Consider the following 72,089-nt stretch of genomic DNA (forward strand, 5'->3'; position numbering starts at 1 on the left):
TTTAAACAAATTTAATAGTTTATTTTGGAAGTATATTCCATACAGAAAATAAACAACCCATTTTTAAAAGAGAAATTACGAGTTTTTTAATATTGTATTCGCAGTTAGGGGTGTCACAAATTCTCCCCAAATTCTGATAAACCTAAAGAACTGCCATCTGTTAGCATAGCTAAAAAGCAAGTGTTCGTTTTGGAAATTAGAAGAGCATCGTCAACCTCCCCCCCCCCAGGCAGCTATACTCTCGTAAGTTGGCCCATTATATCCTACATTTTTTTTTTAAATTTAATTTTTTAAGTTGGAACCAATTTTTGCGATGCGTTAGTTTATTAACGATGAAGATACAGAACAGTAAAGAATGGATTTCTACATAACACCGTTGTTCCAGCGCGGTTCGTGTTCTGCATAAGTGCCGAAGCGTGTTAAGGTCCTTTCCTGATCCTGGTGAACTTGAAGAAAGAATCTGATCGACTTTAATCATTAGGGTCTGCCAAACGATTGTGAAAAATTGACCGCGTGTTTCCGTGACGTCTAATTTGTGTTAACTATACGAACTATGGAAAAGTAGAAGCGACTTAATGATTTTTTTCAAAACCTTTGTTTATCTTCTTCAAACTGCAATTAATAATTAATCTTTATAATTTTGTTAGGTTTTAAGATTTACACAGTTTTACGATTAATAATATTATAAACATTTGTATATAAAATATGAAATGCGGTTTTATTAAAGTGTACATTTGGTTACCTACGGGGTTCCATATTTTGTCCGGTAAAAAGAGACATACAAAATATGAGGGGGAGGGGCTACAAAATGCTGGATATGTGTGTAGGGGACTAGGATATATAAATACCCCAATCCCGTTACAAGAGAATAATGAAACGAATGAGGAATTGAAGGAAACAAAGGCTCAGTTAATGGATAAGATAAACGCTGTTTATTTGCTATTGAAAGAAATGAATGTTTTAGTTATGATGTGTCCGAGCGTATGTAACCAATGCTCGTTGCAGGACTGGTGTTGTAGCAAAAAGGAGGAGGTGTGTTTTACCCTCAAGTTCGGGTTACTATTGCTTGTTCCCGCGAGGGAAAAGAAACAAATGTTGTAGGAAAATTGAGAATGGTAGTTCAGCTTGTGTATGCATTGATCAGGAGTGACTTTTGTAGGGTATTATAATTAAACAAAGCGTACTTATCTTTTCAGACGACGGGGAGGGGGGTGGTAAGTGGCGGCCAGTTGTGGTACTTCGGTGATATGTATCAGGCTTTTAACTGGAGAGCGACGACTACATTTATCACCCTAGCGGCGCGGCGTTTTTGCCTCCTGTGTTTTTCTTCTTTTTTTTCTTTGGTTTGTGTAAGATAGGCATTGTTAGAATTGAAGGCGTCTCGGCTCATAACGTGAGAGCGGAGTTGGCTTCAGTTCACTGGTGCCTTATTTCTTCTTCTTCTTCATCTCTTTAGGTCGGGTGGAAGAATGTCTGTGCGTTCACTGACGCAGCTGGGCGAATCTCCTTTTCTTTTCTTTTTCTTCTTCATTTCTTTAGGTCGGGTGGAAGACTGTCCGTGCGTTCACTGACGCAGCTAGGCGAATCTCTCCTCTCTTTCTTTCTGGTCCCCTCCTTTTATAGTCGTAAACCGGCTTCCAGCGGCCGTGATAATTTAGGCCTTTATTTTCGGCGGGGAGCTCTGCCATTGGTTCATAATTCTTTTTATGGTTTCTTATTTTTCTTTTTCCAAACGGAAGCGATGCGTGGAGCCATGTGCAAACGACGATTTTTTATTTTGTCTCTTATACTGGAGACGTTAGCATCCGGTTGGCATGTTCCCACACACATCGCCACCCGAAATAGCGGAGCTATTCCGAGAGTACCCGTGAGGATTTTGGTGGATTGGTTGGTTGGTTAGTTTGTTGGTTCGTTGGTTGGTTGGGTTGGTTTGTTGGTTGGTTGGTTGGTTCGTTGGTTTGTTCGTTGGTTGGTTCGTTGGTTGGTTGGGTTGGTTTGTTCGTTGGTTGGTGGGTTGGTTGGTTGGTTGGTTTGTTCGTTGGTTGGTGGGTTGGTTGGTTGGTTGGTTTGTTCGTTGGTTCGTTGGTTGGTTGGATTGGTTCGTTGGTTTTTTCGTTGGTTGGTGGGTTGGTTCGTTGGTTTTTTCGTTGGTTGGTGGGTTGGTTCGTTGGTTGGTTGGGTTGGTTGGTTGACAAAAATGTTTAATATCTTAGCAGATTTCCGTTCGTCCTGTTGATATAGTTAAACTTTTTTTTTTTTTTTTTTTTTTTTTTAAAGGTTGGGAACCCGGAGGTTTATTTGGTTAATGACGGTCTTAATTAGAGCTGGTAGGATGTTTGTAGGTGTGTGTGCATGCTTCGTTCAACCTCATCCATTTCATTTAAATAAAGGGGCGGGGTCACCATATTTGTAGGGGACTAGGATATATAAATACCCCAATCCCGTTACAAGAGAATAATGAAACGAATGAGGAATTGAAGGAAACAAAGGCTCAGTTAATGGATAAGATAAACGCTGTTTATTTGCTATTGAAAGAAATGAATGTTTTAGTTATGATGTGTCCGAGCGTATGTAACCAATGCTCGTTGCAGGACTGGTGTTGTAGCAAAAAGGAGGAGGTGTGTTTTACCCTCAAGTTCGGGTTACTATTGCTTGTTCCCGCGAGGGAAAAGAAACAAATGTTGTAGGAAAATTGAGAATGGTAGTTCAGCTTGTGTATGCATTGATCAGGAGTGACTTTTGTAGGGTATTATAATTAAACAAAGCGTACTTATCTTTTCAGACGACGGGGGGGGGGGGTAAGTGGCGGCCAGTTGTGGTACTTCGGTGATATGTATCAGGCTTTTAACTGGAGAGCGACGACTACATTTATCACCCTAGCGGCGCGGCGTTTTTGCCTCCTGTGTTTTTCTTCTTTTTTTTCTTTGGTTTGTGTAAGATAGGCATTGTTAGAATTGAAGGCGTCTCGGCTCATAACGTGAGAGCGGAGTTGGCTTCAGTTCACTGGTGCCTTATTTCTTCTTCTTCTTCATCTCTTTAGGTCGGGTGGAAGAATGTCTGTGCGTTCACTGACGCAGCTGGGCGAATCTCCTTTTCTTTTCTTTTTCTTCTTCATTTCTTTAGGTCGGGTGGAAGACTGTCCGTGCGTTCACTGACGCAGCTAGGCGAATCTCTCCTCTCTTTCTTTCTGGTCCCCTCCTTTTATAGTCGTAAACCGGCTTCCAGCGGCCGTGATAATTTAGGCCTTTATTTTCGGCGGGGAGCTCTGCCATTGGTTCATAATTCTTTTTATGGTTTCTTATTTTTCTTTTTCCAAACGGAAGCGATGCGTGGAGCCATGTGCAAACGACGATTTTTTATTTTGTCTCTTATACTGGAGACGTTAGCATCCGGTTGGCATGTTCCCACACACATCGCCACCCGAAATAGCGGAGCTATTCCGAGAGTACCCGTGAGGATTTTGGTGGATTGGTTGGTTGGTTAGTTTGTTGGTTCGTTGGTTGGTTGGGTTGGTTTGTTGGTTGGTTGGTTGGTTCGTTGGTTTGTTCGTTGGTTGGTTCGTTGGTTGGTTGGGTTGGTTTGTTCGTTGGTTGGTGGGTTGGTTGGTTGGTTGGTTTGTTCGTTGGTTGGTGGGTTGGTTGGTTGGTTGGTTTGTTCGTTGGTTCGTTGGTTGGTTGGATTGGTTCGTTGGTTTTTTCGTTGGTTGGTGGGTTGGTTCGTTGGTTTTTTCGTTGGTTGGTGGGTTGGTTCGTTGGTTGGTTGGGTTGGTTGGTTGACAAAAATGTTTAATATCTTAGCAGATTTCCGTTCGTCCTGTTGATATAGTTAAACTTTTTTTTTTTTTTTTTTTTTTTTTTTAAAGGTTGGGAACCCGGAGGTTTATTTGGTTAATGACGGTCTTAATTAGAGCTGGTAGGATGTTTGTAGGTGTGTGTGCATGCTTCGTTCAACCTCATCCATTTCATTTAAATAAAGGGGCGGGGTCACCATATTTGTAGGGGACTAGGATATATAAATACCCCAATCCCGTTACAAGAGAATAATGAAACGAATGAGGAATTGAAGGAAACAAAGGCTCAGTTAATGGATAAGATAAACGCTGTTTATTTGCTATTGAAAGAAATGAATGTTTTAGTTATGATGTGTCCGAGCGTATGTAACCAATGCTCGTTGCAGGACTGGTGTTGTAGCAAAAAGGAGGAGGTGTGTTTTACCCTCAAGTTCGGGTTACTATTGCTTGTTCCCGCGAGGGAAAAGAAACAAATGTTGTAGGAAAATTGAGAATGGTAGTTCAGCTTGTGTATGCATTGATCAGGAGTGACTTTTGTAGGGTATTATAATTAAACAAAGCGTACTTATCTTTTCAGACGACGGGGGGGGGGGGTGGTAAGTGGCGGCCAGTTGTGGTACTTCGGTGATATGTATCAGGCTTTTAACTGGAGAGCGACGACTACATTTATCACCCTAGCGGCGCGGCGTTTTTGCCTCCTGTGTTTTTCTTCTTTTTTTTCTTTGGTTTGTGTAAGATAGGCATTGTTAGAATTGAAGGCGTCTCGGCTCATAACGTGAGAGCGGAGTTGGCTTCAGTTCACTGGTGCCTTATTTCTTCTTCTTCTTCATCTCTTTAGGTCGGGTGGAAGAATGTCTGTGCGTTCACTGACGCAGCTGGGCGAATCTCCTTTTCTTTTCTTTTTCTTCTTCATTTCTTTAGGTCGGGTGGAAGACTGTCCGTGCGTTCACTGACGCAGCTAGGCGAATCTCTCCTCTCTTTCTTTCTGGTCCCCTCCTTTTATAGTCGTAAACCGGCTTCCAGCGGCCGTGATAATTTAGGCCTTTATTTTCGGCGGGGAGCTCTGCCATTGGTTCATAATTCTTTTTATGGTTTCTTATTTTTCTTTTTCCAAACGGAAGCGATGCGTGGAGCCATGTGCAAACGACGATTTTTTATTTTGTCTCTTATACTGGAGACGTTAGCATCCGGTTGGCATGTTCCCACACACATCGCCACCCGAAATAGCGGAGCTATTCCGAGAGTACCCGTGAGGATTTTGGTGGATTGGTTGGTTGGTTAGTTTGTTGGTTCGTTGGTTGGTTGGGTTGGTTTGTTGGTTGGTTGGTTGGTTCGTTGGTTTGTTCGTTGGTTGGTTCGTTGGTTGGTTGGGTTGGTTTGTTCGTTGGTTGGTGGGTTGGTTGGTTGGTTGGTTTGTTCGTTGGTTGGTGGGTTGGTTGGTTGGTTGGTTTGTTCGTTGGTTCGTTGGTTGGTTGGATTGGTTCGTTGGTTTTTTCGTTGGTTGGTGGGTTGGTTCGTTGGTTTTTTCGTTGGTTGGTGGGTTGGTTCGTTGGTTGGTTGGGTTGGTTGGTTGACAAAAATGTTTAATATCTTAGCAGATTTCCGTTCGTCCTGTTGATATAGTTAAACTTTTTTTTTTTTTTTTTTTTTTTTTTAAAGGTTGGGAACCCGGAGGTTTATTTGGTTAATGACGGTCTTAATTAGAGCTGGTAGGATGTTTGTAGGTGTGTGTGCATGCTTCGTTCAACCTCATCCATTTCATTTAAATAAAGGGGCGGGGTCACCATATTTGTAGGGGACTAGGATATATAAATACCCCAATCCCGTTACAAGAGAATAATGAAACGAATGAGGAATTGAAGGAAACAAAGGCTCAGTTAATGGATAAGATAAACGCTGTTTATTTGCTATTGAAAGAAATGAATGTTTTAGTTATGATGTGTCCGAGCGTATGTAACCAATGCTCGTTGCAGGACTGGTGTTGTAGCAAAAAGGAGGAGGTGTGTTTTACCCTCAAGTTCGGGTTACTATTGCTTGTTCCCGCGAGGGAAAAGAAACAAATGTTGTAGGAAAATTGAGAATGGTAGTTCAGCTTGTGTATGCATTGATCAGGAGTGACTTTTGTAGGGTATTATAATTAAACAAAGCGTACTTATCTTTTCAGACGACGGGGGGGGGTGGTAAGTGGCGGCCAGTTGTGGTACTTCGGTGATATGTATCAGGCTTTTAACTGGAGAGCGACGACTACATTTATCACCCTAGCGGCGCGGCGTTTTTGCCTCCTGTGTTTTTCTTCTTTTTTTTCTTTGGTTTGTGTAAGATAGGCATTGTTAGAATTGAAGGCGTCTCGGCTCATAACGTGAGAGCGGAGTTGGCTTCAGTTCACTGGTGCCTTATTTCTTCTTCTTCTTCATCTCTTTAGGTCGGGTGGAAGAATGTCTGTGCGTTCACTGACGCAGCTGGGCGAATCTCCTTTTCTTTTCTTTTTCTTCTTCATTTCTTTAGGTCGGGTGGAAGACTGTCCGTGCGTTCACTGACGCAGCTAGGCGAATCTCTCCTCTCTTTCTTTCTGGTCCCCTCCTTTTATAGTCGTAAACCGGCTTCCAGCGGCCGTGATAATTTAGGCCTTTATTTTCGGCGGGGAGCTCTGCCATTGGTTCATAATTCTTTTTATGGTTTCTTATTTTTCTTTTTCCAAACGGAAGCGATGCGTGGAGCCATGTGCAAACGACGATTTTTTATTTTGTCTCTTATACTGGAGACGTTAGCATCCGGTTGGCATGTTCCCACATGTGTACAATAATATTTTCAAATTGGTTTTAATCTGGCGATAAAATAGCTGACAAGGGTCATGTTTATATTAAAACTTAATCGTTAATAAAAAATTATATACAATAAATGTTGTAACGGAACAATCGGAACATTGTGAAATAATGGAATTTTAATCGTTTTAATCTTTTAAAAATTAATTAATTTTTAGGAGGTTTCTTTTTCTTGGCAAATCAACTGTATATTATATATTATATATTAATTTAAAAAAAAAAACGGTATTTAAAAAAAAAACAACAACATAATAATATTAAATTTATATCATTATTTTAATTGCAGCTCCAAGGTAATTTTTTGTTCAATATGTGTATTTAATTTTTGTTGTATGTGTGTGTCTACAATATATATATATATATATATATATATATATATATATATATATATATATATATATGTGTGTGTGTGTGTGTGTGTGTGTGTGTGTGTGTCTACAATATATATATATATATATATATATATATATATATATATATATATATATATATATATATATGATGAAAATAATGGAAATAGTATTCCGACAAAATAGAGAAAATAAAAAGGAACAAACCGTATTATGTGTTCATCAACGTTTCGTCTTTATTTCATCCAGAGGAAGTCTCGAAATAAAGACGAACCGTTGATGAACACATAATACGGTTTGTTCCTTTTTACTTTCTCTCTCTCTCTCTCTTTCTCTCTCTCTCTCTCTCTCTCTCTCTCTCTATATATATATATATATATATATATATATATATATATATATATATATATATATATATATATATACTAGCGAGACCTGTGAGAATTCCACTAGGGGCCCATTCATATGTAATATATTGATGTTGGCATTCTGTAGATGTGAATGGAGACACTCTGATATTATTGTAGCTCTTTTGTTAAAACTGCAAAAGTATTTATCTAAGCTAGCAGGGACGATATCAATATAGTTTACTTATTTGAACTTTTATGTTTCATAATAAATAGAAATGTCGATAAATGTAAATATATTTTGTTCAAATTTTGAAAAAATAAATATTGGGCGTGGGGCAGTGGGGCACGCACTAAAAAAAAAATATTTCCCCTTGTATATTTTATGGAAACTGCATTTTATATGTAATTTTATTCTAAAATGGATAAATATCGAAAATTTCACGAAAATCTGACCATTAGTTGATTTTTGCTAGATTTATTAAACACGGGTGAAATGCATACAACATGGGAACGTTATTTTAAAGCGCCAATTATGTAAACATGATTTTCGTCTCGCAATTTCATTATTTTCGTACGATGAATTTTTTTTTTTTTTAATTATTACTAGTTTATTTTGCCCTTCTTTTAAATAGTACAAAAGTTATATTGATAATATTAATTTATAATAAAGTTAGATCGTTTTACATAGGGGGGTAATTCTGGGTGACTTTTGGAGAGTACCTGAACAGATAAAAACCAAGTGTATTAAGTTTTGTAGGCCTATCTAATATCTTGAAAGTATTCAAAAAACCTACAATAGAACGTTTTTGTTTTACTAGCAAACTTTTATTTCTTTAATTCATATAACTTTTACTTTTAACATTACGTGTTGACATATGTAATTTAAACTTGATAGGAAAACAAATCCGCACACTTAACGGACATTTTTACACAAGGAACAAAATAATGATGACACCGTGTTATGAGGACCTTAACTTCTTTGTTCTCTAGCAGTTAGTTCTCTCTTTGAATAATTTCACGTTTAAATCGTGTTTTTTATCTTTTAATTTTAATTCTTTTATATTTTCATATATTTTATTTATAATTGAACACACAAAACAAAAGTTGTATCAATTTACTAAAGAAATCAAAACAAACAAAACAAATTTTCTGTTTTGAACACAAAAGAGAAAGAAATCGTCCTGGATTTTGGCTTATTTTTCATATTGAATTTTCTGGAATGAAAGGTAAGATTTTGCAATACTAAAAAAAATCATTCAATCACTTTTTCAATAATCTTAAACAATTAAATGGGATTTAATTATGATATCGCTGCTGTAAACAGTTCAAACTAAAATCCGACTAAAACAGTAGGCGATTATTAATATTTAATTTTAAGATTATGACATGATGAAATTTTTTAAGTAAAAATCATTTACTATTGCGTCCAACATATTTTAACACATATTTTCCTCTTGAACGATAAAAACGATAATCAAGTGTTTCATAACAATAGCTAGCCGTGTCAGAAACGTCAGTAAAAATTCGCGGTAAACACTGGCATATTTAGACTTACTGTCTTTCGAAGCTTATAACTTCTTCAAATGTTTTTTATATTTTATTCGCAGTTTTGAGCGAGGGGGTGTCAAAAATTCCAACAAAATTCTGATACACCTAATCAGTAGCTGCTTTCTGTCCATGTATGGCCCTATTTTGTAACAGCAGGTGTATCAGAATTTTTGGGGAATTTTTGACACCCCTAACACGAAACTGCGAATAAAATGTTAAAAAAAAACTCGTAATTTCTCTTTTAAAAGCGTGTTGTTTATTTTCTTTAGGTAATATACTTCCAAAATAAAATATTAAAGTTGTTTCAAAAATAATAGAAATATTATTTTTTATTAAAAAAAAAACAGTGTTTACAAAGTGCCTGCGCGCCTTCATGCAGCCATTTTTTTTTACGTAATGAAATCAATTGAATTTTACGAGTTAATGTTTTTTCAATTTTTAAACTTTAAAAATCTATCAAAATGTTTCTATTGGTTAAATTTTTACGATATTTTCAGGGTCAATGTAAGCATAAAATATTATGCTCTTTCCAATAAACCGAATATAATATTTTAAACAAACGTTTTTTTTTTAAATTCACTCCCCCCATTTTGTGTCTATTAAAATTTTAATGATCAATTTATGTACCCAAGTTTTATGTATCACAAATTGAAGATAAAAGATCAATAAATAATATATTGTAAATTAAAACAAAAAAGGAAGTGTTTCTTTTTTTTTGGGGGGGGGGGGAATTTACCTGTAAAGTCCAAAGTGTAAAACCTTACTTTTTTAAATACCATGTTGATTTTTTTCTTTATTGGAAGCCTATGTTCTGCTTATATTGTCCAGTTATTAATGGACGATGACGACAATTTTTTTCTATTTCATTCAATATTTTTTTAGATATTTAAAAAAAAAAATTCACTCGACAGAAAAGAATGAAAATATAATAAATCCAAAATTTATGTATTTCTTTGAGAAAAGAAACAAAAATTCCTTGGGTGTCTTTTTTTAAGGTAAAATCTTATAAGTAAAATTTGACTATTTTTAAACTATGAGAACACATATTTCTTCACGGACAAGGCTAGATGACTAATGCGAATGTGTGGTTTTTACTTCCTTCTGTCCATCCGTAGGTGAAAGCAATAAAAAGCTACTTCCGGTTTTCGATAAAAACGTAAAATTCTTGCATCATGGCACCTTTTCCAAATAGGCGTTTAAAAAAATTATTTTATTTAAAAAGTAAATGGACTTTAAAATATAAATATGGATAAATTCTTAACAATGAAGAATGGAACTACACATTGATTAGCAATTTTTATAGATAAGTGATTTTTTGGAATTTATATCGATTTTTTATAATCGACGTAAGTTGAATTTCGTTTGTTTTCTTCAATTTTATTTTTTAAAGAAAACCGATTTAAAAAACAAATATTGCATAATTTGCTATTAACCCTGTTATATTTTTAATTTGTACTTTGCTCCTTTAATTGAAAAAATAGGGTTTTAATTACATTTTTCAAGTAGTTATAAGCTTGGAAAGATAGGAGATCGAATTATTCAATATTTTTTTCACTTATTCGTAAGGTCGGTTGCTGACACACCTACAGCATCGATTATTCTGACATATTTACACATTTAAAACCTGCTTTTCTTAAGATTTGATGCGTAATACTTAATAGATTTTAACTTTAAATGGGTCATCGTGAAATAATAATAAAAACAAATATTTATATTGCTGTTACATGATAAGGGCTGTCTCCTTTTCATGTAAGTATAAAAATAGAGAAATTTAGTTAAAATGAAAGTGAAATAGAATATACGAAATTTGAACCTCGTAATTTAGGTTTAGAAATAGATTACGAGAGAGAATTAGCAAATGGAATGTAAAAAACAAACCATTGTTTAGCTTAGAGATAAAATAGTTTTAAGAAAAGAATGTGCATTGTCAATTCTGTTATGAAAATTCAATTGAAGAATGCAACTATAAGATAATTTAATAAACATGTTTTAACATATTGGAAATATAGGTTACTGGGAATATAGGTTAAAATTCCTTTTGTAAACAAAGGAAAAGGTTTTGGACACGCATTTCCAGAACACGTGAAAGAAGACACATGTTTTAACATGTGTATGACGTCATGGAAAATGGGAAGTTCTCGATATAGTTAGAAACTTTAAAGTAAAGCAGGGAGAAACTGAGGAGGGAGTCTGAGAGAGAGTCCGAGGATGAGAGACGACAGTCTGGGGTCCAGACGTGGGAGTCGAACATCTGGAAGTGAGACGGTCACCTTTGAAACATAGTATGTAAAACTTTGAATTCTTGACTAAGAAAACCACGGCCGGTCGGAAAAGAAATAAACCTATCATGATTTTTTATAAACGTCGTCTTTGTGTTGTAATTCTACCAAAAGGTAAAGTGATTATATGTCTTATATATCTGTGTTATAAAATGTCTTTATATGAATCTCTTCATAACACGAACACAGAACACATCATCCCTCTTAATAAGGCTCTCTCTTAATAAGACTTAACAACGAACAATAACAAACGACAACAACAAGAATAAGAGCAAGAATAATAATAACTAAATATAACATTGCTAATACACATTTTTTTTGTATTCTGTTTACAGCGACGATTTCATCATTTACTAAAATAAGATTTTTTTTATAAATAATTTAATCCTGTTAGCTTATATAAGAGAGCTGATTAAAAGTGTATAAATCTTCGATCAACAAAATCTTAAAAAATAAATTATATAAAATATGTTATATAATCCGACATTTAAATTTAAGTAAGAAAAATGGGTTCATTTTAGTATAATTTTTTTGATTTTCTGAGCAAACAATTATGTTTAAAGATATAATTTCATTTTAAGGTTTTCTAATGTAGAAACAAAGTGTTTTTTGTTGTTTATATTTGAAATTTGGTATTTTTGTTTTAGAAGTATGTTTTTTGCCGACCGATTGTTATCTTTATTTTGGCTAGATTTTTATAACGGTGTCGATTCTTATAAAGGGGAGTGTTATACACCAATTTTATATTTAATTTCTAAAGTTCCAAGATGTGTTATTGTTTTTCTTATATATATTTTAATTCTCATAAAAACTGAACAAAAATTAGTAAAAAACAAATAAAAATTGAAAAGATTTGTTTACTATCCTCATCCCAAAAATCTTTACCCCCCCCCCCCAAAAAAAACCTCTAGGTTTCATTCTCATAAATTGATTAGTACATAACAATATTAAAACTAATGTTATTTCAATTTTTTTGACAAGAGTCACGACTTATCAAGGCCTGAATTCCACTGGAGGATAAGTGTTAATAAATGCAATGTAGTAATAGTTAATGGTGTAGATTGGGAAGAATTTGGATTATTTAAAGAGATGGCTCAACAAGAACTTGTTTAGCTTAGACTTGAGGACTATAATATTGTAATTGGTTGGGAAGCAGGCCATGGGAACAGTGTTTCACATGCAGGCAGTTCTAGGAAATAAGCTTTGATTGTGGAATCTGCGTTCAGATTTAAGCACAGAATAAGAGTAGGGGAAATTGTTGATAGTGGTTGTAATTAGTCGAGTATTTTTGTGAACGTTTGGCAAGGGAGAATTTTAGATTGGAACTAAGACGAGCACTTGCCATGGACATAATAATAGATCTGAGAGAGGTTGGCAATGTCTCTTGTGGGAAAGAGGTTTCAGAGAAGAGAAGAAGACATCACCTACTTGGTTTCAAAGATAATGTGCTCCAAGCAACTCCTGCCAAGATGTGGCAATATTACTTAGCCTTTATACAGATAGATAATTGCTTTGGCAGTGAACTACCTATTTGAGCTGTAGGATGATCCATTTTTTCAGCGATGTTGGCAACAGAGTCGATGTATGTGTTCCATTTTAAATCAAGAGTGAAGGTCAGTTCAAGAAGCGTATCAAGACATGGAGCTTCCCCAAGAGGAGAGCCTTTCATTTCAATTAGGGCCAGACAGAGATCAGATCGATTATTATGAAAAGAGAGAAGCTTGCTTTTAGATACTTTAAAATTGACAAGTCACCATTTCCCCATTGCACTGTGTGATCAAAATGCCTAAAAATAGACAATAAACTAAACTTACATTGCAAATTCGGTCAAGTATGACGTTTGTTTTATGAACCCCAAGTCCCTTTCCTAAAGCATGTCCAAATTTAACTGATATGCAAAAAATTCAATCACTGAAATTACGAATAGATGAAGACGTGACACAAGATTACTTCTTTTATTATCAGGCTATTGGTGAATGCAGTCTCTTAGCATTTCACGGGGCATTTCAGATCACAGGCCTAACCAGAGATCCCTCCTCCGTTAGTGATGTACTCCAACCCACATATCCAAAGCTACATCAAGCAAAGCGACTCCCTCGTCAAAGCAAGCCAATCAATATAATCAGGACGACAGAAGAGTATCAGAAAGGCTTTCTTTTAATCTAAACAGGGTTTTCAATGTGTGATGACATTCCCAATAGAAGCGTGTATCTTCCACGTTTCATCTCAATCTGTAAGGCACCATTTTTCAGATTTTGTGTATGGAAGTAAAGCCCAAGTGTGTTGATAAATCTGAACAATTGTTATATTATATTTTATATTATAATTTTTTATCTATTAATTTGTGTGTGTATATTATTTGATGATGTAAAGGATGGTCGAAGTGTAATATATGTGCTTGTTATGCATGTATTTACGTGGCACAGAGGTTCTCCCAATGTGTATGGTATCAGGATAATTACTTGTGTAGAATAGTCGTATTCCAACCACTCAATAGTTACAGCGTCGATAAATTTAATTTTTTAAATTTATATTTTGTGTTTCTATGTTAAATATATAATTATATTTTTATGTAACCGATTTATATGTGTGTGTGTGTGTGTTCAGGGGTTCCAAATTGAAAAATAAAACTGTATGGGCGGAAAACTCTAGGTCTTTTTCAACCATCATCTTATCATGATAAATTGATAGTATAATGAAACATTTCGAAAAAAAAAGATTTGGGGAATTTGAAGTGCCAGGGCAAATGAAACTAAATAGCTGGGACAAGTATTGTGCTAACTTTGTTTTATTTCTGCTTCTTATGTATGTATATTATTGGCATAGATGCCTTCACCCCAATGTATATGATCTTGGGATTATTCCATGTTTAGAATAGACATATTTCAGCACAGAGTAGCTACGACCTTCTCAAATGTTTTAATATTTATGTTTTTTTTTGTTTGAAAATATTGGTTCTATGTTAAAGGTATCAACATTCATCTTCTTATGATAAATTTATAGTATAATTTAAAATGATGAAAATAAAAAACAATTCATTTTCTTATGATAAATTTAAAGTACAATACTTAAAATGATGAACATAAAAACATTTCATCTTATGATAAATTTATAGTATAATTTTAAATGACGAAAATAAAAACATTTCATCTCATGATAAATTTATAGTATTATCTAAAATTATGAAAATAAAAAACATTTCATCTTATGATAAATTTATAGTATAATTAAAAATGATGAATATAAAAAACATTTCATCTTCTTATGATAAATTTATAGTATAATTATAAATGATGAAAATAAAAACATTTCATCTTATGATAAATTTATAGTATAACTTAAAATGAAAAAAATAAAAAAACGTTTCATCTTCTGACGATAAATTTATTGTATAATTTAAAATAATGGAAATACGGAAACATTTCATATTATGATAAATTTATAATATAATTTAAAATGATGAAAATAAAAACATTTCATCCCATGATAAATTTATAATATAATTTAAAATGATGAAAATTAAAAAAAATTCATCTTATGATTAATTTATATTATAATAAAAAAAAATAGTGAAAAGAAAAAAACATTTCATCCTATGAAAAATTTATAGTATAATTTAAAAAAAACGAAAATTAAAAAATTATTTCATCTACTTATGATAAATTTATAGTTTAACTTAAAATGATGAAAATAAAAAAAAACATTTCATCTCATGATAAATTCATAATATAATTAAAAATGCCGACAATAAAATACATTTCATCTTATGATAAATTTATAATATAATTTAAAATGATGAAAATTAAAAAACATTTCATCTAATAAATTTATCGCATAATTTAAAATGATGAAAATAAAAATATTTCATCTTATAATTTAAAATGGTGAAAATGAAATATTTTATCTCATAATAAATTTATAGTATGATTTAAAATGATGAAAATAAAAACATTTCATCTCATGATAAATTTATAATATAATTTAAAATGACGAAAATAAAAACATTTCATCTTCCCATGATAAATGTATAGTATAACTAAAAATGATGAAAATAAAAAGAAATTTCATCTTCTTATGATAAATTAAAAATATAATTTAAACTGATGAAAATAAAAACATTTCATCTTATGATAAATGTATAGCATAATTTAAATTGATGAAAATAAAAAAACATTTCATCTTATGATAAATTTATCGTATAATTAAAAATGATGAAAATAAAAAAAACGTTTAATCTTATTATAAATTTATAATATAATTCTAAATGATGAAAATTAACAAAAAACATTTCATCTCATTATTAATTTATATTATAATTAAAAATGATGAAAATAAAAAACATTTCGTCTTCTTAGGATAAATTTAGAGTATAATTTAAAATTAATGAAATAAAAACATTTCATCTTATGATAAATTTATATTATAATGTAAAATTGTGAAAATAAAACATTTCATCTTAAGATAAATTTATAGCATAATTTAAAATGACTAAAATAAAAACATTTCATCTCATGATAAATTTATAATAATATAATTTTAAATGATGAAAATAAAAATACTTTCATCTTCTTATGACAAATTTATAATATAATTTTAAATGATGAAAATAAAAATCATTTCATCTTCTTATGATAAATTTAGAGTATAATTTAAAATGATGAAAATAAAAACATTTCATCTCATTATAAATTTATAATATAATTTTAAGTGATGAAAATAAAAATTATTTCATCTTCTTATGATAAATTTATAATATAATTTTAAATGATGAAAATAAAAATACTTTCATCTTCTTATGATAAATTTAGAGTATAATTTAAAATGATGAAAATAAAAACATTTCATCTCATTATAAATTTATAATATAATTTTAAATGATGAAAATAAAAATCATTTCATCTTCTTATGATAAATTTATAATATAATTTTAAATGATGAAAATAAAAACATTTCATCTCATTATAAATTTATAATATAATTTTAAATGATGAAAATAAAAATACTTTAATCTTCTCATGATAAATTTATAATATAATTTAAAATGATGAAAATAAAAATCATTTCATCTTCTGATAAATTTATAGTATAATTTTAAAATGATGAAAATAAAGAAATCTTTCATCTTCTGATAATTTTATAGTATAATTTTAAATGATGAAAATAAAAACATTTTATCTTTTGATCAATCTAAAGTGTCATTTAAAATGACGGAAATAAAAAAAATGTATTTTGGGAATTTAAAAATTAAAAACTTATGATAAATAATTAAAAATTCGTAGATTTTGTTGCATGTGAAAAGAAAAAAGTCAAAACTCCCAAAGCAATTTAACACAATTATGCACTGCTTCCGCATATCATATTGCAATAGAAGTAGATTTAAATTAAAAAAAAATGTTTTTGTGTAATATGCTGTCTGTTTACTGGCACAGCATCGATTTTCTTACCAAAATACTGACCAATAGCAATGCCGGAAGTTGGAGAAGAAGAGAGATTCTTGGGTCTTGAACCTTCCTTGTTTAATGCTTAATGGAATGGACTGTCTTACACGCGTTTGCAAATGCAAGGAAGTACACCCCCACATAACCAACAACAGTACTTGAGTGGAACACTATCTTTGCAAAAAAAAAAAACAACGGCAGTTCATATATTATATACTAAATACAAGCAAATAGAGTAGAAGCAATTAATACTATTTCTAACAATCTGCTTATTCACTTTTAAACTATAGTCGCTTATCCAAGATAATTTTAAATAAACTGTACATTTTAAAGACTCAAAATATTTAAGATGATCGGAAATCTGCAACCTTTTTGTTAATACAGTTATTAATAAGTTCTTCCAAATAATCATGATTAATGAATAATTCCCTGATCCTCTCTAGTACGGAGTCCAGTCTTCAAAGTGAATAAATTATGAGGATTCTTTTGTATACATGTATAAATCAGGCTGGTTTTTTTTTAATTTTTATACAAACGAAGACCAATTCACAAACAGGGCAGTAAAAGTTGGCTTCCTGTATATGGTAGTGAGACAGCAATCTCTTGAACGTCTAACAAGGACAAGGAAAGAAGTTGTCCTTCTTACTTTCCATCGTGAACTATAGAGCTCTATGAAGAGATTGGAAGTAAAGAATGTTGACGCTTCACAATGCGATACAAACATAGCAAAAGTGTAATATATAGTAGTGCTTGTAATTTCAGAACCAAACAATTGATTTTTAATAAGTGATGAAAAAATCAGCTAATGTTTGGGGCCAATTAACTCCCTATTTCGACCTTATTGACCTGATAAACTCGCCCGTTTTAGAGCACAAACATATACGTTCTATAAATATTTCATTAGAAAGATAAGAAGGGGTTATGCGACCACCATAAAGTGCGTAGGTACATATACGTATTGTATATTTCTAGAGTGGAGACAAAAAAGTTTTTTAATAAAAGTTTCTGTATTTAGATAACATCTTATGAACCGAATCGAATCAATCATAAATAGACATAATCGTGCAGATTTGTTTACAAATATAAATATAAGAATTTGACTTTAACGACCTTAAAATGCGTTTTATTCCAAACAAAGGTGCTGTGCTCAATTGAAGCATAACTATATCTGTGTTCTAAGTCAAATCGGAGGCCTGCAATATAAATGCTGGAGTCCCCCAGGGGTCAATCCTGGGCCCAACTCTCTTCCTGATCTACATCAATGACCTCCCTAAACACATACTTAAATCATTTGTTGACATCTATGCTGATGACACAACCATCTACAGCAACACATCAAAGGCTGTAAATGACAAAGTTCTCTCTGATTCTCTCTCCTCTGATCTCGAGCGCGTGGTTCAGTGGGGGAAGATGTGGCTGGTTACTTATAATGCATCCAAAACCAAACTCCTATCCTTACATCATCAACGCTCTGATCCCCAGCTGGCATCAATTGTGATGGATGGCTCTCGTCTGGGTGAGGCTCCGTGTTTTGACAAGCTTCTGGGTTTGACCTTTACTCCTGATCTGAAATGGAACATGTACATCCAGTCTGTTGCCAAGGTCGCTGGAAAGATGGTGGGATCCTTCTACCGCTCCAGAAGATATCTCACTACTGATGCAATTCTCTATCTATATAAAAGCCAAGTACGGATGGAATACTGTTGCCATATCTGGGCAGGAGCTGCTAAAAACAGCCTATCCTGCCTTGACAGAGTACAAAATAGACTTTGTGGCTTAGTGGGGGATGCCCTTTTCTCTACCCTGCACAGAAGAGACGTTGCGAGCATGTCTTTGTTTTATCGTTATTTCCATGGCAGATGCTCGTATGAACTCCAATCTCTGGTCCCCCCTCGCCAATCTTTCACGAAAAACACCCGTCTAGCTGAATCCACTGTTAAAAATTTCCCCCACTCTATATCTGTGCCTAAATCAAAACACGGATTCCATGAACAAAGCTTCTTTCTTAGAACTGCACGCCTGTGGAACTCTGTTCCGTCTGCCTGCTTCCCTCCGGACTACAACTTGGATGTCTTCAAGTCCAATGTTAACAAATTCCTAATGAACCGCCCCCTTAAGTAAACACTTCAGCAAATCTCCTCACTAACTTAATGTACTTGCAATAACCCTTATCCCTGAGTGGCTTCCGGGCCTTGATAAGTGGTGACCACTGTGTAAAAAAACAAAAAAAACTTACCTACATTTGTTTCTAGAAATATTATGAGTTAAAATATTGAAATAATTAATTATTTGAGAAAACAAAACCTTAATAGAAGTGAGGGTTTCGTCTTTAGTTATATTAGTAAGGTAAATACAGAAATATAGGCCCTTGGATAAAACTCGAATTTGCTCATTAATGTCTATAATTAGGATTGTCTATAATTTTACCGTAAATATTTTTTCTTATTTTCTACAATTTGTAAGAATGCCTTTGCTGAGTTCATTAATCTAGTGTTAACAATATTTTTATTGTAAATATTTAAATGCTTTTCATTAATCTAGTGTTGACAATATTTTTATTGTAAATATTTAAATGTTTTTCATTAATCTAGTGTTGACAATATTTTTACTGTAAATATTTAAATGTTTTTCATTAATCTAGTGTTGACAATATTTTTACTGTTAATATTTAAATGTTTTTCATTAATCTAGTGGTGACAATATTTTTACTGTAAATATTTAAATGTTTTTAATTAATCTAATGTTGACAATATTTTTACTGTTAATATTTAAATGTTTTTCATTAATCAAATGTTGACAATATTCTTACTATAAATATTTAAATGTTTTTCATTAATCTAGTTTGATAATATTCTTACTGTAAATATTTAAATGTTTTTCATTAATCTAGTGATGACTATATCTTTACTGTAAATATTTTACTTTGTTTCTACAATTTGTTAGAAAGCATTTGCTGAATTTATTAATCTACTGTTGACAAACCTTTTACTGTAAATATTTAAATGTTTTGGGGTAAAACATTTAGAAATATATTAAAACATAATGGACACTAAATTCTCTGTAGCTCTCATCATATCTTTAGAAAACTGAATATGAATGGGAATACTAAAAATTGAGTTTCATTTATTTGCAGATGTTCCTGCTTGAACGACTTTGTTGAATTTGAATTGACCATTACTTTCTGTAAGATTTACTGGTGAAAACATGTATTCCTGTAATGTATGTGAATATTCTTGTTCTGCTAAATCAACGTTAGTGCGACATATTAGAAGTCACACTGGAAAAAAGACATATTCTTGTAAAGTATGTGATTATTCTTGTACTGCAAAATGTGAATTATTTACACATATAAGAACTCACACTGGTACAAAGCCATATTCCTGTAATATATGTGAATATTCTAGTTTTTTTAAAGCAAGCTTAGTGAAACATATAAGAACTCACATTAGCGAAAAGCCATATTCTTGTGAGGTGTGTGAGTATTCTTGTTCTTGTAAAGCAAGTTTAGTCATGCATATGAGAACTCACACTGGTGAAAAACCATATTCTTGTGAATTCTGTGACTATTCTTGTGCTGTTAAATCAAATCTAGTTGCACATATAAGAAGTCACACTGGCGAAAAACCATATTCTTGTAATATCTGTGAATATTCCTGTACTGGAAAATATCAATTGTCTAAACATATTAGAACACACACTGGGGAAAAGCCATATTCTTGTGATATATGTGAATATCATTGTTCTGTTCAATCAAGTTTAATTGTGCATATGAGAACTCACACGGAGGAAAAGCCATATTCTTGTGAGATATGTGAGCATTCCTTTTCTGTTCAATCAAGTTTGGTGACACATATGAGAACTCACACTGGTGAAAAACCATATTCTTGTCAAATGTGTGAATATTCCTGTTCTCAGAAACAAGCTTTACTGAAACATATGACAACTCACACTGGGGAAAAGCCATATTCTTGCAAAATATGTGACTATTCTTGTTCTGTTAAATCAAGTTTAGTGACACATATGAGAACTCATACTGGGTCTAAACCATTTTCCTGTGAAAAATGTGCTCATTCTTGTTCTACTAAATCAAATTTAGTTATACATATGAGAACTCACACTGGGGAAAAGCCATATTCATGCGAAATATGTGACTATTCTTGTTCTGTTAGATCAAGTTTAGTGACACATATGAGAACTCATACTGGCTCTAAACCATATTCCTGTGAAAAATGTGCTCATTCTTTTTCTACTAAATCAAAGTTAATTATGCATATGAGAACTCACAGTGGTGAAAAGCCATATTCATGTCCAAAATGTGATTATTGTTGTTCTGTTAAAGCAAATTTACTGAAACATCTGAGGACTAAAAAATGCAGTAGAGGTCGAAAACATGATAATCCAAAAAAGGTTAATATTTTGTAAAGCAAACAACAGAAATACAATGAATTTCTTTATTACATTTTTCAGCACATAATAACCTCCTAATGGTTTATATGCCATAAATTAAAAACAAAACCAAACAATAATTTTTTAAATGTAAACATCGGAAATAATTCTTGTAATGAATAAACAACTTGTTCCATGAAAACCTTTTCACACTTCACAGTAAATATAATACAAAAAGTGTTAACATAAAACGATCAAGTAAACGTCTTTAGTGACATATTTTTAAGATATAAAATTATTTAAAAATTGTTGATAGAAAAAAACAAGAAAAACAAATTTGAAATTAAAAATCTGTTGAAGGTAAACTGCATTAAAAATAATACATAACATTCAGGAACATGCAGAATATAAAATGCGTAAAAAATGCATTAAAATTTTCAAAAATGACTGGATTCAACATATGACTGAAAAATTGTTGATTGAATAAAACAATAAAACCAAAAATTCAAAACATACAGAAGATAATCTGCAGGAAATAATACAATTTTATTTTCAAGATTACTGGATTTCAATACATGAGTGAAAAATTGTTGATTGAACAAAACAAGCAAATATACTTAAAACTCAAAACAGGAAATAATGCATGAGAAATTCGATTCGATATATCGAACAAAACTTGAAATTCAAGAACCAACCAAGGAAATAAAGCATACTTTTTTTTCAAAATTACTGGATTCAACATATGACTGAAACATTGATTGAACAAAACAAGTAAACTAAACATTAAATTAAAAAAACCTGCATAAAATAATGCATTTTTTTTTCAAAATGACTGAATTAAATAAGGTAAGCTGCATGAAATAATGTATATTTTTTTTTCAAAATTACTGGATTCAACATATGACTGAATAAGTTTTAATTGAAGAAAACAATCAAACCAAACTTAAAATTAAAGAACATAAAGAAGATGAGCTGCATGAAATATTGCATAAACATTTTTTTCAAGATTATTGAATTCAATACATGACTGAAATATTGTTGATTGCATAAAACAAGCAAATATACTTAACATTCAAAACATGCAGAAGATAAGCTGCAGGAAATAATGCATGAGAAATTCGATTCGATATATCAGACAAAACTTGAAATTCAAGAACCAACCAAGGATAAACTGCATGAAAATACATAACATTCAAGACCATGCAGAATATAAACTGCGTAAAAATACATTAAAAATTTTCAAAAATGAATTGAACAAAGCAATCAAACCAAATTCAAAATTCTAGAACATAAAGAAGATAAGCTGTATGAACTATGCCACATTTTTTTACAAAATTACTGGATTCAGCATATGACTTAAAATTATTGATCGAACAAAACATGCAAACCAAACTCTTGTAATATTTATGGATCTTTATTTAGAAAAAAAAAACATTAGTTCAACACATTATTAAACTTAGTTTCTTTCTTTTGTCAGGCTTATATCTTTATTAATTATATCTTGTTTTCACTTTTTCCTTTTTTATTTTGGTGTTTTGTATCTGGTGTTTTCTACAATATGTCAGGGAAAGTTGATTACTTGGCCTTTTGGTCAAGATCAAAGTGTAGTATCTGTTCTTCAGATGCTGCACTTCCATTTCTTGTTCTCTTTCGGTGGAGGATCAGTCCTTCACGACTGAGACATTTTTTTACTTTTGTTCCTTTTCTCCACATTAAAAAACGACCCTGGTGTCTAACTCTGTCCCGTGGGGAGGCATTGTAAATAGGTACAATATGTCTTTGTTGTCCTGAGAAAGTATGGCAGTCTCATACAGGGAATTCTGTCTTGCTATCTTTCTATGGGGTTTTTGAGATTCGTCAGTGGTGCATCTTTGGCAGAGCTGTTCTGTTTACATCCATCGAATTCACTGACCACCTACATCAGTGAAAAATAAATTTGCTATTTACACTGGGGTTTACTTGGGAGAGTTGTATGAAATAATGCATAAAAACTTATCAAAATTACTGGATTTAACATGTGATTGAAAATTTGTTGATCAAACAAAATAAACAAAACTTAAAATTCAAGAACATGCAAAAAATAATCTGCATGAAGTAATGCATAAAATTTTATTTTCCAAATTATTGGATTCAACATGAAAAATTGTTGATTGAATAAAAAAAAGCAAACCAAACTTAAAATTCAAGGACATAAAGAAGATGAGCTGCATGAAATATTGCATAAACATTTTTTTCAAGTTTATTAAATTCAATACATGACTGAAATATTGTTGATTGCATAAAACAAGCAAATATACTTAACATTCAAAACATGCAGAAGATAAGCTGCAGGAAATAATGCAGGAGAAATTCGATTCGATATATCAAACAAAACTTGAAATTCAAGAACAAACCAAGGATAAGCTGCATGAAATAATGTATAAGTCTTTTTCTCCAAATAACTGGATTCAGCAGATGACGGAAAAATTGTTGATTAACAAAACAAGCAAACCAAACTCTCGCCATATTTGTAGAAGTTCTTTTATTCAGAAAAAAATCATATTAGTTCAACACTTTATTAAACTTAGTTTTTTTCTTATGTCAGGGGAATATCTTTATTATATTTTTTTCAATTTTTACATTTTTTATTTCAGTGTTTTTTGTCGGTCAAGGTTTTGGCGTTCTCAACAATATACAAGGGAAATATCTTTGTCGTTCTGAGAAGGTATGGTGGTCTCATATAGGGAAGTTTGAGTTGCTATCTTTCTAGGGCGTTTTAGAGATTCTTCAGTGTTACATCTTTGGCAGAGCTGTTCTGTTTAAATCCATCGAATTCACTGCCCAACTGCTTCATCAAAAAACAACTTTGCTATTTATACTGAGAGTGTGGTCGGATAAGAATGTGATTTCCTTATCCAAGAACAAACATGATTCTATGTATGTGCTAATCAGTCAAGGTTATCGGATCAACTCTTTTGATTTAACAATTTCTTGTCATCAGTTTAGATATCAAAGATAATTAGCAATTCCCTTCTTTTCCACTGCAATTAATCATTAATAAATTAATTGAAAATAACTATTTTACCAAAACAAGTAGTGAGCTCATTTTCTTTGGTCAATGTGTTAAGTACATTATGAAATCTTCAACACATCCTCTGAAATCGAATCGAAGCAGCATTTCTAATTTTGCTCGGAAATATATTTAACCAGAGCAGTTACTTATTTGTCAATGTAGTCCAGTAAGGGTGTGATTTCTCTTTCGATCAACCAATTAATTCACACTACCTTGACTCTCACTGAAATATAATTGATCAACAACCCTTTAATCTGACCCGAACTTCCAATGACAAATTCCACATCAATTGAAATCTCAAAACCACACAACATTTACCATTTTGCTTGGAAATATCTTTAAACAAAACAATTTCTTACTTTTTGTTATTCTCGTCTGGTCGGTGTATCCATACTATTACACAAACATACACACCCACCTGATATCTACTAGTGGATGTATCTACTATAATCAGGTCCTCTGGGTATTACAGCAATTAACAGACAGCTCACTTAGTTTAGGGGTTAAATCCCACAGTACTAGCTACACGAAAGGCAGTACAGTTCCGATTAAGTGACAGCCTTACAATTACATGCGATCACACACCATCAATTATGACTATACATTTCTTATGGCATATGTAAAAATAACATTTTTAAATTTCTCTTGTTCTTGTGAATTAAGTTTATTAACACGTATGCAAAAACTAGTAAATTATTTGTAATGAAAAAGAAACATAATTGGACTATTTTTACAAAACAATATATTTTGCTGTTGAAAATGCTCAACATACTTTACAGAACTTGTGAAAAGTAGTGTGGAATGGAGATGATGGGATGACAATTCCAAGCTAAACTAATTATTGCAGAATATGTGACAGAATACAAAAATATTGCTTTTTTCCAACTTTATAATTTTTATAATCTTTTATGCAATTAGTTGTGTGCAGTAGTTTATAGAATTCACTCTCCTGTTATTTTCTCATCCTACCATGTGTAACTCACAAATTACCAGCTTTAAATATGAAAGAAAATAAGGTTATAAGCATTGAAGTTTTTGAAAAACACTCGAACTCAATGTATTTTTGTCAGAAATACAATTTTAATGTTAAAATAAAATTGTGCCATTCAATTTCGTTTTATTGTTTTTTTGTATTGAAGTTTTCAGAAAAGTCAAACTCAAATTTATTTTTATTTTCGTAATTCAAGTTACAAATTGCTATATCGAAATAAAAAAGAACAACCTCAATTGTCATTATTACTTTTATGTAGAGTCATTCAAAACCCAGGACGAATACTACATAGACGAACTTCTCGTCAATGCTTCATCTTATCTTTCCTTACGTCAGTTTATATTACAATTATTATGATGGTAGTTGTTATTAGTTTTGTTTATGCTTATTACTATTATTCTTATCACTATTATTATTATTATTATTATTATTTCCAAAATTTGAAATTAACATTATTCTTATTATTTTCACTTTTTGTATTATAAATATTAATATTACTATCTATTATGAATATATTATTGTAGTTATTTTTATTATTCTATTATTACGGCTATAATTACTTTTGATTTATTTACTTATTCCTATCCCTATATATATAAAATGAGCTCATTTTCCCCTCTGATTTTGACCTTAATAGGATCAAGAATCAATACATTGCATGCAAATGTAATATGCACAAACTGCAGCACAATTTCTGAGGTGTGTTATAGGGCTATTACCTTTCCACTTCCTCGATAATCGTAGATTCCTATATTTTTTCTGCTGGGAGTTCACTGACAAAATCGGTTAAAATCAATGGAAGTAGTAAAATCTTTTCTCTCTAATAAATTCCTCTGCCACCACTTACACCATTGCGGGATCCTTCAGAAGGGACAGTTACAAAGCAACACTGGTTTGGGTTTTCTTTACTTCCTAGTTGCTTAAAAGACATGGAATGGAATTTTAACGTCCCTTTTCGTTCCATGCTTTCTACTGGGTGAAACGCACCATTGACGTAACCGAATCAAATGGTTATTCATGCCATTTTTTCCGCTTTATTTCGTTTTGTAGTTGATTAAAAAAAAACTGGAATGGAATTTTAATGTTCATTTTTGTTCTATGCTTTCTACTATCTGAAACGTACCAGAGACTTAACCGAATAAAAGGGTTATTTATTCTATTCTTTTTTTTTTCGCTTTTCACTGTTTTTTGTTTTGCTTTTCCGAACACGTTCATCATTTTTCCCCTGATTTTTGGATTTTGTTTTTCCGATTTCTTTTTAAAGAAGTTTCACATTTGTTTGTTTTTTTTTTTCGTTTTGGTTTCGCCGATTTTTTTAAAGAAGTTTAACATCGTTCTTTTTTAATTATTTAAACAGGGTTATTACTTCACTTATTCTTTACTTTACCCTCCCTCCTTACACACACACACCTCCAAACAACCGGGCAACGCCAGGTGCACTTGCTAGTATATATATTTCGATTCAATGAGATTTTTAATTTTAATCTTCAACAAAAATCAATTAACCAAAACCATTTAGCATTTGACATTGGCTTTTGATATCTTTGATATTTTTAAAATTTTTTCTTGGGAATTAGGTTTAGTGAATTAATTTATAATTATAGTCTCGTCTATAAATTAAGTTTTCTTGCATAGTATTAGCAAAAGCTTTTAATATCGGATTAGTTTCTCATAATACCATTTATAACACACAAATTATTAGTTTTAAACAATTTTTTAAAATTATTTCGTTTAATTTCGTCTTTTTTTCTTTCGGATTTACGTTTTATAACAGTTAGAATGCTAGAATCTTTAAAATATTTCAGTTAGAATGTATAAGGTAACAGATGTATACAAACAATTGCACTTAAAGGGAATGCTAGAATCTTAAAAATATTTCAGTTAGAATGTATAAGATAATAGATGTATACAAACAATTGCACTTAAAGGGAATGTTAGAATCTTTAAAATATTTCAGTTAGAATGTATAAGATAACAGATGTATACAAACAATTGCACTTAAAGGGAATGCTAGAATCTTTAAAATATTTCAGTTAGAATGTATAAGATAACAGATGTATACAAAGAATTGCACTTAAAGGGAATGCTAGAATCTTTAAAATATTTCAGTTAGAATGTATAAGATAACAGATGTATACAAACAATTGCACTTAAAGGGAATGCTAGAATCTTTAAAATATTTCAGTTAGAATGTATAAGATAACAGATGTATACAAACAATTGCACTTAAAGGGAATGCTAGAATCTTTAAAATATTTCAGTTAGAATGTATAAGATAACAGATGTATACAAACAATTGCACTTAAAGGGAATGCTAGAATCTTTAAAATATTTCAGTTAGAATGTATAAGATAACAGATGTATACAAACAATTGCACTGACACACCTACTGCACTGGTTAAGGCGACGTCAATAAAAAAGTAAAATTCCGACAACACTTTTCTTAGTAATTGTCTGTATTTTTTAGATGAGGTGTTTTCATTTATTGAAATTGTCGGACTGACTTCCTCAACTTGGTTGTTATAGTCACAACGTTTCGGCCGTTTTGCCCTCCGGCCTTTATCAGGTAAACACTTTTCTTACATCATGCGTTTTTGTGCATGCTCATAGTAAAGTGATTTTCACATTGTGGAGTAATCTTTTGCGGACATTCGAAATGATTTTTTTTCTCCAAACTTTATGTTACATAGTTTTTAATACTTTTAATTGATCTAAGAGATTATGTTTTCACGAGCGGTTTACAAAAAAAACAAAACAAAAAAAAAAACAGTTTTATCTTTTAGTTTTTAAAAATTTTTTTTTGTTTTTTTGGAGAGAGGTATTAAATTATAGAACTATTTTAACAGGTGTTTCTGACGTTAACAAAGCAGAATAACCGTTTAATATTTCACACAAATTCTATTTACATTGGGGAGGGGGTTCTATATAGGTTTTATAATTGTATACCCTCCTCCCCACAAAAAGAAAAGGACGAAAAACAAAAAAATATGTTTTTTGTAAACTGCTAGTGAAAACTTAATATTTCATGTCAATTAAGCATTAAAAACTATGTAACAAGAAAATGAACATTTTTTGTTTTGAAAACTTGTTATTTCAAATGTCCGATAAAGATTCCTCCGTGCTGTGACAAGTAACTTTACTACACGTGAACGCATTATGTAAGAAAAGTGTTAACAAAGGTGGTGAATGAAGCAAATACTCCCAGGGTCTAAGGGCTAATACCATGCAAACAATAAACTTGCAACGGGTTTAAATGCCAGATTTGTGTTCAGGAGCCTCGGTAAGCCCTAAAAACAAAAACTAGAATGATTGGTGTTGTGTTAAAATTAAAATAAACATTTACCAAATCTTTTTTAAAAATCCTATATATTGTTTAAAATAAATAAAAATCGTTTTTTATTATCTAAAAAAAATATGTTTCTATTGCTTATTTTCTGCTAATTTAAAACATACCAGTGATTAGGGAAATTTGTTTTTTTTTTATGCGGTATAGGGTTCCAGACCATTATGTCAATCTTGTCTTGAGGAATATGCTGGATTATCACACCATCAATGATTACTAAACTACCATCTTATGTTCATTAACGCGTATCCTCGAATGACCTTCGAGCCTTGATAAGTGATAACTTTCATATGAAAAAGCACATTTAATTATTTAATATTTGATATAGAAATAACTATGTAATTGAAAAGGTCATCATGACCTAAAAATAAAATGACCGAGAAGCACACATTGACATTACCAAGTGAGGACGTTTGGGGTTTAGATGCTTTTAGGGCACAACCTAAGAAAATAAATAATTCAATACAAGCTTCTGAAATGACGAACACAACAACTTCATAAAATGTAACACAGCAAAGGTTTATTAAGGAGAATGTGTACCAGGTGATATATTTCTGGTCAAAACCTGAACTCTGGCTACCTAGTGCTATCACAGTAGTTATTCCAGTGGAATCGTCAATTCCGGTTGAAATAACACCGAGGTGGAGAGATCGAAGAAAAAGGGTCCGTTCCGTTTGGTGTCTTTCTCAGTAAGGAAGAGTTCTTATGCTTCAAACCGGATGCTGGCCAATTTCCTAGGGGATAGGAAAGGATCAATGCGCCGCACCCCTGATTGGTCAATATGTGGCCAAATAGCACAGAGGAGAGGCATTGATTCATAAAAGAAACAGTTCCATTTGTTTCTGCTACATAACCCCCTGCTTAGGCTGAAAGCCGACAGAGAAGAAGGTAGCATAACAAATAGCGAAAAATAAACATTTCATTTTATTGTATTTATTTTTACAAGAAAGAACAAAATGTTCTTACTTTTCTGTGAAAAGTTGGAAAATATTTGCAACTTTTTGTAATAGAATATTCTTTTTTTTTTTTTAAAGAAGGGAAACAAGGAAAAAAATATTTTCTTAACAGAAATACAAAGTTATACACAGTCTTTTCGGCCAATGTACCCGTCGACCACTACGTCTAGTGGTGACATGATTGTCTTCATTTGGAGAATTTACTTTAGGTGTATGCATATTTTGATGCTGTTTGAAAGTAGGGGGAATGTGTGGCTCGTGTGTTTTGTGTCAAGAAAGTCTTTTTTTACTCTATCGATAGAGACAGTTTCTCTTTTACCACTGATATCTAAGGTAAAAAGTTTATCAGTATGTGAAAGCATGCGATAGAGGCCAGTATAAGGTGAAGTTAGGGGGACTTTCACGGCGTCCTTTCAAAGAAAAACATGAGTCAAAGACGAAATGTCCTTTGGGACCGAAGGTCTAATGGTCTGTTCCCTAGTGTGCATCAGTGGGAGCTCATTAAAATAAGCTCACGTTCTGTTGACACACAGAGCTGAATCGTTTGTTATTAAATTTATCGGGCTCAGCATTTGGCCTGGCAACGATAGAGGTACTCGATAGACAAGTTGAATGAAGAGTATCCCAGGTCCTCTGATAGCAGCATGACAGCCAAGAAGGACAACCGGTACATATTCGCTCCATCGCTGTTGGTCAGGATAAGCACGTAGCTGCTTTCAATTGGCGATGAAAGCGGTCAAGCATCCCGTTAGAAGCAGGGTGATAGCTAGTAGTGCGAATACGTTGGATCCCTGGAGAGTTCCTGGAAGAGGTGGGATTCAAACTGTATGCCACGATCAGTGGTGATGGTGGTGGGAACTCCATAATGCGATATCTAGCCTGATATAAGGGCTCGCACTACGGACTCAGTCTGTGAGGGAAATGACTTCAGGCCACCGTGTGAAACCGTCTATAAACGTCAGGAGATAAGTAAATCCCTGACTGACTGGCTAAGGTCAAACCAGGTCGATGTGCGCATGGCTAAATTGAGCGTCTGAAGTGGTGAATGTTCCAAGGGGTGCACGGATATGCTTGTGCACCTTTGACTTTTGGCAGGATACACAGGAACGTTTCAAGGCAGTGATATCACGCGTCATATTTGGCCAGAAAAATATAGTTGTAATTATCTTCACTGTGACTCTGCATCCGGGGTGTGCCAGATTGTGTAGGATGTCTAAAACAACTCTACAATGAGTCAATGGAACAAATGGTCGAGATGAATCCGTTGAAGTGTCACAAATGATCTGCATGTTCGCGGTAGGCACAGGTAGGTATGCGAATTTGCAAGTTGTAAATTCAGGTGACAACGGATCCAATGTGTCCAGGCTTGGCTGGTCTAAGGTCTTCTGCTGCAAGTCGGTATCCGATGATGAGGACAGAGAATTAATAGGAAAGCGAGACAAAGTGTCTGCCGCAGCATTCTGCTCACCTGAGATATTTCGGATATCACTGGTAAATTGCGAAACAAAATCCAAGTGGCGTGTTTCGCGGGGAGAATATTTGTCCGGCTTAGAACGCAGTGCATATGTAAGCAGACACTGATCAGTGTAGATCACAAATTGACAGCCCTCGAGTGAATGTTGGAAGTGTTTCACTGCGAGGTACATTGCCAGGAGTTCACGGCCAAACATGCTGTAACGTTGTTCTGCCGGTTTCTGCTGTCTCGAAATGTATACAAGATGTTGTAACTGTTGTTGGTGCTGCTGTTGCAACACTGCACCTACAGCTGTGGCTGATGCGTCAACGACCAGTGAAAACTGGGTATCGGGTACAGGATGTGCAAGTAGAGGTGTCGCCATTTTCTTTTCACTTCATTAAAAGCTTTAAGTTGAACCTCAATAAGTGAGATTGGCTCATTTTTCTTCTTCCTGTTACATAACACGTCAGAAAGAGGAGCTAAAAGATAACCACAGTGGGGGACAAAGCGTCTGTAATAGTTTAACAGACCAAGGAAGTGCCTTAATTGGCGAAGTGAAGTGGGTGTTTGAAGGTTTCGTAGAGCCTTCACCTTTTCCATTAACGGAAATATACCATCTGGGCTGATAATGTGGCCCAGGAAAACTAGTGAGGACGCACCAAAAACACATTTACTAGGGTTTATCCTCACCTGGTATAGCTGAACCCGTTCGAATATTAGGCAGAGGTGAGTGATATGTTCCTCATCTGAGGAACTTGCCACGAGAATGTCGTCTATATAGTTATAGACGAAGTCCAAGTCACGCACTACTTCGTCCATGAAGCACTGAAATGTGCTAGCCGCATTTCGTAAACCAAAGGGTATAGTTAAGAATTCAACCGCTCCGTATGGAGTCATTACCGTAGTCTTGGGTATGTCGGCCGAATTCACTGGAATCTGATGGTAAGCCTTAACTAGGTCTAGTTTGGAAAAGGTCTTACAACCATGCAGGGAGGAAGCAAAATCTTGTATATGTTGAATTGGGTAACGATCAAGTATCGTCACGGCATTGAGTCGTCAGTAGTCCCAAGTCGGACGCCAATCTCCGTCTCTTTTCGGGACCATATGCAAAGGGGAAGCCCATGGACTGGACGAGGGGCATGTTATTCCTAGCTGAAGCATATGGTTTATTTGTGCCTTTACTGCCTTTGTCAGCAGGGAGGCGGCGAGGACATGAGAAAACAGGAGCACCTGTGGTCTCGATGTGGTGTTTTGTGGTGTGTGTGGGTTCGCTTACCACAAAATTTAAATTTGTTAACTACAGGTAGGGGTGTAAGCGATCTGATATGAGTTATCTGAAGCGGCAATGAAGAATACTGGGCTGATAGAGGGGGTGTTTGTTTTCACACCAGAGATAGAAAGTTCTGTATTTGCATCTATCAGCCGACATCTGTGTATATTCACTATCAGGTTGAAGTGGTGCAGGAAGTCCGCACCTAGTATGGGGTAACGTAAATCTACTATAGTGAACACTCACATGAAGTCTCTCCGTAATTCCAATTCAAGAAAACGAGAAACTTGACCTTACCTGGGGATGGGGTAGTGATTTACCACTTGCAGTGTGATGGACGACACTGGAGGCTTCTCTGTGAGAAGTTTCAGTGGCTAGATACTGCAATCAGCTCCGGTATCAACCAAGCAACGTGCTTGGGATAGGGAGCCTGTAATAAAATAGGCATGGTTATTGTAAATATCCCGTGGAGAGCTTGCCGTGCTCAGCTCCCCAGACCTTAGTTTCCCTGGTTCATGTATGAACAGGGTTTTTTGCATTTTTGCGCCTCAGTGCCATAGCGACTATGATAAAAAATAGTCCTGGCATGTTTAAATGGCGACGGTAGTGTGAAGAAGGCGAACAGCTTTTGTAGCGGCGTCTGGGCGAATGTGACTTACTCGCATTAAGATTCATAACCTCTTTGGTGAGGCGATCGATAGCGTCGAGAATAGCCACAGACGTGGCGTCTCGACTTGCATCCCTAGTAGTCGCAGAATATATAGAGGCTGCAGCCTGTGGGTGAGGGATGGAGGCGGTAGTAGGCCCCTTAGTGAAGTCTATCTTATTATCTGCCGACGCCGCTATCTCATCAATGGGATGCTTCTCCAGCATGGGTGCCAGTATTGCCTTAACTTGTGGAGGCAGCCTCGAAAAAAAAAAGCTGTTTTATAAGGGCACTGTCAGCGGGGACGTTTTCTGCCAGCTCCCTCATTTTGCGGAGCAACTTGGTTGGCATATGGTCCCTCAAAATCTCGTCATGCACTGACGTCTGAAAACGTTTTTCTGCCGACACAGACGTCCGAAGCAGAACCTCCCGCTTAATACTACCGTAGGTTGCATGCAGAGGGGTGTCAGTTATTAAATCTTTGACAACTGGCGTTAACGACGCAGGGAATGCACTGAAGGGTATGTGGAGTTGTCGTTGCTCCGTGGCATTATTCACTGAAAAATAGGATTCGAGTTGAGCAAACCAAACTCGAATGTCACCTGCGAAGGCAGGTAAAGCCATAGCCATTTTTTAATAGGGGAAGCGACAAAACAGACCAAAAGAAAAATTAATTACCCAAAATACAGACTAGACCGTGTGGGGGAAAAAGGGGAAATAGTTAACACGAGACAAAAATCAGAGAGATAAAATACTTAAGAGACGAAAAAGAGATTCCACAATAAAATAAAATAGAAAAATATACTTTTAAAAGGAAAGGCAGTGGTAAAAGAGTTAATATATGAGTGTGTGTTTTTTTTTGTGATCGCCTATATATATATATATATATATATATATATATATATATATATATATATATATATATATATATATTTAGTGGGTGTGTGTACGTAAAGCCTGAATTTAAATAAATCTTTTTAAAGGGTACTTATGTTTTTTTTGGGGCCGAGAGACGAAGAGAAATGTTATATATATATATATATATATATATATATATATATATATATATATATATATATATATATATATATATATATTATTTTTATTTCGTTTATTCTTTTTTGAAAAAGTTCTCTTTTCTGTATCGGTTATGTGTGCCGACTAGTAACTGGTTTTCTCTTGCTTGGGTGTGTATGTGGACGCACGTATGTGTGCGTGCTTGTGTCCTTCTTAACAAAAAAAAATGTTTAGTCACTTTATTTTCTTTTTTTTTTAAACGCTTTCGAAGTCTGGCGTTTACAGATTGCTGTCTGGTGTGTCAGCGCACGTTTTCTTCTGAGAGAATATATCAACCACGTGTGTCAAAAGATGTGGCGCTGCTGACCTCTTAAAATATTTTTATGCACATATTTATTCTCCGGTTAAGAAAACGGCAAAGGTCCAGTGCATAACAAGGAACTTTTTTTTTTTTTCTTTTTTAAGAAAATGCCCTTCTCAATTTGGTGTCCGAATCGTGTTTCCCGGTGTTGCTTTTTCAGGGCCGATTTTTTTTTTTTTTTTTTTTTTTTTTTTGCTCGCTGGCTTTTCTTTGTCGTATCAGGTTTTACAAAAAAAATGAATAAAAATGCTCGCTATTCAGAATTGCTTGTATATCCCTTGAGGGTCACCATTTTGGGGTTTTGAAGCTTTTAGGGCACGACCTAAGAAAATAAATAATTCAATACAACCTTCTGAAATGACGAACGCAACAACTTCATAAAATGTAACACAGAAAAGGTTTATTAAGGAGAATGTGTACCGGGTGATATATTCCTGGTCAAAAGCTGAACTCCGGCTACCTGGTGCTATCACAGTAGTTATTCCAGTGGAATCGTCAATTCCGGTTGAAATAACACCGAGGTGGAGAGAGCGATAAAAAAGGGTCTGTTCCGTTTGGTGTCTCTCTCAGTAAGGAAGAGTTCTTATGCTTCAAACCGGATGCTGGCCAATTTCCTAGGGGAAAGGAAAGATCAATGCGCCGTACCCCTGATTGGTCAATATGTGGCCAAATAACACAGGGGAGAGGCATTGATTCATGAAAGAAAAAAGTTCCATTTGTTTCTGCTACAGACGACTCAGCTATCGGAAATTAGCTACTTTTGTAACAGAAATGTGTAAGGAAAAATTCAAGATGGCGCCCGACTCTCTCTTTAACACGGTAAGTTCAGGAAAAGATGTTATAAATGTTGCAGCAATTAAATAATCATTATCCACTGGTTCTGCACGGAATCCAACAACGGTAAAATATCCTCACACGGCACAAGAAGCAACAGGCACACGATTCCCCGGCCAACTCAATCGTCGTTCTCCCCACGTCTTTTCCATCACCTGCTTTTATCGTCGTTCTAGGCCGGCTAAATTTGCATATTGCGAGAATTCGTGTGACTTTGCGAGACATCATACTTTACAAAAGACGGCGGCCGCCATCTTGGTCTTTCTTTTCTATTTTTGGTCGGTAACACTGAGCTGGTCTCGAGGTAAGTCTTTTCTCCTCATCCGTCTCTCCCACGTACCCACACAACACGCAAACACGCGGGCGCTTATCTCCTGGATGCACGTTACACTCCCCCCTGATCTGATGATCACATAGAGAGCACTGGGGGGGGGCCTTTTAGTGCGTGTGCTTCTGCGAAGAGGTACATTCACTGTTTCAGATTCGGGCTCTGGATCTGGTTCCGCCTCATCAGATGAAGTATCGCTATCAGTCTCTGGAGGGGGCTCACTGAATCCGTGCATCGGCAGCTCATCGCTAGACGCTTCACTGCTTTCCTCTGTAGTTGTGTGACGCACCTCGGTAGCTGGGCGAAGATCTCGCACATTTCGTGGGGTTCCATTGACCAAAACAGACTGCTGGCTAATCACTCCAGATATTTGTCCTCGCTTAAACTTGTCGGTGCACCGATTTCCTGGGGGCCGCACCCACACTGGATCTCCCACTTCATATCTGTTATATGTTCCCTTGTCGGCTGGCTGCGTAGTGTTGATTCCCTTCACTCCGAGTCAGTACGTGTAAATAGCATTCGCAGGTGCGGTTGAAGGGGACGTCCCGTCTTTTGGCGTAATGTTGTACCAATATGTGGCTTCCGTAATAGTACATCGCTTCCTGGCAGCAATTCTCTTGATGCTGCGATGGCTTCTTTCAGCAATGCAATTTCCTGACGGCACATGCGCACATCGCAACCGTAGTTAGACGCCCCACTCATCTAACAACTGCCGAACTTGCTGGCTACAAAACGCTGCATCATTGTCAGTCAGGAGCTCTTCCGGCGCACCTCGCTAAAAAAAAATGGATGATAGGTGGCGAACAACATTTGCTGAATCCTGTCTGGTCATCTGCCGCCACACCGCAAATCTTGTAGGCCCGCAATCAATGAGAGTTAGAAAGGGCTTGCCACTGTAATGGGTAATATCCATGGCCAGCCGCTGCCACACACTCTCAACTTCCAAGCGACCCTTCTGCCATTGCTCTGGTGCAGGATCAATAGACTGGCAAGCCTCACAATTTCTGACGATCTGTCTGACATCCATCTTGGTCACTGCTGGGTATACGCGCCTCACAAAATAAAGGGTCCTCTTGATACCCGGATGTCCGCTCTGTGCATGAATATTTTTGTATTTGACATGGGTCGATTGCAACTGCACAATATCGAGCAGTAATCTCCATTCCCATCTTCGCGGCTTCATACTATTTGTGAGGTACACGGGTCAGTTGGTCAGCACGATTACAATATGATGGCACAAGAGTGACGCTCAGTGATAGCCCATACTCAGATACCAGGTTTTTTAGCGTGTCTAGCCTTCTCCGTATTAACATTTCGCTTGCTGCCTTGGTACGGATTCGTGTCCGTCCTGAAAGTGTGTCAGACACCCAGTGGTAGAAACAGAGAGAATCTGTGTACAAGGCCAACTTCTTATACTGCCACTGCAGGGCCAGATTTATCCCCTTTACAACAGCGTCCAGCTCTGCCAGATTGATATGCTGAGAATCTGTTACGGGCCGCAGCCAACATGCATCCTTGAACACGTTTCCTCCTTGCTCCAACGATACTCCCAACGCCAAAGAACTGGGATCAACCCACACACCTACGTTGTCTCCGTTAACACACCACCGCCCACAGGCAGGGTCCTTCTTGTTCACTCTCTCCAGTGTCTCTATTATCATCAGAGTTAGTAGGGCATCATCGGAGATGTCATCCCAACCCGTGGTTGTTAAATTTGCTCTGCGTTTAATTACACCAACAGCTGCGTGGAGCCAGCCACAGACAGGTAAGTGACCAACAAGTTTTCCACACCAAGAAAAAACGGTCCACCTTGTAACGAGGTTGGGGATGCTTGGAATTTCACTTCCACGCCTCCATTGTAGGGTGCCATCTTCTTCATAAACATCCAATCCCAATACACGTGCACCTTCCATTAAACGTTCGGGATTCTTGCATTCCAGACCAAACTGAGCCAACTTTTCTTTGACACACGACGCAGACTGTACATCTTCATTGATGTATATGTCATCAATGTAAGCTGACGTTGAGTCCCTCATGGGCTTTTCTTGGGACAATACTGTGTTGACAATAGTCTTCATGATCTGTGGTGCCACAGTTAGGCCAAAGCCAAGGCGTGTAAGGCAGTACCTCTGCCCCTGGAACCAAACTGTCTGGAACGGCTACAACGTCTCATCAACTCGTACCAGTAAATAAGCTTTTCGCAAATCCAATATCGAGACATTAGTGCCTTTCTGACGCCATTCCCTCAACTTGCTGGCGCATACGTCAGCATCGGCAGTGTAGGCTTCAATATGCTTGTTAAGCTCCCTATAGTCCAGCACGGGCCGTACTTTCGACTTGTTATGCTGGACTACTGCCATCAAGGGTATTAGACCCTTGGGAGGCCCATGCTTGTCCTCAGGGTAGGGGATTAACCAGCCATCTTGGATCCACGCCTTTAGTTCCCTTTCGTATTCTGCTCGGGCCTCACTGGGTATAGGGTACTCTGCAACCTCATTCTTGAGTTTAGTCGGTGCCATTCCCTCAGTCCACTTCCAAGATGCAATCCAGGCCCTCTTGCGCGAGTCGTAGTCCACTGTAAAATCCGGCCGATCGATATGGAGCGCTGCACACACTGGGGCCTCCAAGAATCGCACCTTTCCATCCCAATGAATTGCGACTCCCCCCAGCGCCTTGATGGTATCGTATCCGAGCAACAGGTCAAACGCCAGGAGATTTCCTTGGGTCACTAGCACATTGATCTTAGTGGCTGCACCGGTGTCCGTGTAGATCTTAACAGTTCCAGCTCCACAGCATGTCTGGGTCTCGCCTCCTATCGTGGTGACTTTGATCTTCCTCTTAGTCCAACTTGGACACAGCCTGGCACTCACTATAGTATGCGAACAGCCTGAGTCGAGAAGTGCTGAGCAGGGTATCCTGTTTACGTAGACGGTCATCACTGGTTGCGCCTTGTTCAAATTTTGCTCGGGGAGCAGGGCGGCACTGACGTCCTCTCCCCTGATACGTTTCCCGCACAGTTTTGGGCTAGATGCCCCAAACCGCCACAATTAAAACAGCGCACACGCCCCCTGTTAGTGCAGTTCCTTGCAAAATGTCCGTGTCGGCCGCAGCGAAAACATTTCCCATTGCTTGCAGGGTTCTGATTCGGAATCTCCCGAGCGCCAATCTGGCCTGTCTGTGTCGCCATCACAACTGGTTCCCCCAGGTCCTCCTCATCTTTGATGATGGCTCGAGCACGTTCCATCAAGTGTTCCATGGTCGTTGTTGAAACGCTGGTTGAGGCTCTCAGTAGCTGCTTCACCAGAGTGGGAAGGCCCGCCAAAAACGCGTACGCGAGCGTCCGCTCCGACACCCCTCCACCGAACAGATCTGAGAGTTTCTTTAACTCAGCGAAGAAAACGTCCACGCTTTCCTCCAGTAGAAGTTTTCGGGAAGCAAATTTTTCATAGGCCATACAAGGATCCATGGCAAATGCCTTGTACAGCGCAGCTTTAATTGCGGTGACATCTCCCTTTTCGGCAGCACTGAGCTGCTGATATACACTCAAGGCACCCCCAGCCAATCTCAGGGGAATCACAGTGTGTACCCTTTTCACCTCACAAAGGTCGCACGTCAGCTCGACCCTTTCAACCCGATGGACGTGGACCCGTCAAACTCGGGTATGAGCTTTAAGTCAAATTTCGACTCGGTCATAGTCCTAGAGGCCAAATGGCCGAGATAGCTTGTAACAGAAATGTGTAAGGAAAAATTCAAGATGGCGCCCGACTCTCTCTTTAACACGGTAAGTTCAGGAAAAGATGTTATAAATGTTGCAGCAATTCAATAACCATTATACACCGGTTCTGCACGGAATCCAACAACGGTAAAATATCCTCACACGGCACAAGAAGCAACAGCCACACGATTCCCCGGCCAACTCAATCGTCGCTCTCCCCACGTCTTTTCCATCACCCGCTTTTATCGTCGTTCTAGGCCGGCTAAATTTGCATATTGCGAGAATTCGTGTGACTTTGCGAGACATCATACTTTACAAAAGACGGCAGCTGCCACCTTGGTCTTTCTTTTCTATTTTTGGTCGGTAACGCTGAGCTGGTCTCGAGGTAAGTCTTTTCCCCTCATCCGTCTCTCCCACGTACCCACACAACACGCAAACACGCGGGCACTTATCTCCTGGATGCACGTTACAACTTTCCCCTCAAAGACGGAGTAAATGCCTGGGAGAGTTCAAGTCATGACATGTAAAGACTGCGTTTATCTCGTCAGAATTGTGATTATGCGAAAAATGGCACACGTGAATTGAGTTATTTAAGTCATAAATCTTTTCAAATCCGGTTTGATAACAATAACTTGTAAGTTTCATAATGTAATCACGTGGTTATAATTTTATTTTCTTGATTCAAATCTATTTTTGTCATTTGACTGACTTCATCATTTGTAGAATTAGTTCCTCTTATTGCAGTTGTTAATGGGAAATATTAATGCACTTACTGATCCGCGCTATTTTTTAAATCGTATTTCCAAGTTAAATTAAAGTTTTATGGGTTTTGTTTTTATTCAATTGTAAGGTTAAAGTATAGAATAGGTACAGAACACCTTCCCCTCTCCATGTTAAGAATGGCTTTTTAAATAATAACGTTATTATTTCAGCACGGATCAATAAGTGCACTGCACTGGTACCATATTTTTATATGATGATTACTGGGATTATTCAGACTACTTTTTACATCTTGGACATTAAAAGTAGTTCGACTAATCCAAATAAATAACGAAATGTTCAGTCTTAATCCCACAACAAGCCTTGAGCGTTGACAAATATAATCTAAACTTGGTAGGAAAACAATTCGGCACGCTTAACTAACTACCGGACATTTTTACAGGGAGGAAACGAAATAATGATTACACCGTCAGACGGTGACCTAAATTTATTGTTCTTCTTCTTCAGTAGTTGATTTTCTCTTTAAATAATTCCACATTTAAGTCGTGTTTTTCACCTTTTAAGTTTTAATTATTTTATATTTTCATATATTTTTACTTAATTAATTGAATACAAAAAGCAAAAGTTGTATCAATTTACTAAAGAAATCATAACAAACAAAACAGAGTTTTTTTTTGTATCCCATTTTTTCATATTGAATTTCAGAAATGAAAGGTAAGTTTTTTTTTCTTACTTCCTACGTTAAAACAAAAAAAAATCCAATAACTTTTAAAATAATGTGAGACATTAAGAAAGTTGTTTTTATTGCAATCCAATAAAAAAAAATATCGATTTCGCCATGCTTTCTGACAGACATAAATAATAATTAAAAAAAAGTATGAATTTTGGATCTCCTATTTAAAATCATTCTCCTAAAATATATTTTTCAATCTGACATATAAAATTTGGGTTTGTATTACTGTACACATAGATTCGAAAAAGTTGTCAAAAAACAAATATATAACAAATAAATGTTAGAGTTCAAAATAGACTTCGTAGCCTCGTAGGAGATGTCCTTTTCTCCTCCTTGCAACCTCTATCTCACAGAAGAGATGTTGCGAGTTTGTCTCTGATGTATCGTTATTTTCATGGAAAGTGTTCAACTGAGCTTCAATCTATGGTCCCCCCTCGCCAAACTTTCACAAGAAACACTCGTCTAGCTGTAAACACTATCAATAATTTCCCCCACTCTTTATCTGTGCCTAAACCTAAACGTAGATTCCATGAACAAAGCTTCTTTCTTAGAACTGCACGCCTGTGGAATTGTCTTCCGTTTTCCTGCTTTCCGGCTGACTTCAATATGGTTTTGTTCAAGTCTAAAGTAAATAAGTTCTTGATGAGCCGTTCCATATAAGTTATTAAATTTACCAAATTTTCATTACTAATGATTACTATATTGACCAACTTCTACTGTACACTCTTTAACCCTTATCCTTGAGTGGCCTCTGGGCCTTGATAATGTGGTGATGCCTTTGTAAAAAAAAAAAAAAAAAAAAAAAAAAAAAAGATAAATTACTTTTCTACCAAACTGGATATAATTTTCGTGTTTTTATTCAATTTAATATGTTTATTCAGCTCGAAAAGCATACAGTGTTTACCGATGTATTGGAAAATTCAAGATGGCGGCCGATTCTCGTTTTAATACGGTAAGTTTGGAAAAAGGTGTAATAAATAAAAAACCGGTTAAAATACTGTTAAAAACTCGCTCAATATATGTTACCGTGACATAGGTTGACATATATTCGGCGGGTTTTTAATAGTGTTTTATATAGTTTTTTATTTATAACACCTTTTCCCAAACTTACGGTGTTAAAGAGGGTGTGAGACGCCATCTTGAATTTTCCAATACATCGGTAAACACTGTATGGTTTTCGAGCTGAATAAATATGTTACATTGAATAAAAACACAAAAATTATATCCAGTTAGGTAGAAAAGTAACTTATCTTGCCTTTGATAACATTTATTTGTTATATATTTGTTTTTTGACAACTTTTCGAATCTATGTGTACAGTAATACAAACCCTAAAATTTCGAATTTTGTACAAAATATATTTATTTAAGTAAAATTTACGATTTGTGAGAAAATAATACTAATTACCATCTACGCAATAATTTGATTCGAAGTTGATTGGATTGTTAGACAACTAAGCAGAAATGTAGTTTTTTCGATATTTAATTGTTTTAAGATTTATAAAAACATTTTTTCTGTCTACACTTACCGATTATGTCAGTAAAAATTTCGGTGCTAATGCAGAGAGTGATCCACGCTATTTTTTAAAATTGTATTTCCACGTTTAATTAAAGTTTTATGTTTTTTTATTCAATTGTAAGGTTAAAGTGCAGAATAGGTACAAAACACCCTCCCCATGTTAAGAATGGTTTTTTAAATAATAACGTTATTATTTCAGCACGGATCACTCTCTGCATGAGTACCAAAATTTATTTTCATTTTTTTTCTGGATAAAATTCACCTTTCGTCTTCCTTTGTTTACAAAGCCATTTAGCGGAAGTGACGTTGGACATATTTTTAGCTACGGAAGACCAAAACTGTATAGAATGAACCTTTTTTTTTTTTTTTTTTTTTTAGAAGTTTTATTCAAACAGTCTTTATTTGAGCTTAATGGACTTTTTTATTATTATTATTATTTATGAACTGTTTCCCCCCCCCCATTAATATGTTTATGAACGTTTACCTAACCGTTATAATAAAAGTTAAGTAAACGTTGATATCTAAATTTTAAAATTAACGACTTTGCTAGGCTTAACTGCAAGATCACCATCAATTTAGAAAATTTAAGTCACGTTAGAAAAACTCTCGTTACAAAAATCTCATTTTGAAAAGTAAATTTTGTATGTTTTTTTATTGTAAATTGGTTTATTATTTTATTGTTGAAATTTCAAAGTGAGAAATGGAGAAAAAAAATATCTCAAAAAGAAAAAAAAACTCTTCTTTTTTTTTTAATTTTTTAAGATTTTGTCTTACTAACATTTAAAGATCAAACATTAAAACAGTTAAATACCTGTGATTGAAAATATTTACGTTCAGATGAATTTTGGATAAATGGATATTTTTTACTGTTTTTTTTTTAAATCTCTAACAAGTCACCATGACACTCGGATGAAATGGGTTACTATTCGAGACTCAAAATGCATGCCTATTATATAATAATACGGTTACATCAAATATGTTTTATTGGTTTATAGCAATGTGAATATTTATTCTTAGTAATATTGTAATAGTAATTCTTCTAATACACTCACCTTCAAAAGACAGAAAGTCTGTTCTGTTTGCTGTCAATACACAGGGACTGAGAGAGGAAGAAGAAGAAGAAGAAGAAGAAGAAGAAGAAGAAGAAGAAGAAGAAGAAGAAGAAGAAAAAGCGTTAGGCCTGGTTGGTTTTATGAGAAAGAGGGCAAGACAAACCGTTCATGGCTATTATATAATAATACTGTTAGATTAAATATGTTTTATCGTTTTATAGTAATGTGAATACTTATTTTTAATAATACTTAAAGATCAAACATGCTGATAAGTTCAACGCCTGTGATAAAAACTATTTTTATGTTCATATGAATTAGAGATGAAAAGATAATTGCAGATATAACATTCAATAAATTTATTTTGCACTTTTTTATGACAAACAAAGCATATTACCACTACTATTATGTATTATAACTAAGTAACGAGTAGCTAGATGTTTGTTCACATTACATTGAAACTACTGCACTTATGTACAGTAATGAAAGCAGAAAGCAGGGAAGGAATTCTTAAGTTTAGCAGACCAAAGGTTGCAACTATAAGAATAAAAAAACTTTCTGGCATATAGAGATATCAACAGGGAAGATGCGGGATTTTGCCTCTTGTCAGATTAAAGAGAAGTATGTCCGTCGATGGGGTACAATTGCTATATATTCATATATTCAATTAAATTACTTGAAAACGTGTATAGGGATTCAAAAGTATGACGAGTGACCTATTAGACTTGTGAAGTGTGTGGATATTTTTCTACTCGAAAATCATTGTTAGTGCAACATATGAGAACTCACACTGGAGAAAATACAAAAAAAAAGTATACAAAAAAGGGAACTGAAGACAAGACTAGAAGGATGGCAACAACATAAGAGAGCAGGCAGGTCCATTGGAGAACTGAACCAGAACTACATTGACAAGGAGGTTTCACTACAATGGCTTAAAGGGGGTGTAATGACTATATATTCATCAGAGCATATTCTATTAAATTACTTGTAAACATATAGGGATTCAAAATTATGAAGAGACGCAGAGTTCAGTTTGGATCTAAAGGAGGGATCTATTAGATTTGAGACTTTTTGAACCTTGTCTAAAACGAATATCGTTATGGAAATTGCACTAGCTTATATCTGACAATAACACTCAATGCATATTCTAATATGAGCTTTAAAAACATCTAAGATTATCTCAGTTTAAATTAATTTTATAGCAGGGTTGAGAAAATTCCACTTTTTAAAGAAGTTTCTCATAATGTTCTCAAATTATTTGCAAACGTATATGATGCTTAGTAAACTAAAAAATTGTTCGTACGAATATTTAAAGATAATTGAAACATTTACACCCTTATCATAGATGTAATAATATGATTGACAAATATAGATGAACATTTGAAAAATATATAAGAAAAAACAAAGAAAAAGTATAATTAAATAAAACATTTCAACAGGGAAGATGCGGGATTTTGCTGCTTGTTAGATTAAAGAGAAGTATGTCCGTCGATGTGGTACAATTGCTATATATTCATATATTCCATTAAATTACTTGAAAACGTGTATAGGGATTCAAAATTATGAAAAGTGACCTATTAGATTTGAGACGTTTTTAACCTTGTCTAAAACGAATATCGTCATGGTAGTTTTTGTAATGTTCTTAAATTATTAACAAATGTATATGATGCTTAGTAAAATAAAAAAAAATTGTTCGTACCAATATTTAAAGACAGGTGAAACATTTACATCCTTATCATAGATGTAATAATATGTTTGAGAAATATATAAGAAATAACAAAAAAGTATTAATAAATAAAACATAATGTATAGAATTACACAACATCTGTATCGACTGGTTCTGTGTAAAGTTAGAAAATGGATATATTTTATGTGACACTTATGATGTTTTGGATGAAATTAATTTATGTGTTCAATGCAATAACATTGAAAACAATAAACCAAACACATAATATGCAAAAACTAAACATATAATTTTATTTTTTCCAGATGTTCGCGATTATTGAATTTTAATGGAATATGATTTTCTTTAAACATGATGATATAAACAATTATTACTTTCTTTGAGGGACATCTGTGTGACAACATACATCTTGAAGGTAATTTTCTTTTGTGTGAATTTTTTTGTGTTTTTCAAATAAATGAAAAGGATAATCTGTATGGCCACATGAATACATGAATGCTCCATCCCAAGCTTAAAAAACCCTGGAAAATAAACTCAAATAAAAGATAAAGGCAATGTTCCTGTAGAATTTATGAACATTCTTCTTCTGAAGAAATCCTTTGTTAAAAATATGAGAACTCATACTGGGTTAAAACAACATTTCTGTGAAGTTTGTGGATATTCTTCTTCTCAAAAATCTAAGTTAGTGCGACATATGAGAACTCACAATGGGTTAAAACCACATTCTTGTGAAGTGTGTGGATATTCTTGTTCTCAAAAATCAGATTTAGTGCGACATATGAGAACACATACTGGGGAAAAGTCACATTCTTGTGAAGTGTGTGGATTTTCTTGTTCTCAAAAATCATCGTTAATGACACATATGAGAATTCACACTGGGGAAAAGCCACATTCTTGTGAAGTGTGTGGATATTCTTGTTCTGTAAAATCATCTTTAGTGAAACATATGAGAACTCATACTGGGGAAAAACCGTATTCTTGTGAAGTGTGTGGATATTCTTTTTCTCAAAATTCATCTTTAGTGACGCATATGAGAACACACACTGGAGAAAAGCCACATTCTTGTGAAGTGTGTGGATATTCTTGTTCTCAAAAATTACATTTAGTGCGACATATGAAAACACACACTGGCGAAAAGCCTTATACTTGTAATGTGTGTGAATACTCCTTTTCCAATAAATCAAATTTAGTGCGGCATACGAAAACTCACACTTGAATGCCTACTAGACATTATCCTAATGTCTCTCTGTACAGGGGTTTCTCAGAACAACCTGGCATGAGGATACTTTTCCATAGAAGTAAACACTGACCAAATATTCTTAATCACATAGTATTCGCTGCCCAAGTAAGATCTCACTATGGCTAACTAACCCACATTAGCTTTTACGAGAAATGGTGCACCTTCTCCAAATGACGTTACCCCAAGCAATAGCACAAAGCTGGATACTCCACCAGATTAGATAAATTCTCGATGTGGAATCCAGTAAGAGGCCTAAATAAAAAATATACTACAGCATATGAAAATGGTTAATTGAGGAGAGGAAAATTATGTTCTCAATTTCTTTACTAACTCCGTGTTTGAGAGATAAAGAATTTAAATTGAACATTCGAATATCTATGTATCTCATATAGACTTCAAGCGTTAGTCCCATATTGTGGGCCCCTTGTTTTCTGAGAACTTTGACTGAAGTAAAATAAAACAAAGGGAAATCGAGATCCAAGAAAAAGAGTAAACCATCTGCTCTTCATGGATGATCTTAAACTGCATGCCAACTCTGACACCGATCTGCACCAGCTTCTGCAGATAGTACACACATTCTCCAATGACATCAGAGTGTAGTTTGGCCTGGATAAATGTGCCAAGTGTACACTCAGAAAATATGCAGCTTAATGAAAACATCGACATCAGAAATCTAGAGCCTTATAAATATCTTAGCATTGAGGAAAGCGAGAACATACAGCATGCCAAGATAAGGGAGAAGATTAGTAAAGAATATGTACACCGGGTAAGAAAAAATGCAAAACACAGCTCATGAATAAAAATAAAATTACTGCCGTCAACCACCTTGCTGTGCCAGTAATAACATACAGCTTTGGTATCATTGATTGGCCACAATAATACATCAACCAGCTAGATGTAAAGATACGGAAGCTATTAATGCTTCATAAAATAATATATAGAAATCAGAGTCTAACAAGACTGTATTTGCCCGGGGAAGAAAGCAGTCTGGGACTCTCAGAGATCAATCATCAACATAGGTCAACTATTGTGAGCACCAGTCAGTATCTTAGAAGCTCCCAGGACCACACTCTCTCAATAGTATACAAACATCGAGAGACAAGAGCCAGCACAACAACATCAGTCACCCAGCTGGCCAGGCTGGTCAGGGCTGTCTCTCAGAAGCACCAAACAAGCCTGTCACAGAAATAGCAAGAAAGAGCCAGCAGAAATACCGAGACCTTCCAAAGGATTAACCTTAATGAATGGGAGCAACATCAGTGTGCAAAGTATTTGGGGGGGGGGGAACTCTCTCAGGAATACATAGACAAAGGTTCCTTAAACTGGCTCCATAGGGGAGTCCTCCACCATGATCAGGAAAAGGTTAGAATTGCTGCTCAAGACCAGGAATTGATGACCAATGCATTCAAGAAAATGGCAGGTATCAGTACTGACAAGAAATGCAGGTTCTGCCATACAGAATTGGAAAGTGTAAGTCATCTGATATCAAGTTGCAAGGTTCTTTTGGGGGACAGCTACTTAACAGCGAGAAATGATGGAGTATGTAAGTACCTGCACTGGACCATCTGTAAAGAATAAAACAATGTAGCAACAAATCCTGGGAACATCAACTTGAAATAACAGTTGGAAATGACATCTATACCATACATTACGACCATGTAATCCCTACAGCCACTTACCTTGGAAATGCCGGTGTAAAACCGGACATAGCTATATGGAATAAGTCAGGGAGAGTTGCAACCTTGGTTGAAGTGAGTGTCTCTAATGATGGAGGTCTGAATAGAGCTGAAAGGAAGAAACAGCAAATATCAAGATCTCATGTATGATATGAAAAAAAAACCAACTGGAATCTTAGGGAGATATCAATCATACCAGTTATTATACATGTTACAGTGCATGTGAAGAAGAACTCCGAAGTTTAAAGTTTACTTTTTTTTTAAAAACCTCCACGTTGTTTTTTTTTTTTATGAAACCTTGGTCCTTGCTCGTTTAATTGAAAAAAAAATTAGGGTTTAAATTACATTTTTCGAGTAGTTATAAACTTGAAAGACAGGGGGTCGAATTAATTCACGACCCTATTTTGAAATGTTTATTAAAAAGTAAATAATTTACTCGCCAAAATTTTATATATCACAAATTGAACATAAAAGATCAATAAATAATATATTCAAATTTAAAACAAAAAAAGTGATTTTTAGAAATTTACCTGTAAAGTCCGAAGTTTAAAACCTTCTTTTTTTATCACATTGTTTTTTTTTTCGTTTTTTAAATGAACCCTGAACCCTTGGTCCTTGCTCCTTTAATTGAAAAAAAATTAGAGTTTTAATTACATTTTTCGAGTAGTTATAAGCTTGGGAAGACAGGGGGTCGAATTATTCAATATTTTTCACAAATTTTCTGACATACCTACCACAGTGCTTAGGAAGAAGAACTTGCAGTCCTATCTAACTAATATTACTGGTGAACCAAGTGTAAAAGAGATCCAGACAATTGAACCTTAGGGAACAATGAGGATACTAAAAAGAGCTCTCGGTTGGTTTCAATAAAAAGCAAGGCAATGTTGGCAGCTGGTTTGTTTGCCCCCATACTCAGATTACAATCTTCAAAGGAAGAAAATTAAAAAAAGGAAACTTTTATCTCTGTTAGACACTAGCCCCATGTGCCTAATGTCTCTCTATAGATTGTCAGAATATTTGACATGACGACACCTCTGATTAGAAGTTAACCCTGATTAAGTATTCAAAGAAGTTGTGCTGTCTCCTCAAGATGTCCAGCATGCCCCCAAGTTTGATGATGAGATCACTTCCTTTAGCAATAAAGGGCAGCTTTGAATGGGAAATAAAAACCGTGAAGAATGAGGAAATCAGAAAAATAAATGAATCAAAACACAAAAGAATGCTGGCAGGATTGTGCCCAGGATTAAATGGGACCCTCAAATCGTTCATACACCATGCGGGGAGAAGCAAACAATTGTGCAAACCTTTAGACTCTTCATCCATAACAAATAACAACCAAGGTAAGCCATCAGGCGTTGGTAACCAAAAGAAAGACGAATACAAGTCTGATGCTGAAAGATGCTACTACTTGTTTGCTACCACTACTCGGAGTTCGAAAAATGGAGCAAAACATTAAATAAAATTCGAAAAAATTGAAAGAAACTGACCTTAAGAAAGAAAAGGTACACCAGTTGCCCATCTTCGATCACTAGTTATCCAGATGATATGAAACTATATGAGAGAAGAACAAAAGAAAAGAAAATGCAGCCCTAGAGGGGGAAGAAAAGGATTACCTTCCGATTAAGGAAGAGGAAAACACTCGTAGAGGGGAATCCAGTTGACTTGGAAAGAAAAGTAGATACTTGTTTGGGCACTAAAGGATAAAATTCTTCCATTTCTGTCCAAGCAAACGAACTGTCCTATTTTCAAAAATAAGAACCCAGCAACACAACAGCAACAAGGTGTTTAATGAAGATGAGATTAAACACTAAAAAATATAAAAATCTTCGCCTTAAATCAATGCACAGCATTGAATGACCCTTCTACAAAAAAAAAACAAAAAAAAAAACACAAGAAACCCAAATAACCATAAACTGGACCTCTGTTTTTTTACCAACAAGTGAAGCACCAGCACTACTTCCCAAGGAAATGCCAGATGTTGATGATGAGTACTGGAAGAAGTAAGACCATTGAAGAGACCAAAGTTGCCTTAAATACAAACGACGAGAGCAACATATGTTTAATGTTGCTCTCCATAGACACATTCTATATGACCCACCCTTCACAGAGTTGAATCATGTTTCATTGTCTACAGGAGCGTACATTGTTAGGAAAGCAAGATGATGAGCCGTTCCATATAAGTTATTAAATTTACCAAATTTTCATTACTAATGATTACTATATTGACCAATTTCTACTGTACACTCTTTAACCCTTATCCTTGAGTGGCCTCTGGGCCTTGATAATGTGGTGATGCCTTTGTAAAAAAAAAAAAAAAAAAAAAAAAAAGCAATCCCAACTTTTCAAAAACAAAAAGAACAAAAGTCAGAAATAAAAAGCCAACTTTCATGCCAAAAAAACTTTCACACCAAAAGATTCAAACCAGTTGAACCTGTTCAGAAAAATTTGTCTCAGATTAAACAATTCCTGGCCGCCCGTGCAGAACATGTGTGACTGAAGAACATCATCTGTGAACTCAGTGGAAAATATGGTACGAAAGACCTGAAGAACATAGCGAGAGAACTCGAGGGCAGCACTCTGAATAAAGTTACTATATGGACTTTAATAAAAAATTGTTTAAGACTGAAAATGTTCATTTGAGAAAAAGTGTTTTACATGTGAATACATGTAAAACACTTTTTTTTAACATTCGAATAAGTATTGGGATAAAATAACATTTATTAACAAGTTTAAGAAAAAAGTAATCCAAATCAATTCAACGTCAAATCAAGTGACATGCGCGCGCGTTTGTGTGTATGTGTGTGTACATGTGTGTGTGTACGTGTGTGTGTGTACGTGTGTGTTCAATGAACATGAAAATAGCAGTTTGAGATAACAGGGTTGCCAAAAGAATAAATAGAAAAGAAAACAAGAAAAGGGCGAAAGTCGAAAATACAAGATTCGAACAAAATACAAGATTATTCTACTGAAAGCTTAAAAGCAAACAATAATGGTATAAAAGCCGCCAGAAAAACAAGCACTGGAGAATTTTTGGAGGCGTCTTTTATGCAGACTCTTTGAAAGACCAATCTGTTGCTAAACTTTTTAGATAAACTATCTGTAGTGTGTTTTTGCCTTTTTATCTAATAATTATTAGTATTGATTTTTATATGAACTTTAATAAAAATTGTTTACTTGATTTTTTAATGAACTCTAAATAAAGTTACTATATGAACGTTAATAAAAATTAGTTGATTTTTTTAATGAACGCTGAATAAAGTTACTATATGAACTTTAGTAAAAATTGTTTAGTTGATTTTTTAATGAACTTTGAATAAAGTTATATGAACTTTAATAAAAAATTGTTTACTTGATTTTTTAATGAACTCTGAGTAAAGTTACTATATGGACTTTAATAAAAAAATTGTTTAAGACTGAAAATGTTCATTTGAGAAAAAGTGTTTTACATGTGAATACATGTAAAACACTTTTTTTTAACATTCGAATAAGAACGTTGTATTGGGATAAAATAATATTTATTAACAAGTTTAAGAAAAAAGTAATTCAAATCAATTCAACGTCAAAATAAGTGACATGCGTGCGCGTGTGTATGTGTGTGTGTGTACGTGTGTGTGTGTGTGTGTGTGTGTGTGTGTACGTGTGTGTTCAATGAACATGAAAATAGCAGTTTGAGATAACAGGGTTGCCAAGAAGAATAAATCTCGTTAGATATGATAATTTTTCTATATTGACGATTTAAGGTGCATAACGTTATGTAATTTAACGTTCTGTAGGGACAAAGTCCCTTAGCTCCAGGTTGAGCTGAAGAAATTTGAAGAGAAACTAGTTTGATTTTCGTGGGCAACAGCTTATATACGCATATTCTAGAATGTTCAAGATTATTTATTGTATTGCTACAGACAAAGCACAACACAGTTCCTTTTATCGCATGGGTGCGAATGGGCAAGTTAGGACGTTGTATCTTTATGTGTACTTCAAACATGTGCATGTTGAAAACGGTGATTCCTTTGAAATTCAAATCATTTCAACGTCAACATGTTTGCCACAAATGTTCATTAGAGATAATCTTTGTTAATGTGTGCCTTGAAGAAAAGGCAAAATATTCAAGATTATGATTTTTAGGGAGAGAGGAAACACGTGGTTCTTTTCTGGAAGGAAAATAAAATCATTACGTGTTTAAGTGACATGTGCGTGTGTGTGTGTGTTCAATTAATATGAAAATAGCAGTTTGAGATAACTATGACACTATTGGTGTCATGAATACATGCAGCGAGGTGCATATTGCGGTGAGAGGGGGTGTTTGACCAGACGGGATAGAGGAGGAGGAGAGCACTGTGTATGAGCTAGAAAGTGGAGGTTGAGGAATGCGCAATGTGCACTAGTCGTAAAGGCATGAAGAATTGAGTGGTCAAAAGTTTAATGAGACACAGGTTATGTCTGCAGGAGGTGCCAGAAAAAAAAGGCATGAGGAAACGTAATGGGAAAATGCGGCGAGGAAGCCAAAGAGAATTGTCCCAAATATTATGCAAACCACCGCGGAGAGTGTGTGAAAAAGTGCAGTGTGCACTATGTATGAGCTATAAAAGTAGAGACAGAGAAATGTACAAGGTGTACTAGCCATAAAGGCATGAAGGAATGTAATGGACATGTGGCGAGGAAGCCGAAAAGAATTGCCCAAATGTGATACAAACCCAGCAGAGAGTGTGTGAAAAAGTGCGAAATGTATGGTGTGTAATACATGGAGTTTGACAATAGATTTAATGAGACACTGGTTATATCTGCGTGAGATGCCATGGAAAAGGCATGTGAGAATACGAATATCATGGATATGTAATCTCTCCGCCTGGTCTGCAGTGCATGACAGACACTGTTACCGGGTGAATGGAAAAACTCTTGAGAAAATGCATCATGAGATAGAATGGTTAATAAGTAAGAGAGAGAGAAAGACGCTCATGCCAAGATAACCTGAAGAATGGTTGTGAAAAGAGAAACCAAATAGGGATTGAGAGAAGTATACTGTACCTTAGAGAAATAGAAACCAGCGGTATCGATGACATTCTGATTTTCTAATGAATAGAAGCTCTCGTAAAAATAATTTAAAGATGAAGTAATGATTTGCCTGAGATTAGTTGTGAGACATTTAGACTGTCAAATAGAGGAACGTTTAGTTGGAGAATGTTATTAAAATTTAAAAAAAAAACTGATATCGCAGGAAGCAAGGTTCCTGCGATATCAGAGCAATGAACCAGGTAGACCAGAAGTAGTTAACCAGGTAGCAATCTGTCTGGGTTACAACTGTTGGTGTCGTGTGCATGTCGGGCTCTTGTGCACACGTGGTATTTACAGGCTGTGCCACGGACCACTCTCTCAGATGTGCTAGGAAATAGAAACCAATGGGAATAGACAGGAGAGAAACTAAAGCATGTGTACCATGAATTTGAACCTTAAATCTTGAAGGATAGAACAAATGAAAATTGATAGAACCGTGATTTCATTGAAGAAAAAAAAAATAAAGGGAACGGTTTCGTTTATTTTTATATTTGTATTGAAATGTAATAATTTTTTTGAAAGAAAATTTTTTTTACATGAGGACTGATAACGTGTGTAATTGTTGTGTAGCATTCTCACCTGTTGTGAATAGGGGATCATTTGGCCTAAGAATTGTCATAATATGTGATATGAAATGCTGAATTGTTTCAAAATGATGTTGAAGCATTTTATTTGTTGAATAGAAAATCAGTTGGCCTGAGAGCTTTCATGAAATGTGAATAATATATTGTTGGAAGGCATTAAAACTGTAGAATAGAAAATCATTGGTCTGAGAGTTTTCATAGGGTGTGAAATAGTGAATTATTTGAAAGGAATTTTAAGGCGTTAAAACTGCCGAAGAGCACGCCATGTGGCATGAAAGTTTTCATAGGGTGTGAGGTGGTAAATTGGTTGGAAGTGGCATTAAAACATTTAGGCTGTCAGAGAAAAAATCATTTAGCCTGGGAATTTACATAAAAAATGAAATCAATCGCATGGTAAATAGGTTTGAAGCATTTAAACTGTTAAGTAGAATGCCTTACAGAAACTAACGGTGCTGATATTATTCTGTTTTGAAAAAAATTAAAAATGCTTCAGTCGAGAAGGATTTCTCCTTCCCAGGACGGGGATTGAATATGTTGAGTGTAGTGTTGGAACAGTTGTTACCATTGGTTCGAGGCCAGAATGGCACTGCTGGGACAAATTCCGGGAGTGAAGAGTAGGATTGCCTCGGTCAGGGAAGATCTTTCCTTCGCTGGATGATAATCGTGCATGTTGGGTGTGGCATCAGGGCGGATGCTTCCCCTTGTTCCGAGTGAGAGAATGCTTATGGGACAAGTGAAGGTACAAAAAGTTTGGGTATCATAGAGTTTAGTAAAAGCTGCACAGGAAAGTGTGACATTGTGCAAGTATTGTTTGGGAAACATATTGGCTGTGGTGGAGACCTACTTTCTTTTAACCAGAGTAGTTAGGAGGAACGGTGTGCACCATCCTGAGCTGGTACGTTCTGTTGTTTTTATATTTGGGACTGCTGTGAAGAAATGATGGGATGTAAACGGAGATGCTCTGTGAGATAGCAGAAAATGGTTGTGCAATAAGCAAAAGTGTTCTGCAGGTTGGCAGGAGATATGCAGTCCATTGAGAAGATTCTGACATTGTGGAAGTATGAAATATCAATGGGAAATTTTCCCCGATGTCAAGAGGCGTGCATGAGCTGAGGAAGTGAGTTATTTCTCTTCATGTAAAGAATTGAGTGAAAAAAATAATAAATAAATAAAATGAAATACAAAAATAGGTTGAAAAATTGGATGTGTGTAAAACATAATCCCCCAGCAAACAATTTTATAGTAGAATTAAATAGGCAGAAAGGTCTAGAACCAATTGAGATCTCAGGTGACACATTATTTTGGGACGTCAAATGGCGATTGAAGATGGGCTGAGCCTTCCCAGTTACCAAACAAAATTATGGTTGAACTAGGACTGAAAATGAAAATCTAAAAAAAAAGAGATTGTTTTGCATGCATTTAGACCAAGTCGTAGAGAAGGACCGAAATTTAAAAAAATTAAAAATGAAAAAAAAGGGGGCGAAAAAAAAACGTTCTGCATGCGCATGGTCTGATGGTTTGTAGTTAAAGTGAAGAAAACAATGTTTTGCATGCACATAGATTAAGTCGTGGAGATGGACTGAAAGCAAATAAAAAAAATAAAAAAGTGAAAGAAACGCCATGTTTTGCATGTACATGGTTTGATGAGTTGTAGTTATAAAGAAGGACTGAAAATAAAGAAAGGAAAACTGTTTTGCATATACGTAGTTGCAGTCACCTTAAAAGGACTAATAAAGTGAAAAGAAAAAGAGGAATTAACCCCTGAGGAAAAAAATAATGCATGTGTAGATGAATATAGAATCCCTGACTCAGAAACTGTTGAGGTTGCAATTGAACTTTTTACTTGGGTTTATACTGGGTATTTTGTTTCTTTGTTTTTCTTACAGGGCTGAGTGGAAATGCTGTAATGGCTGCATTTCCCCCATAAGGATGGAAGGGATATGACACTATTGGTGTCATGAATGCATGCAGTGAGGTGCATATTGTGGTGAGAGGGGGTGTTTGACCGGACGGGATAGAGGAAGAGAGTGCAGAAGAGGGGGTGTTGATGTTTGATTGGGACAAAACAGAAATGTCTTTGGGATTTTGTCAGAAAGAGAAAAAACAAATAATAATTGTTTTTCTCATTGTCGTTATATATCTGTTAACATGAAAGGTTGTTTTAAAACCTCTGTTGAGAGATATGAACAGATCCAGAGACCCTTAGCTGATTAAGGCTGACAACTTAGAATAGGGGTCAAGGGTAGGGGTCGCCACCAGGCATTGTTCGACCTGGAATGACTAATCACTTCTAATTTGATAATAAGTAAAAACCTCAGTGCAGGTGGGGGTTGAGGTTTGGTAGAGATAAGCTCTAAGAGGAAGAAAGAAAGGGTGTTTGTAACCACTCTCTGTCTGAAGGAGAGGTGGGGAACAGGGGTTGGATTTAGAAAAAGGAATTCTAAAAAGAGTAGAGTCGTAGCCAGCAAACTGAACGGCTGGGATGGTCAAGCGCTCCCAATTTGGGAGCCCTCAGGGCCTGATGCTATGATGTTAACTAGCCTGTGTTAATGGGAAATCTGTGACTTTACAGGTCTTACATCGTTTCACTGCTATAGTCAGTCACCTCAATTTAGACAGTAGCTGTTATGAAGTAATGAAATTAATAAATAGTTTGTTATTGTTATAAACCGGAGTTCCGTTTGTTTGTGGTGAGGACTCTTCATTTTGCAGAAAGCCGCAAGGACCAACGGAGTGACTGATATACCCGGAGACTAACTACACAGGGCATGAGATGATTCGATCGAGAGGCAAAGCACTCCACCTTGAAAACACAGTGGGTGAAGACGATCAACAGGCCAACTTGTGACGGGACAATGTACGATTGAAAGAACACCTGTCACATTGGGTGGAATCCGACATGGTTAAGGACACCCGGTGTGGTTGGTGCGACATCAGGTCCACGTTATAAACAGAGTTGCCAAGAAGAATAAATTGCATTAGATATGATAAATTTCTATATAGAGAATTTAAGGTGCATACAGTGTGGGGAATCCTGTTATGTAATCTAATGTCCCATACAGCCGGAGTCTCTTAGCCCCATGTTGAGCTGAAACAATCTGAAGAGGAACTGGTTTGATTTATGCAGACAAAAGCTTATATATGCATATTCTTGAATGTTTAGGATTATTTGCTGTATTGCTACAGACGAAGCACAACACGGTTCTTTTATCATATGTGTGTGAATGGGCAAGTTACGATGTTCTATCTTTATATGTACTTCAAACGTGTGCATGTTGAAAACGGTGATCGCTTTGAAATATCTCTGCCAAAGATTTATCTAAGTGTCACACTTGCAGGATCTCTACGGCTCCAAGTAAGCATTGTGTGAAGATATCAGTTTAAATCCGGCCCAAGAAGGCCAGAAGATTAGTGGGTCAATATGTGGTGAGACAAATATGGAAAGCAGTAATTGCTGTGGATACAGTTACAAAACTCCGGATTCCTATCCAGTTGCGCTTAATCACCTGGAAAAAGGCCAGAGGATGAGTTGGCCGAAACAACATCCATGCACATGGTAACAAAAGTCCACGAAAACATAAATAAACAAATTATGAAACTTCATTTATTTTCTTCGTTTAATTATTATTTTTTTTTTTTTTGACTTTCCGTTAGTACAATTCCTTTCTCTTTTTTTAGTTGTTTATATAAAATATTGGTCCTCTTACAGTTTAGGCAAATGGAAATTAGGAAGATAGGAAAGGAACAGCAGTTGTTTGACACCGTTTGAAAGAATGCAATTTGAGTAAATAGAGAAATTATGACGTCATTACTATAAAATATTGATAAAATTTAAAAATTAAAAATGTTGAAAAAGAATTGGAAAAAAATTTAATAACTAAGTATCTAATAATTAAGAGTATTTTTAGAATTTAAAAACATTTTTTAAGTTAAAATAGAATTTAAGAATTGAAATTATTGTAAAAGAATTTAATAAGCATTTAATAATAGTATAAAAATAATTAATTTTTAAAAGTTAAAGTCATTTAAGTAAAAATTCGATCGCTGATTTATAGTGAACTATTTTATTTTTATTTTAAATTAAAAAAAACGTTAATTAGCTCTCCAGTTAAAAGAACTTTCAAAGTTCAGATAGAATTTAAGAATTGAAAGTATTGTAAATAAGTATTTAATAATAAAAATAATTAATCTAGAAGCAATTCGATCGCTGACGTATAGTGAACTATTTTACTTTTATTTTAAACTATTTTATATTAAATTAAATATTTCCGCGTATAATAATATGTATCAGAACAATATCAGTTATAATTATCTTTGGTTGGTTAAAAAAAAATGTTTTATACTAAATAAAAAAAGTACTTTTTTATCATGCATGTATTTATTTATTTCTAAAACAGTAATCTATTTAAAAAAAATATTTTCTAATATTGTCAGTTTCAATATCGTATCTTTTTATTGTTTCTAATTAATTAAAATTACGCGTGAAAAATTGTTTAAGAAATTGTTTATTTATAAAATGACGTCATAATTTCTCTATCCAATCAATGGCATTCTTTCAACCGGTGTCAGACGACTGCTGTTCCTTATCTATCTCCCTAATTTCCAGTTGCCTAAAGTGCAAGAGGGCCAAAATATTAACTTTATGTGAAATACTCAGTTTTGCAATTTTTTTTTAATATATTATTTGAATTATTAGGACTACTGTTTGAAATGCTATCCATGCTACAGCTCGCGAGTGTGAGGGGATACGAAAAACTAGAACAGAACACAATATGATTTAAGGGGCAGGTAACTCTTTTGTGAGTTATGTCCCTTTGATTGCGACATTCGGTTGTTATCTTGGATTTTAACACTAGTTCGACTAATCCAAATAATTATGAAATGTTCAGTCTTAAAAAATATATGTGATTTTTTTAATGGCTGAAATTATTCGCCTATCGGAATGAATCCATTAATTATTCGGAATAACGTGTCCCGATCCCTAATCTAAATAATTATGAAATGTTCAGTCTTTACATATTTCTAATTTTTTTCTTCATGTATTTTATATTTTAATGAATTGAACATACAAAACAAAAATTAACATAAGAAATCATAAGCCTTCAGCATTGATAAATATAATCAACTTGATAGAAAAACATTACAAGAAAAACGAAATAATGATTACACCGTGTTATCGTGACCTTGTATTTTAATAGGCACCGCCAAAAATGGCCGAAAAATCAAGTTGTTGTTGTTTTTTAAAACGAAATTACATTTATTAAAATCCATTATTTCTGAGTAAATTTATTTTTCCAGAAAGATAAAACCCTGACTTTTATCATATAGGAAGCAGAATAATGTAAAACTTTTTCTAATATTTTTAATTAAATTTTAAATGTTAAATTTTCCCCAAAAGTTAACAATTGGCGGTTTTTGTTTTGCGCTGAAAACGGAAATAATCATTTATATATACGGCAAACGAAACTAGTAGTTTCCAAGATAAGAAATTTTACAAATGGTCACAAAGTGGGGGGGGGTCACTTTTCTATAATGATGTGACGTCAAATGGGCACCCACTTTATGGCCACATTGCAATGAACAGATTTGGCCGTAATTTTAAAGGAATTTTCGAGAGTGGCTTCATATTGACCCTATATGAATAAAGGGTGGAATTCTTCATATTTACCCTATATGATTAAACAAATATTTAATGTAATAATAACAAACCAAAACACGTCTTCTTTATAATATAAGTTTTTTTTTATTCCGTTTTGTATAAAATAAACGAAGGTTTATGTATATATCAAAAATATAAACAGAACACTTTAGGATTGACATTTCCTATTTTCCAATGTAAGTAAGATTTTAATCAAATAATTTCTTATAAATTCTTCAAAGATGTGAGAAATTAAGCGGAAAGACAAAGAAATTCCATTTGAATTTATTGAAATAAAAAAGAAATTGAGTTTATTTTAAATTCAGGGGGAAAAAATTAAGATAATTTGCAAATGTCTTTAAAACAAGAAAATAAATAAAATTTTCCAGCGTACATTTTGAAATCAGAATAAAAGTTTAAATAATTTTATTTAAAACAAAATAAGAAAATATAAATTCTCTTCAGACAGATTTAAATTCCAGAATAAAAAGTTTTTCAATTTTTTTTTATTTTTATTTTTTTTATTTTTATTTTTTTTTTTACAAGAAAATAAATTTTTCCAGCAGACATTTTGAATTCAGAATAAAAGGTTTGGATTCAATTTTTTTTTAACAATAAAATAAGAAAATCTAAATTTCCTTGGACAGATTTATAAAACATGATAGAAAGTTTGCAATAATAGAAATTACGAGTTTTTTATATTTTATTTGCAGTTTCGTGTTAGGGGTGTCAAAAATTCCTACAAAAATTCTGATACTGCTTATGCGTGCAAAACAAACCCACATTACAACATGTGGGTTTGTTTTGCAACATTGTTGCATTAAATAAAGACACTAAAATATGACCCAGTTAGGTAGAAAAGTAACTTATCTTGCCTTTGATAACATTTATTTGCTATATTTTTGTTTTTAGACCACTTTCTTTTTAATCTATGTGTACAGACAGAGACAGTAACGTAGTAACTTTTACTTTATCGCCGAAACATTTTCGGCGATAAAGTGTAGAAATTACCTGAAAAATTAATGTTTTTTACTCAAATAAAGTTTAAAAAGTCAAAATAAAATTTAAGTACAACTTTCTCATCAGTTACAGAAAGTAAAAAAATACGTGTAGTAAAAAAGAAAAAACTCACCATTATTCCAATAAAATTCTTTAAAGACAAGTAAATAAAAGAATGCTTATGGTTGGTTCTGTCCGACTTGGTATTTACCAAAGGGAGATAACTTATCGTCCTTTTTTTTAATGTTGGCGCGTTTACGCTATCGTACATGAAAACTGAGATCTTTTATTTTTGGATTTACACGGATTACAGAATGACGAGGATATGAAATGTAATTTTTTTTTTGAATATCTTAAAGAAATACCTGAATTTTTATTTATTATACTATAAATCTGCATTATAGGTTTTTTTTTCTTTTTTTTATATTGAAAAAAAGGAAACCAGGAATTAAATATAAAAATATACACTGACCGAAAAATATTGACTGGAAAATTCTAAGCAAAAATTAAGCTTCCACTTAAAAAAACAAAAAACAAAAAAAACACGTGGTTATCGAAAAAAGAAGGATTTACATTTTGGACTTTACCGGTAAATTTACAGATAAGTGATATTTTTTTGTTGTTTTAAATTTGAGTATTTTATTTATTGATGTTTTATCTTCAATTTGTGATATATAAAACGTGTCAACCAAAATTAATTATTAAAATTCTCATAGACATTTCAAAATGGGGGGTGAATTTATAAAACAACGTTTGTCTAAAATATTATATTCGGTTTATCAGAAAGAGCATAAAATTTAAAAATTGAAAAATATTCATCTCATAAAAATCAATTGATTTCACTACGTAACAAAATGGCTGCCTGAGCGCACGCACGCACTTTGTAAACACTGTTTTTTAAAAAATGAAAAATAATATTTCTATTATTTTTTAAACAACTTAAATAGTTTATTTTGGAAGTATATTCTATAAAGAAAATAAATAACCCACTTTAGAAAGAGAAATTACGAGTTTTCTATATTTTATTCGCAGTTTTCTGTTAGGGGTGTCAAAAATTCCCCAAAACTCCTGATACACCTAGTCCTTGCTCCTTTAATTGAAAAAAAAAATAGGGCTTGAATTGCATTTTTCGAGGAGTTATAAGCTTTGAAAGATAGCAGGTGGAATTATTCAATAGTTTTCACGAAATTTCTGACACTGCTATTCCACTACTCTTTATAACTGAAGTGAATAAAAAGATTAACGTAAAAAAAAATACTATAAATATATTATTCAATCTGACATTTAGAATTTTGTAAATATGCTTATTTTAGTAAAATAAAAACATAATAAAAATATATGCTTAGCATATTTAGAAATTTACCTGTAAATCCGAAGTTTAAAACCTTTTTTTTTTTTAAAAAACAACGCTGTTTGTTTTTTTTGTTTCTTTTTTAATGAAACTTTGTTCCTTGCTCCTTTAATTGAAAAAAAAATAGGATTTGAATTACATTTTTCAATGAGTTATAAGCTTCGAAAGATAGCAGGTGGAATTATTCAATAGTTTTCACAAAATTTCTAACACTGCTACATCAAAACTCGCTTCAAATTATCTTGTTAATATGAACTCTAATACATAGTATCTCATTATGTTTCAGTTGCAATGTGTGTTGTTTTAGATTAATGAATTTTTTTATAAAGAAATGGATAAAATGTTAACCAGCCATACATAAGAATCCTGGCAATTTTGCTACAAAGAAAATAAATAATAATGAATACATACATAGTTAATCATCAATTTCTTCACAAGGATTTTATCATCTGAATTTAACAACTGTTGTTACATCAAAAGTTATATTTTATATATATATATATATATATATATATATATATATATATATATATATATATATATATATATATATATATATATATATATATATTGTAATCTAACAATATATATGTATATATGTCTTACAACACAAAACAAAACCGTATTACTTTGTGTAGGAATTGAGTTATGTTTTATAAAAATCCATTCAATTTTTTTTTATAAATAAGCTTTAGCTTTCATTTAACTCATCAAGTGTCTCATCTCTCACAATGTCGGCTACCAATCTCTTACTCTCTCTCTCTCTCTCTCTCTCTCTCTCTCTCTCTATCTCTCTCTCTCTCTCTCTCTCCCTCTCTCTCTCTTTCGAAATTATCACTTATAGGTAAAAGAATTACATATATCTTATGCATATTACTTTCTTGGCCTTCGGGACAAGATCAAAGTGTAGTATCTGTTTCGGCAGATGCTGCAGGCTATGACTAGCTATGACTAGCAAAGACCAGATGTGGGGGCGGCCCCACATGCCTGACCTTTAACCAGTTCCCATTTCCCACCTCTCGGGAGCTGGTCCCCTTTTTCCCTTCCCCCTCCCTTCACTCCTCACATTAAAAATTGGCCTTGTGCCTAATTTGCTCGGTGGGGGAGCAAATAAATACCATCTGTTCCGGCAGATGCTGCACTTAAGATAATTTGTACCAGTCAATGGAGGGGAAACCCTCTATACTGGGACAATTATTATTTTTGGTAACCAGAGTGCCCACTTTTTGCCTACTTTTAGGGGAGCTGGTTTTTACCTCACATTAAAAACGGGCTTGTGCCTAATTTGCTCAGTGGGGGAGCAAATAAATACCATCTGTTCTTCAGATGCTGCACTTCTATTTCTTGTTCTCTTTCGGTGGAGAAGAAATCCTTCACGACTGAGACAATTTTTATTTTTGTACCTTTTCTCCACGTTAAAAAACGACCCTGGTGTCTAACTCTGTCCCGTGGGGAGGCATTGTAAATAGGTACATATACCATACATTCCCCTTTAAGCACAAGACTTAAGTGTTTTTATGTTCAACTAAAAAAGCAAGTCCTATAAGCTCGAATGTTTCAAAATGGTTCGTTTTTTCTCATCAGATGGTATGCTAACTTTTGAATTAATAAAAGGTTGCTCCAAATATTTTCTGAAAAATATAAAACTTTGTCAATAAATATTATTGAGGAATTTTATTAGAATATTTTTTATATGGAATAGAAAAAGCCTGTTCGTAAATTTTAGAAAAGTTTAAAATAGATATTGTTTTTTTGTTGTTCTGGTTTCAAAGATCAATGTTTCAGTGACGTCACAAAAGTAAATAAATTGTAAACAAAAACAGATATGCATGTATATATAAAACGAAAAATACATAGGTTAAACATAATATGTAAAATTCCAAATAGAAAATTTTCCTCACTTCAAAAATAAATTGATTTAAACTTTTTTAACTTCAAAAAATGTATTCAACACTGTGTGAAAAAACAACTTTTAAAAAATAACAACTGTTTCAAACTCCAAAAAATAGGGGTCGCAAATTTAAATCCAACATATTGCAGCACTTTGTAAGGACATATTATGTGTAGCTCATAAAATTCTCTAAAGTACCTCCTGAGAACAACTTGTGCTTCACTTCTAATTAAACTACTTCATACCTCTAAATCTGCATTTTATAAACGATGCGGAAAATGGATAGTGCCAGCTCAGAAATGTTAGGTAAGCCTTTTGTCAGGATTATTTCACTAACAAGAAGAGGTGGGGGGGGTAAGAAAAGGAAGTAAGGGCTTGCACCGAAATGGTGACGTTGCTTACAAGCAGTCTTTTCTTTCCTTGTAAAGGTAACAATTAACTGGTAACGTTTGCCGAATAACAGTAACGCGGTAATCAGTCTAAGAGACGCCAACTGACTAGCAAGCTAGGAAACTAGCTTCTTAATTTATCACTAACCCTTAGTGAGACAACTCCTTTTTTACATACTAACTCTCAGTGGCGAGAATTCCAACGGGATTTCCAACTTAGTAGGAAATAGACACCCAGTTTTTCAGTAACGGCAAAACAGCAGTTCAGTGTCTTTTCTTCCCTCCAACCCCACCCCCGGTAAGTAAAATCAATTTCAATTCTCACTGTTGCAATATTTTGGAGTGATAATGGGATATTTATTTAAATGCTGCCCACATAAGCATTATTTGGCACAAGGCCTGGAAAGTGGGAACCCCGCAGGCTCCCCTAAAGAAGGGGCACTCCTGCAATTTTAAAAATTGCCTGAGTAACCCTGTCAGCATTCCCCGGTCGGGGCGCCTCAGGCAACAAGCAATAAACTTGCCCCACCGGAAAGCCCGGTAGCAAGGCCTGAGAGGGTGGACCTCCTAGGCATTACCCAGGCGGTGTACCTCAGTCCAACAGGTGTTGGGCCGGTTCCCGGCCCCTCACCTGTTGGGCTGAGTGTCAAGTGACGAATCCTTGACATGTATTACCCTGTTTCCCTGCAGCCGAAGCCGCTAGGAGACATCCCATCACAACAGAGTGGTGATGGGGCATGATCCCACACAGTCGGACGATTCTATTTATTAACGATGCTGCTAAGAACTGACGAATCGAATTAATTCACGTTCTGCTACCAACCAATCAGAAACCAGAATTGCTTCTTTTTTTTTTTTTTTTTTTTATTACATTTTCACCCCAAACAAGGCAAATTGCCACTTTGGTGTAGGGGGCTACTATCAGGGGCAACAACTACTGGGGTACTATGTAGGGATTTGGGCAGCAAGGTGTCGGTTCACGTTACACTTGAACTTCTGCACGTCAGTACTGTTGGGGAAGCAGGGACCTGGAATGGAATTCCAGAGTCTTGCGGTTCTGGGGAAGAAACTATTGGAGTAAAAAGATCTTTTACATCTAGGGACCTCTACAGTGTGGGGGTGGGATCTAGTAGCCTGTCGGGTTTGTCGAGGGTGCTCGCGTCGTGGGGGCACAAGTGATTGCAGTTCTGCAGAGCATTCACCACTAAAATACTTGTAGAAAAGGCAGAGGGATGCAACATTTCGTCGATGGGACAGAGGCTGAAGCTTAGATGCCAGTTCAGGGCCTATCAGGTTCGCGACTCTCTTTTGAACCTTGTCAAGGAGCGAGAGACTAGTAGCAGATGCACCAGCCCAGATGTGGCAGCAATACTCCATACATGGGCGAATGGTGGCCTTATAGAGGTACAGGATACTTTCGGGTGTTAGTAGTTTTCTAGCACGGTAGAGAGAGCCTACCTTTCTTGCAGCGGCCCTGGCAATGCCTTCAATGTAATTGTTCCAACTCATGTTTCCTGTGAACGTTAGGCCAAGGAGTTTGAAAGATGGACTCTCAGATAAAGAGTCGTTGGCCATTGCTATGGGTGGTAGAGAGGGTTTCTTGTAATTATTGAATGAAACTAGTTTAGTCTTGGCATCATTGAATGCGGCCAACCACTTTTGTCCCCATTCCACTACAGATTGGAGGTCTTCCTCTAGTGTTTCTGCCATTTCTTTAGAAATGTGTTCATTCGTCTTCCTGTCGTGTCTGCCATAGAGTGTAGTGTCATCAGCATATATACCCATCTCAGAGGCAATGTTGTCGGGGAGGTCATTTATGAATATCAGGAACAATAGAGGTCCAAGGATAGAACCCTGGGGCACTCCCGCATTTATATCATATTGTTTGGATGTGCGACCGTCGAGGACTACCTGGATTTTTCTCTTATCTAAGAAGGATTTAATTATGTTAAGTATTCTACCAGTGATACCGTATGATCTGATTTTACTGAGGAGACCCTCATACCATACCCTGTCAAAAGCCTTAGATATATCTAGAGCTACCGCTCTGCCTTCCCCCGCTTTGTCCAGTGAATGGTATATACGTTCAGAGATCACAGTGAGGATGTCTGCTGTGGAACGGGCTCGTCTAAATCCATATTTTTTGTCAGTCAGTAGTTTAGCATCTGTAAGATGATGGACTAGAGCATGGTTAATTATGGTCTCAAATATTTTGGCAAAAAGTGGGATATTAAACCTTTTCTGGAGCAATTTCACATGTTCTTTCCCGGGTTTCGACACGGTAAGAATATTTTGTTCTGTGGAACTGTCTGCTACAAACAAGTCACCTACCAGGACTTGTGTGTAACAGCGAACCATCTGAAACTGTTCTGAAACTCAAAATGGCTTACACTTCTAGAGGTTATGGGGCCAGCGTGCATCTTTATTTCGATGGATCCGAATCAAAATTCGAATTGTGGCAAGTTAAATTTCTGGGATATCTACGAATCCAAAAGCTACACAAAGTACTAGAAACACAACCTGAAAACAGAAACGACCCCGACTTCATTGAAAAGAACGCAACTGTCTGTGCGGAATTAATACAATGTTTAGATGACTGAAGTCTATCACTGGTAATGACAGAAGCCCTGGACGACGGCTGCAAAGAATTAAACATATTGAGAGAGCATTATTTATCGAAAGGAAAACCCAAAATTATTTCTTTATACACTGAACTGACCTAATCACAAGAGTTTCCAATGTGGATGCAGGACTCAAAATGGCGACTACATTATAAATGTAGAGAGCTCTGTTAGCGAACATACATTTTTATTTTCGTGTACATTTGATGCGTCAACAAGCAATAATAATTTTCTTGCCGATTGTGGGTCCACGGCACATGTGATTACAAAGGAATCTGATTCTATCAATTTTGATCCCAACTTTAAGCAACAAAATCATTTTGTAGAACTGGCTGACGGAAGTCGAGTCAATGATATCGTTTTGAAAAGAGGCAATGCGAAAATCTCGCTAAAGAACAATAAAGGTGAACAGTGTTTCTGTATTCTAGAAAACGCTTTTCTAATCCCAAAATTTAAACAAAATATATTTTCTGTACAAGCTGTCACAAAACAAGGTGCAAATATAAACTGCAGCCCCAATAAATCAAAACTGGTATACCCGAATGGAACTGTTTTCGACATTAAAGAAAATGGACGACTATATTATTTAAATAGCATAGTCCCATCAAAAACCGCCTGCCATGATCTACAAACATGGCATAAAATTCTTGGACACTGCAATATTCCTAATATCAAAAAGTTGCCGACTGTAGTTGATGGAATGCAAATACAAACATCAAAAACCTTCAACTGCGACGTCTGTACGCAAGGGAAAATGACAAACTATCAAAGCAAGATACCAGAAAAAAAAATCCTATCAATGGTGCATTGTGACTTGAACGGTCCCGTAGAACCGATGGCCAGAGAGCATTATAGATATGTGTTGAATTTCGTAGATGACCATTCAGGTTTAATAATGGTTTACTTTTTAAAGAATAAATCTGATACCCTGCTAGCAACAAAGAAATATCTAGCCGACATGACCCCCTAGGGTGAAATCAAGTGTATTCACTCTGACAACGGTACAGAATTTACCAATAAAGACTTAAGTGTTTTTATGTTCAACTAAGAAAAGCAAGTCCTATAAGCTCGAATGTTTCAAAATGGTTCGTTTTTTCTCATCAGATGGTATGCTAACTTTTGAATTAATAAAAGGTTGCTCCAAATATTTTCTGAAAAATATAAAACTTTGTCAATAAATATTATTGAGGAATTTTATTAGAATATTTTTTATATGGAATAGAAAAAGCCTGTTCGTAAATTTTAGAAAAGTTTAAAATAGATATTGTTTTTTTGTTGTTCTGGTTTCAAAGATCAATGTTTCAGTGACGTCACAAAAGTAAATAAATTGTAAACAAAAACAGATATGCATGTATATATAAAACGAAAAATACATAGGTTAAACGTAATATGTAAAATTCCAAATAGAAAATTTTCCTCACTTCAAAAATAAATGGATTTAAACTTTTTTAACTTGAAATAATGTATTCAACACTGTGTGAAAGAAACAACTTATAAAAAATAACAACTGTTTTAAACTCCAAAAAATAGGAGTCGCAAATTTAAATCCAACATATTGCAGCACTTTGTAAGGACATATTATGTGTAGCTCATAAAATTCTCTAAAGTACATCCTGAGTACAACTTGTGCTTCACTTCTAATTAAACTACTTCATACCTCTAAATCTGCACTTTATAAACGATGCGGAAAATGGATAGTGCTAGCTCAGAAATGTTAGATAAGCCTTTTGTCGGGATTATTTCACTAACAAGAAGAGGGGGGGTAAGAAAAGGAAGTAAGGGCTTGCAACGAAATGGTGACGTTGCTTACAAGCAGTCTTTTCTTTCCTTGTAAAGGTAACAATTAACAGGTAACGTTTGCCGAAAAACAGTAACGCGGTAATCAGTCTAAGAGACGCCAACCGACTAGCAAGCTAAGTAACTAGCTTCTTAACTAATCACTAACCCGTAGTGAGACAACTCCTTTTATACATACTAACTCTCAGTGGCGAGAATTCCAACATGATTTCTAAAGAGATTAGAATGTCTATTTAACTTAGTAGGAAATAGACACCCAGTTTTTCAGTAACGGAAAAACAGCAGTTCAGTGTCTTTTCTTCCCTCCGACCCTCACCCCGGGAAGTCAAATCAATTTCAATTCTTACACTATCTAATCCACTGCTCATCTAACAGTGAAGCACATCTGCACAATATATATTCTCTGATTATTCTGTGAAGATGAATCAATATTAATAAAACACCATTGAGGGACTTTTACCCGCTGAAGGGGGGCAGTCAGCGTATTCTAATGCCCCACCGACAGGGCATATCTAACAGGGAAGTACAACTGCGCAATATATATTGTCTGATTACCCCGTGAAGATGAATTAGTATTGATACAACACATAAACATTTTAAGGGCCAATCAATTTGGCAGTTGAGTTGTTGCACACTCCTTATACATAATATAACTTATCCAAGATACTATTGGTCTATTTTCTAAACAACTCTTTTCTCAATTTTATGACGTCATACCATCCTGCCTGAACATCATAAACCACATGCAAAATCGATAGTGGCAGCTGAAAATGAGAAATAAACCTTGTCAACCTGTACATTAGCTAACTTAATCATCACCGACGTATGGTCCCTAATATGAAACACTATATCAATTTATAATTTCTTGTCAATTTGCACAATTTTTATTATTCTATAAAAGAGCTCTTAAGAAAACTTTAAAACTGGTTATTCGTTTAATTCCAACATATGTCAGCAGTTTTCATTTGTATAACCTCAATTTAATGGCTGCTAATTAAGTACAATATGAAAACTCAGAGTTCGTTGACTAATTACATCTTTCAATATGGCACTTACCTAGCCACTGCTAATTTTATTACTTAATATCATCTCAGCACTATATAAACAACATGTAGAATTGATTGCAGCAGATAAAACATTAGGTGTAACAACCCTCAAAACATTCGACGGTAAAGGGAAAAACACGTTAAAGTCATTAACAAGTTGGTTATAAGGACAAATTAACTATAATCAGCAGTGCCTGCCACTCTGTCTAAAAAAATCACGGCCAACAGGTAATGCGCATTAAATATCGGCAAGATACAGAAACAAAGATTAACTTGCTTGACTTGTTTATCTAGTGTAATTCTTCATTAATTCACTGTTCAGGTTCCTCGTTATAATACATCATCATATTCCAGTACCTTTCTACTCAAAGCTGTAGACTTGTGGAGCTCTATTCCGTCTGTTTTTATTGCCTACAACAATTTACTATAATATCGCTAAAAACTATATTCCTTAAAATAGAAAAAAAGAATTAACTTTTTAAATATAATACCATTTTTAGAGATTTATTATTAAATGTGCTGATCTTACATGTGATTAAGTTTTAAAAATATGTTAAGCTGAATTAGAGATAAACAGATATTTTTCTTCATTGGTTTGGTATAATAGGATTGACATATTGAGAAATACACGAGAAGAAATAGAAATGTAATTGTCCAAAGCAAAGAAAATATCAATCTATATGTGGTAGTTGTATTAATATAAAATGTTTAGTTAAAAATCAAAATAATATAATTAGGTTAAATGTTTGTTATATGATAATAATAATTTTAATATTTTGTCCTCTTAATATTTAAATATAAAACATTACACTCGCTTATAAGTTAAACATCTATGGTTACAAATAATTTTAGCGTTCAGATGGAGACAATATACAATACATATTTGCAACAATACACAATACATATTTTCAACAATACACAATACATATTTGCAAAAATAGACAATACATATTTGCAACAATACTGAATACATATTTACAACAATACACAATACATATTTGCAACAATACACAATGCATATTTGCAACAGTACATAATTCATATTTGCAAAAATACACAATTAATATTTGAAACAATACAAAATACATATTTGCAACAATACACAATACATATTTGCAACAATACACAATTCATATTTGCAACAATAAACAATTCATATTTGCAACAATAAACAATACATATTTGCAACAATACAAAATACATATTTGCAACAATACACAATACATATTTGCAACAATACGCAATACATATTTGCAACAATACAAAATACATATTTGCAACAATACAAAATACATATTTGCAACAATATACAATATATATTTGCAACAATACAAAATACATATTTGCAACAATTCATATTTTCAAAAATACACAATACATATTTGCAACAATACACAATACATATTTGCAACAATACGCAATACATATTTGCAACAATACACAATACATATTTGCAACAATACAAAATACATATTTGCAAGAATACACAATACATATTTGCAACAATACAAAATACATATTTGCAACAATACACAATACATATTTGCAACAATATACAATATATATTTGCAACAATACAAAATACATATTTGCAAGAATACACAATACATATTTGCAACAATACAAAATACATATTTGCAACAATACACAATACATATTTGCAACAATATACAATATATATTTGCAACAATACAAAATACATATTTGCAACAATTCATATTTTACAAAAATGCACAATATATATTTGCAACAATACACGATACATATTTGCAACAATACACAATTCATATTTACAAAAATACACAACACATATTTGCAAACAATACACAATACATATTTGCAATAATAAAAAATACATATTTGCAACTATACACAATACATATTTGCAAAAATAGACAATTCATATTTGCAACAATAAACAATACATGTTTGCGACAATAAACAAAACATATTTGCAACAATACACAATACATATTTGCAACAGTACATAATACATATTTGCAACAATACACAATACATATTTGTAACAATAAACAATACATATTTGAAACAATTAATATTTGCAACAATAAACAATCCATATTTGCAACAGTACACAATACATATTTGCAACAATACACAATACATATTTGCAACAATACACAATTCATATTTGCAACAATACACAATACATATTTGCAACAATACACAATACATATTTGCAACAGTACATAATACATATTTGCAACAATAAACAATACATATTTGCAAAAGTACATAATACATATTTGCAATAATAAAAAATACATATTTGCAACTATACACAATACATATTTGCAAAAATAGACAATTCATATTTGCAACAATAAACAATACATATTTGCGACAATAAACAAAACATATTTGCAACAATACAAAATACATATTTGCAACAGTACATAATACATATTTGCAACAATACACAATACATATTTGCAACAATAAACAATACATATTTGAAACAATTCATATTTGCAACAATAAACAATCCATATTTTCAACAGTACACTATACATATTTGCAACAATACACAATTCATATTTGAAACAAAACACAATACATATTTGCAACAATAAACAATACATATTTGCAACAATAAACAATACATATTTGCAACAATACACAATACATATTTGCAACAATACACAATACATATTTGTAACAATACACAATACATATTTGCAACAATACACAATACATATTTGCAACAATACACAATACATATTTGCAACAATAAACAATACATATTTGCAACAATACACAATTCATATTTGCAACAATACACAATACATATTTGTAACAATACACAATACATATTTGCAACAGTACATAATACATATTTGCAACAATAAACAATACATATTTGCAACAATAAACAATACATATTTGCAACAATACACAATACATATTTGCAACAATACACAATACATATTTGCAACAATACACAATACATATTTGCAACAATACACAATACATATTTGTAACAATACACAATACATATTTGCAACAATAAACAATACATATTTGCAACAATACACAATTCATATTTGCAACAATACACAATACATATTTGTAACAATACACAATACATATTTGCAACAGTACATAATACATATTTGCAACAATAAACAATACATATTTGCAACAATACACAAT

The 72,089-nt window shown here is 34.2% G+C and overlaps 1 long non-coding RNA gene across 1 annotated transcript; it reads left to right on the plus strand.

The window, feature by feature from the left end:
* Positions 1 to 8,287: 8,287 nt before the first annotated feature.
* Positions 8,288 to 26,165, plus strand: LOC145239925 (uncharacterized). The gene is made up of 2 exons (XR_013862414.1): positions 8,288 to 8,538; positions 19,711 to 26,165. It is a non-coding gene; the product is annotated as an uncharacterized LOC145239925 (long non-coding RNA).
* The last annotated feature ends 45,924 nt before the right edge of the window (positions 26,166 to 72,089 follow it).

The sequence above is a fragment of the Euprymna scolopes genome, chromosome 19, assembly GCF_053919585.1.
Source record: "Euprymna scolopes isolate OS-2025 chromosome 19, ASM5391958v1, whole genome shotgun sequence".
Classification (NCBI taxonomy): domain Eukaryota; kingdom Metazoa; phylum Mollusca; class Cephalopoda; order Sepiida; family Sepiolidae; genus Euprymna; species Euprymna scolopes.